Genomic DNA, 72089 nt, shown 5'->3' with positions numbered 1-72089 from the left:
ACCAAGGAAGGCATAAAACTTAATCACATCGTTTCAATCTCTATGACCTGAAGTAATAAATAATCGTTCAAAATGACTCCCAAATTCACCTCTGATTTGGCTCTCCTTTATCCAACCATCCTCTCAAGTCTTGAGTTTTACAACTACAACTATGTTTCTCTACCTTCAACATAAGGTTGTGATATGAAAGAATTTAGAATTTTTGTCACCATGCAGCAACCAGCTGATTCTTGATCTTTGTGCCAAAACTTCTCCTCCCTCTCCCAATCTTCTTTGACCTATATCACAATTGCATCTACTTGAGATAACGAGGACAAGCATCCTAAATTAGCTTGGGGTTTATCAATATTAGCCATTAGATAATAAATCTTTCGCCTATTGTTTTCAAACTTCTCTCTGCTCCATGACAGCAGCTCACCTCTGCAATACTATAGCTTCCACTATGCCAAAAAAGCTATCAGACGCAAGGACCAAAATTTCGAGTTTCGAGGAAATTTCGATGGTCCCGGAAACGGAAATTTCGACGGAAATATCGAGGATATATCGATTTTGGTAAATAATCAAGAAAAATGATGGAAATTTGAAGAAAAACATGGAAATTTTAAGTGAAACTTTAAGAAATGTTTATTCAACTATATTATCTACTCTATTTGAAAAGAATATATTGAACAAGCTTCATTTCATAGTGACTTGTAGTGATTAAGGGTTGAATTGGTATATATAGGATCACTGACAAACAACAATTATAGAATTTGACTTAATACAACCTATATATTTATTATTAATTATGAAAATAAATTATAAAAAGCAAATACTTAGTAACCTTGAGTAACTAATTTTTTATTCGAAAACAAAAAAATGTGAGTAACGAAGTAGAAATAGAAAGAGTGACATGAATATGTTGAAAATTTTTATATTTATAGAGTTAGAATTTCAAAAGGTAAGTTGAAAAATATTGGAGTGAAGTAAAGTGAATTTTGATAGTTGAATTAAAATTTTGCAACTCTTGGTATTGTGTTTTATAACAAAAAAAAAGAAGGATAATTCATCAATTTTATATGTCCAGAACATACTATATTAATACAAAGATGTTAAGATTAAGGACAAGAGCATCCTAGCAGAGTTGGTCTTGGTGCTGGGTTTGTTCCAAGAGGACAGAGGTACGAAACCATCATCCGCACAATTGTTGAGAATTTTTTGTTTGAGAGCAACTCATGAAAATTTCAAAATGGCGCGATATTTTCTATAATATCCAATATATCGAGATATTTCAAAATTTTCGGACGAAATAATCACGGTATGTGGAGAAAATATCGCAGGTTCAAAAAAACGATAATTTCGGCGAAATATCGCCGATTTTATCGAACTTTTAGTCCTTGATCAAACGACAGACCTCCTCTGTCGTCTGATTAAAAAAATTTCTATTGTCTAGTACGGTGCCGTCTCTTGGGGATATAAGATGACAGATTTCCTCTGTCGTCTGATTTTTCAGACGACAGAAGGTTTTCAAGTCGTCTGTTGTCTGATTAAACCAAGAACTTGTTTTTGATGTATTCAAACAACAATTATTTGTTGTTTGTAATGCCTTATAATAACAGTTTGTTGTTGTTTGTTTTGTATTCTAATAACAGTTATCTGTTGGTTAAATTGCCAACATAAGGCAGTTATTTGTTGTTGTACCGACTAACACAAAACATTTATTCGTTATTGTACATTCATTTAAGCAACAGTTATATATCGTTTGAACATATTCACAACTACAGATTTTTGGTTATATCTTTTGATAATATATTTCTAAGACTACAGTTTTGTGTTGTTGTTTTTGTTTTGAGTCAACAAAAGTTTATATATCTTTGTCTTTGTTTCATTTTAAGACTACAATTTTCTGTTGTTTGAGTGGGAAAATAACAATAGATTTTTCCTGAATTATGTTGTTCTTAAGTCTCTTCAACAACATATTTTGGCTTTGATATAATGGTTGCCTGGACACCAATTAGAATGTAATATGGAAACTACACTTGCAAATGCCATATTATTCAATCTGTCATTGGAGCCAACACTTATAATTATTCTATACATAAACTTAATGAGCATTGGTTCAATAAACCCATATAAGTTCACTTACAACATAAACCTAATATACAAGAAATAAATCAGTTGTTGCCTTAATTCTTCTTGCAGCCACCTCCTCCATACAAATCGGTGAAAACAGATCAGGAACTTATTACATAGTAGTGATCCTTGAATTGGTGCAAATTATATATTCACAATCACCGGATTTCTGCCAGATTAGAGCTTGCACAGATGAATTCAGCCTAGAAAACAATTGAAGAACCATCTAGTTGATTACGCAAGTACAGCAAGGCCAAGTATGTGGCTTATATATGATGCACAACTGTGATCCAAATAATCTAAACTTGAACTCTAGATATTGATCCATGAGTAGATTCTTCTATAAACCTCTAATTCTAATTTTCCTCCCTACTAAAGTTTAGTTACATAGTTGAATCATAATCAAACACAGCTGAAATAAGATAAAATCAAGCTATCCAATTATACAACAAAATCAATAATGAAACTAAAATTTTAAAGTCATTACTTGGATGTAGGGACAATAACAATAAATTAATTAGGACTAAATACTGTTTAGTCTTTGAGCTTTTGATCATAAAACACTTCAGTCCCTGACCTTCTAATTTCACACGTTTAGTCCTTGTACTTCAAAATTTCAGACCAATAGGTCCTTGCCATCTAAAAGTCGCGGCGAAATGTCTATTATGCCCTCAGTTCTTTTTTTTTTTTAATAAATTTATTCCTTTCTCTTTTTTAATTTATTCTTTTTTCTTTATTTTATTTGTTTTTTTTTTTTCAAACCGAAAGAAAGAAAGGAAAAAAAACAGAAAAAAAGAAAAAGAAAGAAAGAAAGGGAAAGAAAAAAATTCCTTTTCCAAAAAAAATAATAATAATTAATTAATTAAAAAAAAGAACTGAGGGCATAATAGACATTTCGCTGCGACTTTTAGACAACAAGGACTTATTGGTCTGAAATTTTGAAGTATAGGGACTAAACGTGTGAAATTAGAAGGTCAGAGACTGAAGTGTTTTATGGTCAAAAACTTAAGGACTTAACAGTATTTAGTCCAATTAATTACTAGATGTAATGGCCTTATTATAACTTCAAAATCAAGATTCGAGACCTGCTCAATCTCGACTCTCTCCAAGAGTCTCTCAAGCTGGTCTCTAATATCTCTAGCATGCTTGACCTGTAAATTTTTCAGATTACAAATTGTAAGAACACTATTGATCAAGAATCTATAAATGGCACTATTGTTTGAAGATCTAAAGGAAGGAATTGAAGTCTGGCAACCTCCCTCAAAGCATAAACATAATGACCCAGTCTTGCCAACTTATGTATCGATAGTATGGCCTCAAGTTATCTTAAAACAGTCTGTTGCTCTAAGACACTCTCCCTCTCTTGAGGACTGCATGGTACATTCAAATGACTTTCATAAGCTAAATTCAATACACACTAAGCAGTGAAAATCCATTGTGAAATAATCTGAAATAGGTAGTAAGAATCGAAAAATCATCCAAAAACTAAAATGCACATCCTGTGCAAAATAACATCAAGGCAAAAAGTAAATAAATAAGTAAACAAAAGATGGTAGTGTTAAGATACCTGACTTCAGATGAATATTTGTCTATCTCCACGATCTCATTTCTGGAATTAATTAATGAGACCAGTAGTTCGACTCTCCCCATCCGATCTACCACGTGACAAGGCACAAATTGCTTATGAGAGACACTTGTTAATGGTATCCAATGCCATTGAGAATGCCCCTATTCATTTTTGAATTTCTATGGATTGAATAAAAGAGAGGAGAACAAGATTAGTACATCTAGGAGAATAGTTATTAATGACAACAAGAAGATGAGAGGGAACAATACATGAAACATCAAAACAATAACAACAAAGTGTTAAGTATTAAAAATATTCAATATATTAAGCGTTCCACCGCAAATCTGATTAGGGATTTTTAGGTAATTATAAAGCTTCTAAGAAGTATTTTATACTTGACTGTAACCCTCCCTGAAAAAAATATAAATAAACCAATGGGGTCCAAAAGCTTGCTCAAACAAGAAGTCCAATTTGAAATCTGTTTAAACTCAATGGAGTCCAAAAGGTCCAAACATGACCATAACACAACACCAGTATTACTAGCACCTTTTTCCGATGGAAAAGGCACCAAAAGCTATACTTGAGTGGAAGAATATATTCCCTTTTCAGACCACTAAAAATCTAAGACTTTAATATAGCTTCTGTAAAATTTGAAAACATGGAGGTCAGGGAAAGAAGCATTACTTTTTCATACTACTCAGTTTCTTGACAATGGTGAGCAGCTTCAAGAAGAACTTATTGTCTTGCTTTTACATCAATCAAAAATCGTCTATGTTCACCTTCTTCGCCAGCACCTCTTGAATCAAGTAAAAGATATACCCCACCATCCCGCAACATTAGCTTTATAAGTAGTTGATCAGCTTCATCAAAAACATAAACATTCAAATGGCTTACACCTAGCTTTTTGTATGATGTAAGCTTATGCATTGTACCAGAATTTTCAAGCACAATATGTGCTTTTACTGGTGCCTAGTCATGAACAAATGTAGAACTTGGCATCATATTTGGAATAGCACACTCCATTTTTATTCCTGTGTACATCCCCATCCTCTGAAGCACCTCTAATATCTGCCGCATTACTTACCACCATTAAATTACTTTTGACTTTGTAAGGCATTCATTCAATGTCCGCAGTTTCTATTGAAATAAATAAGAACAAACATACCACCATCAAATGATATAGATTGCAAAAGATTAAACAAATTTCTCAATTCAGGTAATTAATCACACTATAATAACAATATCATTTCCAAAAACAGCTATTCTATGATATGCAGCACTATCCCCAGCTGCACATATTGAAGCCTACCAAAAAAAATCATCAAAAGAAAACCCAGAAGACACAAAAGTCAACCAATCCAATTCACCATGCATGACTAAAACAAAAAAGTACTATCCTTTATCAAATTAAATGGATGTAAACTTACAGAGACGGCAGAAGATTCATGGGTTTGAGACCAGGCCTTGCCTTCTTGATTTGCCCTTCACTTACTCTATTAAGTCTAGTCAATTCCAAAATGAGCATTTACTAAAATGAAGGCATCAGGAGAAAGGTTCTCTACAAACTAAAAGTATTAACATTTTAACAAGAAAAGGCTTCTGGACTAATATGAATGCTTCTTATTGTACATACTCAAGACAAGAATAAAATCATTTAGTGACATCCATATGAATTGGCCGATAAGTGTTTCATTTGATAAGTTTGTTTAGGTCATAGGAAATGAAAAGACACCAATGCAGCCATAAACACGACAATATGGAATCTCAATCTTATGGACAACTAGAAAGAGCAATCAAGTAGTCTTTAAAGAGAACACCTCAAAAAGATCTCCCCATTGGATGGATGTTATCCCTCTTCCTTGCATATTAGGTGAAAGCATTCCATAGGTTTTATCTACCTTCTAGGCAATTGGTCAACTCAATAGTCACATTAAGAGCTTTCATTAATTAAATTTTTCATTCTAATTTCCTAATCTACCCAATCCATGAGTCTCAATGACACCAGCACACTTACTATAAAATAAAACTAATGACAGTATGAACCTAATTCAAGAATTCATGCCTATATTACATCTGATGTCATTTGTATAAAATTAATATAGACGAGTTCCTTCAACCCCCTACCCGTAATGACCCATCTCCCTCTCACTCTCACTCATGGAATGCACATTGCACATATATGTTGCACATATACTTGCAGCATATATTTCAGATATGTCACAATGTTAAACAACTAACACATTAACAGGTGTTGGCATTCTGACAGATATAAAATTTAAAAAGCAAAAGAAATAAGTCAATAAACAGCAAGTTCTCCAAATTGAATGATAATAGCAAAGTGACTAGATCAGAAGCACGATTGAAAATATGACAGAATACCAATTCAGTTATTCGAAACAATAATACAAATGAAATCTCCCACATTGAAATTCCAAATGAGAAAACATAAACCTGTCAAAGATAATACTAGAATGCTAATTCCATTAGCAAATGATGCCTTTCTCCTTTTGAAGTAATATAGGATATAAAAATATATAAAGTACTACGTACTAACCTTCTCAGAAACCCGACTATTACTACTGTTCAACAATTTTGGTGTCATCCATGGAAGCTTTCCTCGCACATCACTAGATACCAATGTTTTAAAAGGCTGAGGCGTAGCCGAGGCGTTGCCGGGAGAGCCTCAGTAAGGTGTTCGCCTTGAGGTGTAAGGCGTAAGCCTTACGTATAAATGAGTTGTATAACTGTATTTATGCAATCATTAGTCTTATATATTGAACATGTATTGTAACCAAAAGTACATTATAAATTATCATCCATTCATAATAACCAAATACTAAAACCATATGTAATCTAGTTGATAACAATAGATACAGACAAAAGAAAATTGATCCAGCATGCTAAATATCATACTGTCAGATACCAAGAAACCAATTTAATCGCCTCCCAATTTCATAGTTAATTACTGGAAGTTAACAAAGCTCACAACATGACCTGCATTAGTGAACTTCTTTGCATTAATACAATTGTGTCTTTATCATATCTCTGCAAGACGATCTAGAAGAAGTAATGGTAATATGATTGCAGGTGATAAAATATCCAATAGACAAGCTAGATGGTAACTTGTAAATCCAATCAAAAATGTCAGTTTGTAAATCCCAAATTGCTACATAACGACATACACAGTCGTACCTCTAGTCCTCTACTCTATCAAACATGTCATCAGCAGTCAAAGGGTCACCACCATAGTACGCATCACGTGCCTGCCACGTGCACCAAAAACAACACCCGAAGATTGAATCATCTTGATCAAAAAAACAAAAATAAGATTGAATCTTCCATCACCGAATTTTTTTTTTTTAAGCAACAATTCACTATTAAGATGAAGAAAGACAAAATTTCCAAGCATTAAGTGATAATAATCCAGAAAGAACCTGCCTTTACATTTCAGGAATACAAATCAGAATCAAAAGATCCTTCTCGTCTCAAACTCCGGCCAGGTGACATAGAGCACCGCCTTGATCTTGTTGATTTCACACTTGGCCAACAGAGCAGCACCCAACCCATCCACCACACTCGCCGAAGTAGGGGCCGGCAGCGGGGTCTTCGCGACTGGTGGCAACTGGCAAGGTTGCTGCCGCTGGTGGAGATTCAAGCGGAAATGGAGCTCTGGTTCGGAGGGTTCTGGAACTTTCGGGGACGGTGGACCCAATCACATGGGGGGCGAAGGAGGCATCCGTGTCCGCCATGAAACTGAAGCGTGGAGGAGCTATTGGGATTGACGGGTTTGAGAGTTAAGGAGTCGGGGAGGAGGCTGGTTTGAGACTGATTTCTGGCTTTCTACTTGGCTCATCTCCCTAAATGAATGTTGTTTCTGACACCAAACGACGTCGTTTTGGTATTAAAAAAAAAAAAAAAAAATTCCCAGGCGCTCGCCCAGTACACCTTGAAACCCGTTTCCCACGCTTTTGCCGCCTTCAGCAGCGCCTCGAGCGCCTCTGCGCCTCAGCTACAAAATGAAGGCAATTTCTACCGCGCCTCACTCTTTTTAAGCCTTAAGGCGCGCCTGAGGCGCGCTTTTTAAAACATTGCCAGATACCGAAGTATTGTGTTTGATTCTTAATAATCCAAAATCTCCTACCCAAAGAGTGAATCAGGCGCGCTTTTTAAAACATTGCCAGATACCGAAGTATTGTGTTTGATTCTTAATAATCCAAAATCTCCTACCCAAAGAGTGAATAGCCAATTACCAGTATTAAAGAAAACCCTTGCAACAATATTACCAAATCAAATTGAAACTAGACAACTTTTTTTATTAGATTGAAACCAAATCAAACATGACGAGTTGTTTACAACTTCAAAATATATACATATATCCCGCAACCCCAAATCGAAGAAAGACCTAACAACTAGATCGAATTTACAATGAAAATTTTAGGAAACCCTAAATCAATTTCCAGAAAAGAAAAAAAAAACCGAAAACGGAAGATTGAACCCAATCTAAACCGTAAACTAAATGAAGCAAAATCAAAACCTAATCAAAGAAAGACCTAACAACTAAATCAAATTTACAATGAAAAACCCCAAATCAATTTCTGGAAAAACCCTAAAATGGAAGATTGAACCCAATCAAAACCCCTAAACTAAATGAAGCAAAATGCTTACCAATAACCCAATCAAAAATAGAACAGTCAAGCTTCCTCTAATCTCTTGAGTCACTGGTGGAGGACTCCATTAAGACGAACGTGAATGCAAACAGCATGGATGTCGGGGATGAAGGAGAGATGAGTTTTAGGTAAGGATTCTCAATATGAGAGATGGCTAAGTTTTGAGAGATGTCGATGACTGAGTTTTCCTCAAGACACACTATGATATTTGAGTTTTTGGTTGCTGAGAGAGTTTTCGACAGAGTTAATATATGTGGGAATGAAAACACGAAGGTGCCAAAAGAGACTTAAAATAAAAAAAGTCAAACTCACCTTATTCAGACAACAGAATTTCTTAGCTGTGTTGTCTGAGTATTACCCCATTGACTAGTCAGCTATAGGGTTTGGGCACTTAAGAGGGAAAAGACTTAAATTAGTTGGAGGGAAATCTAAAATTTTTGCTAGAGTTGAGTATAGAAAATTTCCATCTTTTCAGACAACATTTAAGTGTTGTCTGAATCTGACCATATTTTTAAAATGAAACAAGTATGGTTTCTCATTGTATTCAGACGACACATATAATTTATGTATTGTCTGAAAAACTCAGACGACAGAAAAGGACCATTCTGTCGTCTGAGCTCTGTTGTCTGATAACTTTTTTGGCATAGTGAATGCACATCGATTTTTAAACACCAAAATGTAATCTATTGTCAATGTACAAATCACTTACTATAAAGTAAACCGATTTACCATGAAATACAGAACATCAGTTTTAGAAAACTAAAGTGATTTATATGACAAAATAACACATCAGTTCATGTGAGAAAAAGCGATGTACATAAAATCAGTAAACATCGTTTTACATAAATAAGAACGATGTCCCATGTAAAAAAAACACATCATTCTTAATAAAGTAACCGATGTTGCCTAAAGACACATACATAGTTCTTAGGAAAATAAGGTGGCAAGATGCACGTAAAAATGGCCAAGAACAAACAATAGTTTTTGAACACTGATGTCTAGAAGAGTATCAGACATCATTTTTGAAATTGTAATCGATTTAAATGTTCACTTAGGTATTGTTCGACATATACTTTATTAAGCATAAAATGTGAAAATATGAAGAACTAAATATAGTTAACATACAAAATTATGATGATTATAACGATTATACATAGATTTGTGTTTTAGAAGCAATGTTGGTTGTTATCCGGGACATCGGTCTTTTGACCGATGTCTGATTTTCTCGATCTTTTGCATCACATACTAAGACATCGATTAGATTTTAATTTTACATCGGTTCTAGACTGATGTCTATTAACATAATTCTAGTATTGTCAGCATACAAAAAATGTCCAGTGAGACACATATAACCAATTGTTTGGTGAGATGCCCATAGATTTGAGGTTAAACTTATCCTACTAACACTTGTCAGCATTTGTTTCATTCTCATTTTCTCTCGAGAAAAAATCTTCATACAATCGTTCTTCATTGTCACATAAGAAATTTTCTCAAATGTTAGATTCAAACTTTTAAGCAGCATGTTAAATAAAGCGTGTTCATCATTGTCTTATAGGAACGATGCAAAAGTTATCAAGTAAAGGCTTGTTGACATCAACTGACTGGGTCTACCATAGATTTTACCTTGAAATATGAAGTGGCCCAACGAGGCCTACCTTAGAAGAAATTTCACCAAAAATTTGGTTGAACTTCCCCTAAAAGTGAACTACCCAAAAAATCAAACCTGTAAACAAAAGAACCACTTCTAATACTTCTCAATATTCCAAGTCATCCTTAACTCCTAGAGCCTATATGCTCCCCACAATTCATAGCCAACTCCATAATCAAATAAAATGTATATGTCATACTGAAATAAGGTATCTGTAGGTTAAATGGGTAACCTACAATAAAGATGAAGGTGGTGGACACTATGCGTCGACACTTACGCGTGTTTGACCTCAATTAATCTGCAGACTGGTCATGAGAAACCAAAAAACCCAGAGAAAAACATTTGAAAACCGTTGAGTGAATGGACAAAAAATAAATGATTTCATCGAAAATAAAATAAATGTAATGCTTTCCCATTTTTCTTTTATATAAAAAATCAAAGCATGCAGTACGAGTTCAAGAAAAACACTTTTAACTATTAACTGAAATGGGCATCTCAAACTACTATTTCAAATTTCATGAAAATAATCTTAATCACCCTATGTATTGAAATCTCATAATGTACTGTAAATCAACTCATTTAGAATGCTTTGAAATCTCAAAAATCTTAAATTATACTGATATCTCAAACTCCATTTCAAAATCATCTCTTAATAAAATAGGCGATGACTAAAAGGAACTGCCGACTAATCATCTTATGCTACCAAGAGGGTACTGCCTACTAGATGATGCATAGGAGGGTACTACTGATTGAAATATGAGGAGACGATGGCTAGAGGGTACTGCCGACTAACCATCTCATGTCATCTAGAGAGTATTGCCAACTAAATGACGCACGGAGGGTGTTGTTGACCGAAATACTATGAGGCGATAATTAGAGGGTACTGCCGACTAATATTGCCAATTATATGATGCATCGAATGGTACTGCCAATCGAAGTATATATTCTAGAGCGAATGTCGACCAAACTATTACCTAGGGTACTGCCAACCAGGTAATGCATGCATGCACTAATATCATCATCTTACATAATTTATCTCCTCCATTAGATTACTCTGAACTCATTAAGTCTCATAAGTTCCAACTCATCATCTTTTCGAAAGAAAATCTTAATAGATAGAAATTCAAATAACTCGATGAAACAATAAAGGGTTTTGGAAAGGAAAACAGTATCAACCTCACCAATTTCGTAAATCATCACAATATCACTGAAAATAAAGGTGTGTCAATAATCTTCCCAACATAGGTTAATTGAGTGAAAGTTCACAATGTGATGCCCTGGAAATTCGTATTTATTTTCCGAGGATTTTTCGGAATCTAATTAGGGTTATTGGACGGTTTCATGGCTCGTGGATGGAGCGGAAGTGTTTCGGACGAATGAGCACATCGATACGAGTTTGTGGACATGTGGAAAGCAGAAATCAGAGTTCGTATGTGAAAGTTATGAGCATTTGAAGTTTTGGGAAAGTTCTATAATAGGAGTTTCCATTTTCGGAAACTTACTATTTCCATTTTCACATTTATCATTTCCGGAAATCAGAAAACTCTCCGTTCTCTCTCCTCACCCGCGACTGACCGACCCGAACCCGGCGATCCGACCCGGCCTCAACTTGCAGCTCCGGCGACCTCTTCTAGCGAAACTTTCTAGATCGGCTCGTCTCCTTCGTGCGATCCTCTCTGTGGTGGCCTCTAGCGGCGATTCTCCTTTACGGCGGAGCTGCAAGACGGCAAAGTTTGAGGATTTCAGACCCGACCGAAAATCCTTTTTCCGGTGATGGCACGGCTTCAAGTTTCCTTCTTTGGGTTCGTGGAAGCTTTCTAGATCGATCTGTGGTGTTTGTTTGGATCGATTTACATGGAAATCAGTTCAACTCGGATTGAGTAAAAATTCAAAGCTTGTGAGATAGTTTTCGACCCTTCAAGCATGTTTTCTGACTTCAAGCTAGTTATGAAAATTCACAAGCATACTTAGATGAATAGCTTTGATGTTGGAAGTTTTGTGAAATATTGAGTTTTGGCGGGCGGCTTTCTGGCGGCGTTCCGACCATGTAAGAGACTGTTTCTGGAATTATAATTCTTCTACTCGTCGATACGAGCATTTTAATATATAATATGCAATTTTTGGAGTTCGTATGAAATTGTTATGATTTTTATGTTTTCATACCGGTCGATTTATTCAATCCATGAGGATCCGAGCGTTCGATTGACTTGTGGTTTGGACATATCGGTCGTAGAAACATTCTGGAGACATTGGGCGGTCTTAGATGTGGTTTCACCTCAATTGGCGTCACTTTGTGAATTTTGGTTCGATTTAGGGTTTCGAACGTTATTCCTTGTGTTTCATTCACTGAATCAAGGCTGTAATTTTCTTAGGTGCTTGATAGAGTACATTCTGTAAGTAGTCTAGTGGTGTGAAGACGCAGCGGGAATTTCGAGGTGAGAAATCTCACAAGGTTCATTAATGAACGGAATACTTTTATTTTTTAGAGTTATTTAGTAACTGCAAACTATAGTTGATATTAGTAGGCATTCTTGAGCAGATGACTACGTATATATATATTTAAGTGAAATATATATGTTTTGGTGAGTTTGTGGATTTATGAAAACAATATGCATGAAATGATGCTTTTTATTGTTTTGGGTTGTGGCCTTTGGAAAACAAATGATTGTGGAAATGTTGATTTTTATTTGTTTTGAAAAGCGTTGAGATTTGTGTATTTGTGGAACATTTTAGTTTGCGGTGGGTTATTTAAATATGGGTCTTATACCGGGAGTAATTTATAGGGGTCAATTACGGGGAATCTTTCATTTTAGATTTGTGTAACATTTTGGGTCCACTGCGACTCCTTTAAATGTTTTGGTATTTATACCGTGGATCCAAAGACTTACGAGTTGAGGATCGTGGATCACGAAATGTGATCATGGGTTGGAAAATCGGGAATTCACGCCTTTGGCCAGGTTAGTGAATACAATCAGTTAGAGCTCTAGTCTGTCCGCCGTGCTTTGTTTCTTGATTGTAACGTGATTTGTTTATTGATTTAAACGTGATTCGTGTGAGTTTATCTCGTGCTTTGTTTCTTGATTGAAACGTGATTTATTTATTGATTTAAATGTGATTTGTGTGAGTTGTTTCTTGATTTAAACTTGTGAGTTTATCTCGTGAGTCGTGTGGGTTTATCCCGTGATTTGTGTGAGTTGTTTCTTGATTGAAACATGTGAGTTTATCTTGTGAGTCGTGTGGGTTTATCCAGTGATTTGTGTGAGTTGTTTCTTGATTGAAAAGTGTGAGTTTATCTCGTGATTCGTGTGGGTTTATCCTGTGATTTGTGTGAGTTGTTTCTTGATTGAAACGTGTGAGTTTATTCTGTGTTTTGCATGAGTTATTTGAATTACTCATACGGGCTTGCAAAAGCTTATCGGGTTTGTTGTGTGGCAACCTGGTGCACCATTCAAACGGTGTAGGGGTTAATCCTGCAGGTTAGGGTAATCGGGGCTGAAAACTGAGGTAGCGAGCTAGCAGCTTTACGTTAGGAAGCAAATTTTGTGACTTTACCGTTATTAAGACTTCCGCTTGTTGTGAGTTTTGAGGAGCATTTACGTTTTATTTTGTTGCTAACAATTTAATTCATAAGCTTGTGTAATATATAACTCTGTGGAGCTAGTGTATATTAACCTTGTGGGTTCAGGGCATCAATATGTACTTGGTTTAAAGGGAAAAAGTTTCCAGGTATTTGTATTGATGACTGAACGATCACGCATGTATAATTATGGGATTATATATCGATTTTTATTTGTTTTAAAAATCAGGGGCGTGATACACAATCAACAATATTTTCTCATTGACATAACATGAAGAAATTTAGTAATTAAGATGGAAAATAAAGAAACATATCAAGCAGAACGAACTCTGTAAATGACATAATTTGAAATACAGACCATCTAATGAGCTACTCTAAACTTCGTCTAGCATTCAACACTGTTGTAGGGGTGAGTTCTCGTGTTACTCCAAATTTACCTATTTACTGGTCACTTCGACGGTAAGCGAAAACTAATTTTACTTTTATCTTCATCACAATGCTTTTAACTACTCCCAAAAGTTTATTTTTATTCCTTGTAAATTTTGAGGAAACTTCCTTTATAAAGGATTAGAGGGCGTTAAACCGAGTCTGTTGACTTACAGCACACCGAAAACGGAGTTCATATCCAAAAGTTATGGTCGAAAACGCGAATTTTCATTTCCCTAAAATCCTTGCCACTCGACCTGCGCAGCTGACCTGACAGTTCTTGGTATCCAACCGACCCAGGTCTCCTCACATGCACCATCCTGAGCACCTTTCCACGCCGGTGACGTTTTCGGCTTTACTTTCCCTCAATAGTTGACCATAATAGCAAAGAGAAGTGAGGAAGCCTTTGGTAGGCGCGCGCCACGACCTAGTTAGAGCTCTCTTCTCTGGCCACCTCAAGCAACGCCACCACCTAACATTTGAAGCTCTCCTTAACACAGTTGTAACCTACCAAGCCCATCCATCAATCAAACACTAGGAGGAAGAATCGAGGTTCTAAAGATTTCGAGAATCCGAAACTTTATGGGTAATTTCCGGCTTTTGCACTTGTTTTTGGACTTTGTCATTGTTAAAGGAATTGTTGGGCATGTTGTAAGGATTATTTTGGCATATGTATTACTACCCAATTTGGTGGTCGGAGTGGCGTGGGCCGCCGCTTCCGATCTTCTACCTTGGCCCGTTAACTAGGGCTCGATGATATGAAGATATTGTTGTATTTTGGTGAAAATTGGTGGATGTTGGGTATTGATCGGAGAATTCGGAAGTTTGGGTTCTAGGATGTCGATTATTGGAAGTCTGACAGTTAGATTTCTTTCCTTTATGTTCTAGATCGTTAGAATTGTGGAAACGATGATAGTGGTGAAGTTTGGGCTCGATAAAACTTCAAATTTGATTCTAGTCATGACTTGCATTTTTTATGAAAAGTGTCCCGAGGAGCATTCCAGAATAAATTATGATTTACAATTTATAATGGTTTTCGACAAATTGTTTTCCGAGGTGATTTCCGGAAACAAATTTTATATTTGTCTAATTTGAACTTTCCTAAAGATTTTTGAAAATGGAATTTTTTATGGAACTTGTAATTTTTTTATATCTCTCAAGTTTATTTCAACTATGATTCTCTTTATGAATTATTAAATCACATTGGTTGATTGTGAATATTGATTAAGACATCTTTCGGTGATTTTCCGAGTACGGTTGGGAATCGTACTCGTGCTCATCCTTCCTTCACAATTTTGGTTTCATGCGAGATTTTCGGGGAATGTTTATTACGGTTTTCAAATTATTTTCTTCACCATACTTAGGTTGTCATATTTTACTGCTAGCTAGCTCATTGCTCCTCCTCACAATACCTTGTCGGTTGCAGTCGAGTCTTTAGCCTAGGAGGCTCTATTTATTATATGGTGACCTCTCATTCCCCATGTTCTACCTTTCTACTACTGAACTAGCGGGGCTGGTCTTATTTTTATGAGATTTTCAGTTTCAAAGATAATTGTTTTGTAAACTGTTAACATGCATTAGTTTTTAAGAAAGATCTATATGGGAAGGTATTTAAAGCTTTTTTGAGTTTCAGTTGTGAATATTTATTTTTATTCACTTACGCTAATGTGTTTTTTGAATACTTTCTCCTGGGCCCTTCGATTTCAAATGCCCAGTTTGCAAACTAGATTAGTAGAGGTCGAGCGTACTTGGAGTCGAGGCATAGTCATCATCATAGCTTCCGCATACTAGCTCTGCTTTTATATTTTTTTGTACTTTACAAATTATTTTGCTCTGATAGCCAACCGATCTTGTCTAAATTTTGAATTTGAGATGATTCATATTTTTATTGTTTTATATCTGGATATGGAGTTGGTTGTGAACTGTGGGGAGCATGTAGGGCTCCAGGTGTTGAGGTTGGGATTGGGTATTACAAGTGTTGAAATTGTTTTTATAGGATTTGGGTAGTCCATTATTAAGATTGATTCTGCCGAATTTTGGGTAGAGCTTCTCTTAAGGTGAGCCCCGCATGGCTATTTCATATTTCAGGTGAAAATCTGGGGCATGTCCTATCATTTCGTCATTCATACCTATTAGGTCTCTACTCTAGCTAGGTTTGGAAACATTGTGAAATATATGCACCAGTGAGTAGTGAAAACCAATTTATAATAGGGGCTAAATACAGATTACTTCCCTGTAGTTTGGGTCCAAAATCAATTCAGTCCCTGAACTTCTAATTTCATCAAAAACACCCCTGCACTTTTAGTTTTGATATAATAGGTCCAATTTATTAGTTTTCCTACAATTGAGTTATTTAACTTGTTAACGTAGCTCATATATGGCCTATGTTTTATGATGTGATGTCTAGTGGTCTGCATAGTCAATTTAGGAGTGAGTCCTACTATTAAAAACAAATAGTTTTCCAACAAATAATCCAACTATAACTTGAACCCATAACAAAATATTAATGAATTAGACCTATTAGATCAAAATTGAAAAATGCAGGGGTGTTTTTGATGAAATTAGAAGTCCAGGGACTAAATTGATTTTGGACCTAAACCACAGGGTAGTAACCAATATTTAGCCCTTATAATAATAATCCTTTTCGACATTAACACTAGTGTACCAGGCCGTAGAAATCAAACCTGATTGCTAGTCGGATTCGCGTAGAGAGTGTCCTATACACATAAAACCAAGTTTTTCATTGCAATTAAAAGACATATGACCAATATAGTCAATCCTACAGAGGTTTAGGGAATTGAACCCAAAGAAGTCAGTAGCCACCATTTACGTACTCTCAAGCCATCACAACATTTTCCCTTCTTCTTTTTTTGGCATTGTTAGCTGCAAAAGATGCATTTATCATGCAATTTCATACTACTCATACATGCACAAATAAAAATTTAAAACCACTAACTGAGGTGAGTAATGCGTAAGAACCTACCCTTGGGAGGGGAACAACAGCTGGAAACGGCTGCTAATACCCCGTAGGTTGAGGAGCAAAATGAGGAATCCACCCAAGGAGAGTCCTGCATCTTATTCTCATGGATACACTGTAATACCCCGTACCCCAGAATCTTAATTTATTATTTAGTTACAGTTACTAAAGGACGTTTTTAGTTTACTAGTTATGTTTTACCATTAATGATCAAGGAGTTGACTTTTTCTTTGGTCCGTTAAGTTAAGAAATTTTCCTTGTGAATATCGTAGTACACGAAAAATCGAGTTCGTGGACACATAGTTTGTAGGGATGGCAATAATCCCCATCGGGTATTCGACCCTAACGGGGAGAAATTCAGAGGAAATCGGGTAACGGGGACGGGGATCCCCAGTATTCGAATTCTAAAATCGGGTATGGGGCGGGGATGGTATTTTGATCCCCAACCCCATACCCACCCAATAAGAATTATTTGAAATATATTTATTATATATTTTTAATCTTATTTATAAATAAATATTTATGTAAACTTCATCTTTTTGTCAATATTTAAATTCTGTCAATATATTTTTGATATTATTCACTTTACCTTGTGGGAGTGAATGAGCAAGTTGTTAGGTTACACTAAGCAGTTGCTTGTGGAATTTTTTTGTTGAATGCAAACTTTTATTGTTCTTTTTTAAGGAAGACTTGTATTTGTTTTTGTTTGATTGAAATAAATAATTTATTTTATTTTGATTTTTGATTTTAACTTCATACTTTACAATCCATAATTATTTGTATGAGTTTTTATATAATAAATTAGTAATATAGTTAACGGGGATTGGGGCCAGTACGGGGACCTAATCCCCAATGGGAATGGGAACGGGGAATCCCCAGTTTATTATTACGGGGATTGGGGCAGGTAAGGGGATGGGGGAATGAAGTCGGGTATGGGGATGGTAATTTAATCCCCTTACCCTACCCTCCCCATTGCCATTCCTAATAATTTGTTTAAATCAGAGTTATGTCGGGAAAGTTATGATAAAAAATAGAAGTTACTATTCCTAGTTGATATTTTAAAAAGGGGTTTCCATTTTGGGAAGAGAGAGAAAAGTCAAAAATGATCCAAAATTGGGAAAAGCCGATCCTTTATCCCTCTTCCTCCCTCCTTTCGCGCACAGTAACCGGAGAAGACAAATCCGGCAAATTCTTCGCCGTCGAGCCACCGTAGGTCATCCCACCGGTCAGAAAGCTTCCTCTCTTCCTCCTCTTTCATCTCAGGTAAGAATTTCGAGTTGGGTAGCTTTGCTTTGGGAGAATCGAAGAAGAATTCCTAGAAATGGGAAATCAGAGATTTGCTTCGATCTCCTATTTTCGGCCGGATTTCTTGGGGGTTTGGGTAGCTAGTGAGGTGCTGAACATGTTCCTAACCTTGTTGCTGCTCGATTTGATAGGTGGAGGAAGAATTGAAGGTGATTGTGACCGTGAACAGTAACCGTCGGGTTTCTTGACTTTGGGTTGAATTTCCGGCCATATTTGCTTGGATTTGACTGTTGTTGCAGGTACAACTATTGTTGGGCTTGTTGTGGAGATTGTGTTGGTGTAATTTTCTTGGCCGGTTATGGGTGTTGGAGTGGTGGCGTGTGAAGCCACGCACTGCCACTGGTGGTGGTGCGTGGAGGCTCTGTCAGCCCCTCAAAAATGCTTTATTTTTTTAGTTTTGAATCATACCTAGTGTTGGAAGTTCTTGATTATTGTTGTTTTCCTATGAATTCGATGTTGGATGTTGTTTTTAGAATGTTAAGATTATAATTTGGGGTTGAGAACTCGTTGTTATGATTTTTGTGATGAGTTGAAATTGTTGGGAGGTCAGGGAAGTGAAATGGGTTAAACAAAATTGAGAGAGAATTTGGAAATTTGGAAGGGAATTTATTTTATAATTTGCTGGTTTAATTATGGTTAAGGAATCGGAATTTAATTGGTTGAGTTGTCGAAAGAGTCCTTCTGAGGGTTAAAGATAAATCGAGGGCGTTGAAATCTTTAAGAATTCCGAATTCGAGATTTGTAAATCCTAAATTGAAGAGTCGGATTTTTAGAGGAATTGATGAATGACGAGTTATTAAATTTTTCAAGGGAATGAGTTTTTGATTCTTAATTATTCCCTTATTGCGGTTAATTATATCCTGCCAATTATTACAGGACGCACTGAGCCCTCGAGCGAGGAGGACACTGGCAAGCAACAGGATTAGCGGCGAGGCTCACCTGTGAGTGGACCTTTGTTTTATTTAAATGATTCATGCAGCATGGCATTAAATTTGTGACTTGGAAATATTGTTTGTTTAAATGTGATTTTTGTTGAAAGAAAAGAGTTTTAAAAAGAAATGAGTTGGCAAGGAGGCTATTATTGGCGCATGCGTATATTACCTAGTCAGCAGTCCCCTCTAGGTAATAGTCTGGTTGGCAGCCCCCTCCAGACTATATTTCGGTCGACAGTCCCCTCTGGTGCGTCATCTGGTCGGCAGTCCCCTCTAACTACCTGTGGTTAGTTGGTAGTCCCCTCTAATCACCGCCTCCTAAATTCCGGTTGGCAATCCCTTCCGATGTGTCATTTGGGCAGCAGTCCCCTCCAGATGACATGAGATGACTAGTCAGCAGCCCTCTCTAGTCATCGAACGTTTTTCATGAAAATGTTGTTTTCAAATGGAACGAGTTTGGAAATGTTTTATAAACCTCGCTGCATGCCGGATTTTAATAACGAGAAAATAACACTACTACAAAAATTCAATCAGACGACGCCTTTCACACGACGCATCATACTTTTCCGTCATCTAATTAATTTTTATTTTTTCAGACGTCGTTTTTACAAAATTCGTCATTTGATATGGACTTATGAATTAGTTCTGAAGGCATTTAAGGACAAAACTGTTGTGTGACGCTTAAAAAATTGAGCGGCAAGTTTCCCACCACGTAAGTGGTGCCAAACCCTATCTCAAACCCCAAATTCCCCTTCCCCCCCCCCCCCCCCCCCCAACATGTATTATTCATACGACTGAAAATAACAAAACTGTGGTCTGATCAATATGTTTGGCTGAAGGAGGGAGATTTCCCACCTCCATTTTTCTCTACCTCCCCAAAGAGGGAAATCAAATTGATAGGAGACAAATCTCAAATTTAAAATGGCTGCATTCAGACCACATTTCTATAAAATTCTGTTATGTGAGTCTTTGTCAAAATCGATATAGTCAAGCTTAAAGCCTTAATACTTAGGCAAAAGAATAACAAAAATACCCACAGCTCCTCAATCTCTCGACAACGCCTCTCTCCCCTACCTCTAGACCCCAAATCCATCATTTTGAAACCTTGGACCTCTCTCGTCTCTCTGACATCCAAACCAGTCTCCGCCTCATAGGATTGACGGTGAATTCATCCCATCACTCTCGCTTCAAACAGACCGGAGAGAGCCCTAGATTGGAATCCCTCTCTTCTCCAATTCTTCGTCCTCTTTCTCTATATATGAGCGGAAGAAGCCGAAGCTCGAGCTCCTTCGACCCTATGAACGGGTTAAGAAGATCGAGTTGGTGTCTAGCATAGATGATGAAGAACCCCATGGCAGCTGATTCTCTCCTGAAAGGTAAACGTCCCCAATTTAATCTCAATTGAAATTTCTAGGGTTTTAAGTTTGGGGATTTTGTTCAGTGGTTGTCTTATTCGCTCTAATTACTAACATAAATTTTCAAAAATTGTTGGAATTGTTAGGCCAAATGAATTTGGGAAACCGCTAATTTAACCCTTTTGTTTTCGTTATTTGATTGTGGCAGTCCGTCACTCTTCACACAAATCTTGGCGATGTCATGTGCGAGGTCTTCTACGATGAGGTCCCTAAAACCGCCAAGGTCAGTCTTCTCAACTCCGTTTAGTTGTTCAGCTAATAACAGTTCACAGTGATATGTTCTGGCTTTGATTATTATTAGGGAGAGCATCTGAAATTTAAATTGCAGCTGAAATTGATTACCAAAAATTTTTGGAAACCCTACTGAAATAGGACATCAATTTGGTTGTGAAGCTGAAGCATCATAGTGGCATTTCTGGTAATAAAGACACCCACTTATTAACTAACTAGTTGTGTTACTAGTGAATATTACCATATCGTCAAGTTGTTTGATTCGTTTTGAGTGCTTGCCCAGTTGTTATTCCTTGTTTAACTTCATGTTGCTGTAATTATTGGTATAGAACAAAAACAAGAGGTGGTTGAATTTCTGAGCAGTTGAGCTATTGAGGTGAGAGAGTTTGATGAGTGATGAATTGGGTTACTTAATGAAATAATAGTTTCTGCTACTACTGCTGCTTTGTGTGGCCTAAGAGAAAGAGGACCTTCTGTTCTCTTGGGCCAGTTCTCTTTGGTATGCTTTTACATTTCTCTACTCATTAAGATAAAAAGATAAAATCTTTGATGTTTTTTGGTTTTAGTTTTGATACAAGCTTTTATGCTTTCTAGGTTGTTTTGTAGTTTTCAGTTTGTCATGCAAATTTTCTTAGTATATTTCCTTGTGTTGCATACTATGCAGAGTAGAAAAAAAAAACACTAAACTAAAGACTAGAGGTCTAGTGATTGGGATGTGCAACGATTTTGTTTCTTTTATGCCACTGTACTAGATACTTGTGTGGATTACATTGAAATATGTTTTCTGAAATAAATTAATTCCATAATGTTCTGATTTGTTCCATGTGGAGAAAGGTGAGGTGGGTTTTGAACAATAGAGCAATGATCATAATCAGAGTAATCAGAGAGATGTTCATATATCAATGTTGCAGAGGCTTAATCCTACAAACCCTTTGAGAATTGCTATCAATGCTAAGACCATAAGCGCTGCTCCTCCTCCTCCTTATCGGTTCCAACCGGCCCAAAATGTCAGAGTTGGTACTACTTCACCTTCATCTCTATCTGATTTCTCTCAGTCTCACACAACTCCTCCTCAGCATTCTCAGCCTCGCTCTAATCCAACCCCTCAAGTAAGTTTTCCTCAATATTAAACATTTTAATTCATGCTATGATACAAGTCAATTTGGGGCTCTCTTGCTAGTAACATGTTTGTTAATTTGTAAGTGATGAGTTTGAGTTTGAGTTTGAGTTTGATGTTTTATGGGTTTTCGCTTTCTCTGAATTTGTTTACCAGGAAGCGATTACAACACTAAACTCAAGAGCCTACACCAACAAGATATCTTTGTTCCTTTTCATTGTGCACATGGTGGCTGCTATTGGGCTAGTTGGTTTTCTAATACTTAGCCAAAGTAATGAGGAATGTAGCTAATATAACTGTGAGTAGGGTGATTCTCTATATTATCTCAGAGGAATGCAGTCCAATACTCAGTTTTGTCTCCAGAGAGCCTGGAGTATAAGTCTTGGAAGTGCTTGGTTTGGATCTCTATTTGTGCTAGTAATTGAAGCACTGAGAATTGTTGCTCGGGCTTTAAATCTACTTGCGGGCAAGGATGAGTTTATGTTTTCTTGTGCGCATTGCTTTCTCAATGTCATACAGAGCATCTTTCGATATGGCGACGGCTGGGCCTTTGTTCAGGTACCTTAATTTACTTAAGTCATTAGCAATTTCTTCTTGAATCAATTCTATCCAATATTTGCATATAATGCGCAAAACAATAAAATAGTATAACATTCGTCCATAGCTTCTTTCCCCGTCAGAGGGCTTTATTATGCATTGCAAAACAATAGTTTAGTCAGCTGCTCAATATGTTAATAGCACAAGTTGTTTTATTTTGTTTGAAAGTCATATATATAATAATATCGATAACGAATTATGCTGATAGCTGATTGACTTGATACACATTTACGCAAGCGTACGTATCATTGTCAAGATAGGGAAGTATTATGCCTAAAGTTATCGTACCACGGGGATTAGTGGCTAACCCACAATCCTTGGGTAATCGGAAATAAAGACACTTAGCAAATAATGAAAAAGAAAAAGAAAATAAATAAAAATGCTACTCTAAGGCACCAAGCCTTAGCAATGCTCAGCTTTGGTTTGCACCGAAGCCTAATCAAAGCTATAAGCCTAGATATGACTATTTACAATGAAGTAGAAAGTGTCACCGAAAATGTAATTTGCATTTCTAATAACTAAAGTGCAAGAATTTAAATGAAAACTCAAATAACAACTAAATTAAATAAAGTAATGCAAAGTAAGAAATGTATATAAATTGGGGATTGGTACGTAGGGATGAATCCTAACCCTAATTCAGTGCTCTAGATGCTAATTTGATTTACGTGCAATTTATTAAAGATGGTAGAAGCCGTACCCAAGGCTTTTCAAGGCTCAAGGGCCGAAATTCCCTTTCATGGTATTCTTACTCCGGTTCAAGGACCGTAGGAACTTACTTGACATAAATTAGAGTCGGTTCAAGGGTCATTAATTCACATCAAGAGGCCTAGAGTTCAAGGAATTAGGCAACCAAGCTCACCATAATTGCGATCAAGCTAATCATGTAGTGAACCATGCTTGTACTTCCCATGAATATTAAATCGGGGTTCTAGCTCTAAAATCTAAGGATGTCATCCCCTAAATTTTAATCTAGACTTATTAAAACACATACCCAAGCAAAAGCATGCATTCTAATCAATTATCACAAAACAGAAGCATCCAATAATTAACAAATTCCATATATAAATTAAATTAAGCATTCATTATATCAAATTTGGGCTAGGGCACACAACCCTAACCCCCAACAACAAAACTACTCACTACCCATCACCAAACTAACATCAAAATACATAATTTAAAGAGGAACAAAGTGAAGAGAAGTAGGAGTAACAAGAACAAGCCACAAATTGCTATAAAGCAATTATGACTAGTCTTGATTTATGGCTCCCCACTTTTACCCAAATTTGATAGTGATGAAGTTTTTGATTCCTGGGCTTTCCCTTTGAATCTTGTGAAATTGATGAGAAGATGAAATTTTAGTGAGGTGGATCTTGGTGAGGTAGATCTTGGTGAGGAGAAGGAATTTTGGTGAGGTAGATCTTTGTGAGGAGAAGAAAAGATGAGAAGGAGGAATTTTGGTGAAGTAGATCTTGGTGAGGAGGTATGAATTTTGGTGAGAAGAATGAATTTGGTGAGGTGGTGTGGATCTTGGTAGGGAGAAAAAAAATGGAGAAGGAAGGGAAAGAGAGCAGCCCACCAAGATCCTCTGTTTTGGTGGTCGGCTCTGTTGGTGTCTCTCCGCTCGAGATATGAATGGTCGTGGGCTATATATATATATCAAGAGGGGGGAGAGAATTATCATCTCAATCTGGATGGTTGTGCGTGAAGGAAGAAAGATAAGGTGATGGTGAGGTGTCACCATCAGATTGGTTTAAGTGAAAAAATGAAGAAGAGTGATGGCTGATGATTGAAAGCACGTGCAGATCCTCCATAATTAAACCAAAGTTTAATTGCCTCCTCTTTCTATATCTTTTATTTATCTTTTTTTTTCCCTTCATAATCTTCTTCCCATCAAGATACAATTGCGCACGCTTGTGGTGACCCGAGAGAGGGGTCCCACAGCGCCGCGACCCCGAGCCAATGAGAAACTGACATGTCACGAATGACATCCCGATAACTCATCAACCCGAAATCGCAAGGCCTTTTGGGTCCAAACTGTTGGTTTACAAAACACTTCATGGACAAGTCGTTCTAGCAACCAAGCAACACAGTTTCAAAAGCGGAATTTGAAATGGGCTAAGAGTTTTGGGCTTGCAATTCGGAGCCCAATACTCTTAGCCCATTTCAAATTCCGCTTTTGAAAATGTGTTGCTTGGTTGCTAGAACGACTTGTCCATGAAGTGTTTTGTAAACCAACAGTTTGGACCCAAAAGGCCTTGCGATTTCGGGTTGATGAGTTATCGGAATGTCATTCGTGACATGTTGGTTTCTCATTGGCTCGGGGTCGCGGCGCTGTGGGACCCCTCTCTCGGGTCACCACAACGCTATTTTTCTGTGATCGGGTTCCGCATTCTCGTTGACATTGACCATGGTTGATTAATGTTGACTTTTTCATCTTTTATGTCGGAAAACCCATTTTGCTCCAATTTCGTATGAACACTTCTGAAGTCTGCAACTCTGCTTATTTCCTACACAATAAATAAAAATTAAATTAATTACATTATTATTGGCTTAAGGATTAGCCTATTTCTAGTGTTTTAGATACAATTACATGCATATAAATACGTGTAATCACTGATATTGTCCTCTACTAATATGTGTCAATGAGATTATCTGTAAGTGGGTAGTTGCCAAAAGATCCTACCTGCTATGAAATAGTTAAACTTTCTGAATGATTAAATGAATCAAATTAGATGAAAGTTCTCTATCTGAAGTATACACATCATTGCAGACGGCTTTTCTAACAAAGGTATATATATTGGGCCTTCCTCCCCACCAGAATGGGTTTTGTTGATTAGGATGCCTATATGTTTCTCTATCTTGAATGTATCTTCATGTTTGTGTGTCAATGCATGGTTCATGTATGCAGCTGTCAGATCAAATATGCTTCCTTCCCATTTTCTTCGTAGCACTTATCATTAAGTTGAGCGATGACATTGAATTTGTCTGTAGGGTCCTAAATTTTTTTTTTCAAGTGTTAGTGCCAGCCATAATTTATGTTCATTGTATGATTATTGTTGTTTTGTTCATTTGATTGCAAATATATGTTCCAACAAATCCTTCTGGTGCTGAAACACTATCACCAGGAACTGTTGTTCCACAAACTAATCTGTATATACACAGATTATGGGGTAAACCTAGTGAGGTATGATATTTGATATTGATAGTGAAAGTAGCAGCTTTCTTTATATTTCAAAAAGTATTGTCAGAAATATTAGAATAAATTAGGTTTCACTAGTTTTAACTTTTAAACTTTCGAAGTGGATGGGGATCATTGGAAGGAAATATTAGTTTGAAAATATGGTTGTAGGTGATGGTGGTAATTTTAGCCAAATGGTGTGTCTATGCACATATATTGCATGTGTGACCTACTGACAATGACGGAATAACAATTACTCTAGCTTTTGAGGCTTTTAGTTATTGTCCATGCTCCTTTATTATTTAGGTATGTGAAATGTCTTACTATGATACTTTTGAATCTGCAGGATCTAAAAACTAGCCAAAGTACTTGGTAACATTTACCGTCGGTATTAATCAGAAGAAAAATATTGATGCAGCAGTTAAAATTACCAATTAACAAAAACACCAGAGAAACAGAACAGTGAACAGAGAGTTTGCTGATGGAGCAGGACAAGATCTTCTTTTAGAGAGATTGCAATCCATGAACCAGCAAGATGCTTAAGGAAACAAGCTACTTAAAGATGTTGGGTTATGAACTTGGATGTATATTGCTAGGAGAGTACTATTAGATGTATTCCTTTTGTGGATAAAAGATTACCTTTGCACAATCTATTTTGGTGCATGATTCACACGCAATTTACGTGTGTTTCTAACCCTAATTACCTTGAAATTAGCGAATACTCAAGCATTATTTCGTAGTATTACTTTGTTTTCTTCGTTTGTAGGAAATTATGGTCAAGAGACGAAAAAGATGAAAGAAGTAGTGAATTCGAGCAAAAAGTCAATTCCGACTAAAGGACAAAAAGTCAACTGGTTGATCATCGGGTCAACTAAGTCAACTTGGCCCAATAGCAAGAAGTCTGAGGCCTAAGACCAAAGAAGCACACAAGTGAAGACCCAAGCCCATTTGTATTACATCTTTGTATTCAAATTTCAAATTCAAAATTGATGTAATGACAATAATAATTAGTGGACCATACACATCACACATGTGGATGAAGATATTTATTTTTATTCGCACTAGACACACACTCACTTACACTTTTACCCTTCGATTTTCTTTTTATTTTCCAAAATATTTTCTAATCTTCTAATTCTCTACATTTTTATTAGGTTGTTTTAGTCTTTTAGTTTTACCCATTTTCTACTTGTTTTTGAGCCATTTGGATCTAGGGTACAAGTCCAATCTTGACCCTAGAACCCAATGGGGTATTTAAACACCTTTGCACACACATTGCACAAGCTTAAGACCCATTTTTCTACACCCTAGGCCTTTTGGTCGAATTTGGGACTTCTCTCCCTTCTCACCTCTTCTTCTCTTCTTCATCCCCCATTCTTCATATGTAAGCTAGCACAAGGAGGAGGCACACACATTTCCGGTATATAGGCCACCATCTCTACACCATGGCTTCATAAGGGTAGCAAGAGAAGCCATGAAGTTATGGCAATAGCTAGTGACAAGCTTTGCCTTAAATTTCATGGATTTCTCCTCTCTTTCCCTCTTCTTTCTCTCTCTTATTTCTTCCTTATGGTGTTGTTTGATGTGTATTGATATATACTTCTGTGTGACCTCTCATGGTTTTAGGGTTTTGAAACCCAAGTTTAGTTTTGTATGGTTTTGTTGAAGAATTAATAAAATTGATATTTATTCATATGATTTGTGTACTCTTGCTTTAATTTCTTCACTTTAGATGTATGGTTTAGGTTTTCCCCTCCTTAATCTATGTTTAGTGTGTTGGAATTGGAATATTAAATTGGGGAATTTATATTTCAATTTAGATTATAGAATGAGTATGATGGAATTGCCCATTGCATATCTCTATTTCCATTTGGATTTCTTAGATTGTGGTTTTCCAATCACCCAATTTTGAGTATTATTACCCTTGATTGTCGGAATAGTATTCGGAATTGTTGGGTAGGGTAATTGTTTTCACAAGTACTCTTTTCGACCTTATTATTTGTGGTGATGGTTGCTAGAGTGTGTTACAATCAATTGTCGAAACATAAAACATTTAGTTTTGAGCACTTATGTCTCTAACAAGGCATAAGGTCTGAGACTAGTATAGGGTAGCCAATAACTAAGTATTCTTTCTGCTTCTTGTTTTTGCTTAGGGTTTGACTACTATTTTATGACAATCAATTTAGCTTTCTTTTCGACCTCTTAATGCTAAATGGAAATCCGACAAAACATTTGAAGTATCATTTGAATTAATCATCATCATTCCATATGATTTTAGATTTGTGTGGAGAACCTTGAATTCCATGGTGACCCTTGATGCGATGCATCCCCATCCTTCTATCTATCTTATTTTTATGTCGTAGTTAGTTAGTTTATTTATCATTTATGAAAATCCAAAAAAACATTGTGACTTTCCCACTACAATTCATTTGTAAATCCATGTGAGTGTGACCATTACAAGCACTTTTGTTTGTTTCACGGCCCTATCTAGGTCTTGCTTGGTGCAAGGCCGTCTATGTGACTTTGTGTGATGCAAAGTCATGCTTAAATGAGGTTTGGTACCTTGTTTAGCATTTACTTTATTTTATTTGTTTGTACAAGTGATTTTCGGTGACCTAGAACCATAGGATTCTTAGCTAGCTCGTAATCCCTGAGGTACGATAAACCGGGACGTAAATCCTTCCCATCTTTGATGACCGTGTTGATTGTTACGCGATAGGCGAATGAAAAAACGCTCAAATCAGTGCAGGATGTGGATTATAACAATTTCTTCTATGTATTGATCAGCTACTGTTAATTTGGTCATTTTTTATTTCAGTTCTAGAATATATAATGCATTGAATCATTCTATTAGGACAACAATAACCCCAAAAAAAAACTGTCGTATGAACAAAATATTTACAACATCACAAAATAAAAACTATTGTCTGAATTCAAAATAGATGACAGATGCTTTGTAAAGAGTGTTGTGTGAATACAACTCACACAATAGTTATAAAATAAAGCGACCTCTGAATCGCAATGACACAACAGTTACTAAAGTCACCCGTCGTCTGAAGAATAGTCACACAACAGCTAATGTTGTTGACAGGCTGCCAGCATGCTGTCGAGCCCTTCACACGACGGTTCCCTACAATCGACCTTCATCAGACGGTGCCTCGATATATAACGGTTTGCCTCCATATCAGACAACGGTTTTTAGCCGTCGTCTAATTCAATTTTTGTAGTAGTGTAAGAAAGCATTCAATTAGTTGTTTTTGGAAGTTACTTTATTTTTGTCCACACACTCTTAATAATTTTTAAATGTTTTCCCCTTGGCCCTTCGGTTTCAAATGCCTAGATTTCAGATTTGCCGAGGTCGCGTCCAGGAACTCGAAGCATAGGATTCAGCGCTTCCGTTTTGATTGTAGGTTATTACTTAACCTACCTTGTATGATATCGGTTTAATTACGTAGTACTGCTCTGATAACCATTTTAATTTGGAGAATGTTAATGCTTAAGAATTTGATTGCCGTGTTGGAGTTAAGATGGAATCGTACTTTCGGAAGCTAGTGTACTGGTGAGTATGAAATACCCTCATTTACAACTATTTGAACAAAAATTTACAAGTATTTGAACCAAAATTACAACATTGAGAACAAAAGTTATCATATTCATTTATACTATTTACATATAGTTAAACAAAAATTACAACATTGACAATGAATTTGTTCAAAAGCTTGTAAAAATGTCGTAAGAGGTGTAATTACCATTATTAGAACTAAGATTACAACATTGACAACAAATTTGTTTAAAAACTTGTAAAATGTCGTAAGAGGTGTAATTACCATTATTAGAACTAAGATTTCACAAAGTATGACTCAAATTACAACTTTGACAACAAAATTTGTTCTCACTTTTGTAAATGTGAGTATGAGATACCCACCACTACACTAGCTAGAATTTCCCGTAATATATATGCTTGGAATGTAAATCTTGGAATGTAGCTTTGGTTGTGAGTTTAGTTATGTGCTTGTCCAGGTTTTGTAAATTTTGGGTAGTCCATTTTAGGGGAGGTTCTGCCGATTTTTTGGTAGGATTTCATCTAAGGCGGGCCCCACATGCTCGTAACTGGGTTTCGGGCTGAAACTCGGGTCGGGTTCTGTCATACACCCCTAAAATAAAGAATTAACCAAACTTGCCCAATGTAGGGGCAATCAAGAAAGCTGCATAAGTAAATATATAACTGACAGAAAAGTGGGCTAATCCAACTAATCTCGCTTGTACAATAGAAAGAGCGACCGGTTTATCTCTCCATCGAATCAAATTAGCTAAAGTTCTGCGTTCTTGAGCCTAGGCTAAAGTTTCAATCAATTCTTGCCAATACCCCCTACCTGAATATTTGGTGTTTTGACTCTATTAGCTAATTCAGACCAACACCAAGATAACTTGCTTTTCGAATAAGGTCGTGTTCCAAGTAACTGGAGTTCCTAAGTTTGATTATGCTCAAATGTTACTAAATAATCTCGAGCAACAATTATATTTGCTTTTACAAATCCATTTGGTTAACTACTCCAAAATAAATTTCCCATTTTTTAGTGACACAACTCCATTGTGTTACTCTGCTCTCCCCCCGAGTTTCTCAAATTTGTAGATAAATTGATAATCTTTAATTTTATGTCAGAAGAGAAAAAGTAACTGAAAGTAAAGGACAGGTTGGATCGATTTAGAATGATAGTCTTCTCTTACATGCCTCAAAGGGTAGTGAGCACACAGGATTAGAATATTTTGAATAATCCATTTCAGCGACGAGCTCTTGAATCAAGTTTTTGTAGATAAGGTCCTGTAAAGCCAAGCCTATTCTTCCCAATTCTCTTTTCTCACCCCAGGCAATGTCTCTACATACTTGATCCACAGTACTCTCTTCGACAATAGCATGGTAGTCAGGACGGGTCTTGTTCTCATCAAATGCGGCTACTGACGATTCTGTAGTGAACTTGTTATTTATACTTGGAGGATTACTCAAGTAGTAGTCTTCTTCTCCAGCTATCTTCCTTTGTTGTGCTCGCCCTAGGCATAGTAGATAATTTAGCGCGAAATTAACAATAGTATTAATCGATTATCATTTAAATATATTTATTGAACATGAAAAATAGTAAGGCATGCAAAGTAATAATGAATGAACTAGTGGGTGCTGGAGCTATGATTAAGTTTTCGCTTCCATTGACTATGTCGGACCAAATTCATGTGGACTCATCAACACATATAACCAGATCAGTTGTTCACTTGTTCTTCGTCATCATCATGCCGGCCATATATCTATATATTTATGATAAGTGTCCCTACAAACGTAAATTGCACTTTGGGTCCGATATGCTATTAAGCTTTACAAGCATGCAGCTTTAAGCAAATGTGCGCAGGCCCTGCAATTCTGCAAAAGCTAGCCAGAGTGTTTTTGCCCACCCATATCGATAAAGCCATAAAAATAAATTTTTAGGTTCTGTTTCACTGTTTGGATCTCTTGCTAATGCTGCGTCCTACCGTCTCCGTTTGCTTTGAGGACCATTTATCAGTCTTTATTGGCCAAGAAAAAACCAAAAAAAAAAGGTCTTTGATTGCATCAATTAAGTAACATTTTAGCAATTGGACCACAATACTCCATACTAATAATCATCAAGGTTTCGTAGGCCTTAATTATCTCTTGCTTCTTATAATTACAATTTTTTGATCCAATTATCGTTAATATTTCTGATAACCATGGAAAATATAGGAAAAAGGAAAGTTGTACGTAATTAAGAAGATGCATGGGAATTATTAAGGGCATGTAAGTACGTACCGTAATTAATATTGAACGATATTTGTTTCTTGGAGTAGTGGTGGTGGGGGTTGCTGAAGGGAGAACGAGTACTGGACTCGTCGTCAAGCACAGAAACACAACTCGGCTGCAGCTCACTACTACTCTTCTTCAAAATAGCACCATCACTAGACCTCTTCTTAATTCCCTTATTAATAACAACAACAGTATTGTCAATCGCCTCCATTGATTTTTTCGGTGGCGCACCAACAGCTTCTATCATCTGCTTGAGCGCCTTCAAATCTCGGTCGCATTTTTCCAATGCTCCCAGCAGCTGTTGCCTCTTCTGGCCAGTTATCCTCGAGTAGTAGTACTGATCTTGAACTTGTATTGATGGAGCCTCTTCCTCTTCCAACCCCATAAGCCGCGCTATTACCAGTGATGGTGCTGATCGCCGCCGAATATCTGCTGGAAGTGTCGGGCTTCTTGGCACAATATTACATGAGACTGCCTGGAGATAACTAATATGCGAGGATGGTGACTTGTCTCCAATTTTGTTTAATTCTGTTAGTTGGGCCACTATTCTGTTAGTGGAAGCAGCTTGGATTGTTGTTGATGACGATCCGGGAGAAGAGGAACCATTACCAACCCGCCCATTATTCTTCTCTTGATTTTGCGTTTTCCCTGATGAACATCCTTATAAGCCATTAATATGAATACATATATAAACTTATATAGACGGACAATTAGAATTTAGAAAAAAAAAGATAGCTAGATATACACGATCGATCAATTAATATTTTAAAAAAAAATTATATAGATCGATATATTGCTCTAGATAGCTAGCTGGAAAACTAATTAACAGTAATTAACGGATCGAGTTAGATAAGTACCAAATGTGAGGAATTTGCATTTGCGGAAATTAGTACGGTGGTATTTGGAGAGAAAGCAAATAATGCCGGACATGCAGCCCATGGTCTTTGCATTCGGATCTCCATGGTGAGCAGAGGCAGATGCTGCTGGGTCTAACCGCATATCACTACTGCAGCTGTCCTGTCGTCTCATCGATCTCTATCTCCAAAACAATTCGTTTTGTGGTCTTAATTAGAAAGGATATGGGTATGGAGAGAGACAGCGGGAGAGAGAGAGAGAGGCGAGCCATATACAACGGTAATATACTGAGGAATGATGAGTTTTTTTCCTTCCCTCAATCCTCAGGGTAGACTCAGATAATAATAATAATAATAATAAAATAAATAAAATAAAAATGGAAGACTAAAACACATGACCAAAAAAGAAAATTTCAAAAGGATCTCCACCACCTAGACCACTACTCATTAAAGACTAAGCAAATCGAGAATGGGAATCTTTGACTTCCTTTACGAAAATTATTTTTTTACAAAGAATTTTTATTTTTTTATTTTGAAAGAAAGGGTCAGTGCAGCGGCCCTCACGCTTTGTCCATTAATGAAACCATAGAATGTGTGTGTGTGTGTGGGGGGGGGGGGGAGATATAGTGCCTTAACCCCAAATTACAATAAGTCTCAAGAGAATCGCCCGAGGAAAAAAATATTGTTTAAGGACATTTAGTTTATTGTCTGGCCCAAACTCTAGTGATTTGTCCAAGTCATAATAGGGTTAGTCTTATAGATATCTTCGGAGATATTCTAATCATTGTATGATTCAGTTTCCTTGTAAGACTTGACCCCAGGAGTCCACAATCAGTGGCAGAATCCCAAGAGCCGACCGAAAATGTATCAAATTGGCCCCTAGAAGCATAAATAAATCCTCCACTGATTCGTCGCCTTCCAGACCTCCTCTTGCCACCAGACTTCGTCAGCAGCAGCGTCTCAACCTGAGGATTTCCCTAGCGTCTCGACCTGGGGATATAGTGCCTTAACCCCAAATTATAATAAGTCTCAAGAGAACCGCCCGAGGAAAAAAAAATTGTTTAAGGACATTTAGTTTATTGTCTGGGCCAAACTCTAGTGACTTGTCTAAGTTGTAATAGAGTTAGTCTTATAGATATCTTCAGAGATATTCTAATCATTGTATGTGGTGGGAGGGGGAGGGGGATATAGTGCCTTTACCACAAATTACAATAAGTCTCAAGAGAACCACCCGAGAAAAAAAATATTGTTTAAGGACAATTAGTTTATTGTCTGGCCCAAACTCTAGTGACTTGTCCAAGTTGTAATAGGGTTAGTCTTACAGATATCTTCGGAGATGTTCTAATCATTGTATGATTCAGTTTTCTTGTAAGACTTATATAACGTCCCGTATCTTAATTTATCCGTTTACTAATCATTTGGACGGTAAACGACAATTACTTTCACTTTTTACTTTGTTTCGATACTTTTAGTGGCCCTAAAAGTTGACTTTTTGTTTGGGTCAAAATTTGAGAAAATGTTCTTCATGAAAGTTGTAGAGGACGTTAAACCGAGCGCGTGGATATGTGGTACGTAAAAATCGGAATTCGTATGCGAAAGTTATAAGCGAAATACTAAAGTTACTGTTCATGTGGTAAGTTTCTATAAATAGCCGAGTTATTGTGGTAAGTTGCCATTTTTGGAAACTTACCCAGCTTTTCTCTCTCCTCTCCCCCGACCATTTCTCCTCTTCGGCCCGATTTCTTCTCCCTCCGATTTCTTCCTCCTCAGGCCACCCCATAATGGAATCCGGGCATCGGCAAGCTCGCCTCTTCATCCTTGTCACGCCTGTGGTGGTGTTTTGCGGAGGCTCGACCGGTGGAGCTCGGATTTGAGCAGTGAACTTCACTGTAGCAGTTTGGGAGTTTTGTCGATTTCCGGCGATTCCGACCGTCTCCGGCCACCAAATTGGCGCCGAAGGTTCGGTTTTTGCCAATGATCATTTCCCCTAAGGTCTTTCATTTCAATTTGTAGTGTGGAGGTCGAATCGACGATTTCAAATTCTAGGGTTCTTGGGTTTTTCTGGTAAAATTTCACCAGCCAAATTGGAGCCCTTCAAGGTAAAATTGGAACTTGTTGTAGTTGTGAAAAATGTTGGGTCTGTTGAATAGGTGGTGCTGCCAAAATTTGGTGGCCATCGGAGGTGGTGACCGCCGGCGCGTGGGGCCCACGCGCTGCCACTGTTGGTAGCGCGTGGAGGTGTGTAGGGCAGTGTTTTAATTTCAATTTTTAGCCCAATAAATTGTATAAATGTTGTAGTGCTTGTATGTGAAGTTTGGTGAATTTTGGAGGAGTATGGAATTGTTTGTGAATTTTCGAAGTTCGGAGTTGTGTGATTTGAATTGTGGGAAATCCGGCCATTGGAATTCCCCTTGTTTTCGTTGTGGAATATGTAAATCGAGGAATTGGTGTTATGGGTGTGATGTGGGTTGAATCCGAAAAGAATTGGAGAGATGATTTATGAGGATTCGATTTTGAGAATCGTATTTAATTAGAATAGTTATTCACGGATTATATTTATGTACAGGATGTCGTACCGAGCTATTGCTCGACGAAGGAACTCGTACGCGTGATCGTCGGAATAGTACTGTGAGTGGACTTTTGTTTTTAAATAATGATGCATGCGCTTACTTTTCTTGAATTAATGTTTTATTTAATTATCATATTACTTTTCGAGCATATGAATTGATTTCGGAATTTGATTTCGGTTTATCTCGTGCTTTTGCTTTCAATAATGATTTTCATAGATTAATTATGATTTATCTCGGTATGACTTTCGGAATTGGTTTTGGAATATATGATTATTATTTGGAAATATGATTTACGTGATTTTTCGACGAATTATTTTACCGAGATGATTTTCGGATTACATATTATATTTAGTAGTCAATTTTGAGATATTCTGGAATATTATAGGAAATGAGATTTTTTTCCGAAGGAATTTGTGCTCGTACTAATTTCCGGGTTTGGTTCTGAATTTGAGAGTATTTGGCGTGCGGGGTCACGTCACTTGAATATACTTATTGTTTTCTCGTGAGATATTGGGGAAGCTTTATGATTGACTGGTTTTCGATTGTTTTTCCTCACCATACTCGGGTCATTTGATTAGGTCTCCTCCTCACTTACTTTGTGTTTGTGAGTGGCAGTTGAGGTAGCTTATTCTCCTCCTCACGTGAGTGGCTGTCGAGGTTATTAGTTCTCCTCCTCACACAATCTATGTGTGAGTGGCAGTCGAGGGTAGGTAGAGCCTAAGGGGCTTCTTTACCCGTATGGTGACATCCCTTCCCCATATCCTTTTATTTGTTACTTGACTAGCGGGGCTAGTCCGATTCTTTTAGCCAGCGGGGACTGGTATGTTTTCACGAGACTCCGAGTTTTAAAGACATGCGTTTTATAAACGTTGCATGCATCGAAGTTTTACGAATTTAAATTCGTGGGAAAGTAATACAACCTCTTTTCTTTTAAATTATTTATTTAGTCGTTTATTTTTGTCCACTCACTCTAACGTGTTTTTCAATTATTTTTCCCTGGGCCCTTTGGTTTCAAATGCCCAGTTTGCAGGCGAAATTAGTTGAGATCGGGCGTACATTGGAGTTGAGGCATAGCCAACAACATTGCTTCCGCGTACTCATTCTATTTCTGTTTTCGTTGTTACCTAGTGGGTTAGTATTGCTCTGATAATCTGTGGGATCAATATTGTATTGGGGTTGAGACCATTATATGTGAAATTGGAGTTGTGATTTGGGGAGCAGGTAGCTCCAGGAGAATAAGGATGGATGATTTAGAAGTGTAAATGTTTTCCTACAAGTTTTGGGTAGCTTGCTTTTAGGGGAAGTTCCGCCAAATTTTTAGTAGAATTTCTTCTAAGGTGGGCCCCGCAGGGCCACTTCGGATTTCGAGGTGAAATCTGGGGCGGGTCCTGTCAACTTATATTCTCTATATAAAGAGGCCCTTATTATCAATGAAAACACAACTCAATTCTCTCATAATTTCTGATTTGCTAGAACATGGTATCAGCACGAAGCCCTAACCCTAAAACAAAAGGCCAAAACCTAAATCCGAAAACAAAACCTTGAAACCCTTTCTTCCTTTGTTGTACAGCTTGAATAACTTGACCCTAGGAGTCCAGAATCGGCCGCGGAATCCCAAGAACCGACCGAAAATGTACCGAACTGGTCCTTGGAACCATAAATAAATCCTCCACTGATTCACCTCCTTCCAAACCTCCTCTTGCCACCAAACTTATTCAGCAGCAGCATCTCGACCTGAGGATTTCAGAACCATTCGGAAAAGCACCGAACCAGCTGCCAAAGCCACTGAACCATCTCTATTACCCTCGCCAGCGTACCCATGTGCTTGACTCTGCGCGCGACCCTGCGTCCCTCGGTTAGCCTCGCTAGCGCACAGACACCTCGCCTGCTACCCCCCCCCCCTGGCGCACACCCTCTCCTGTAGACCCCTCAGTTAGCCTCACCAGCGTACAAACACCTCTCCTGCAGACCCCTCGTCGGCCCCTCCTTGACCCTTCTGATAGCCTCGCCAGCGACAGCCCCTGCTCACGCAAGCACGCACACACTTACCCATCAGCTCCCATGCAACCTCGCTAGCCCCTTGTCTACTGCTCACTTCTGACCACCAGCAACTTCTTCCAGCGACCTCCGGCGACTTTTTCCAGCTAATTTTCAAGCGACTTCAAAAAGAGGCATTTTTTATTAAACGTTCCCGCTTTCCGTACTTTTAATTTCTTTTCTTTTTCTCAGGGACTTGCAACCTCCCTTCTTCTAACCTCCACTTCTTCTTTTGTGGGGAGACCTAAGCCAAACTGTGGGGGTTCGTGCTATCTCCAAGCTTGGAGCTTGTTGAGATCTCCAAACTTAGAGTTTGTAGAGAATTTATGATCGACCACTTACATCATTGTTTCAATCTAATCCAATACCTTTTGAAACTAAATTTCTTGAGAGTCATTATGCTCAGAAATTCCTAATTTCTTGGGAGTGACTACGCTCAGAAATTTCTTTTGTTTTTGTGGTAGCCTTTTTGCTCCGAAACTAACATTTTCTTGTTCCTTTTCAGGATGAGTAACCTGAACAAACTAGACTTTGCTCCATTGGGAACAACTGGCTTTAGATATCACAAATAGGTTCGTGATGTTCGCCACCATCTCAAGGCCTAAGGAATTCTAGATATGATTCTTGAGCCTAGCCCAGACGTGCTAACTCTTGAGCAAGCTCTAGCTTTGGAAGCAAATGGAGCAGCTTTGGAGGCAAATAAGGTGAAAGTCATCATCCTAATGACTCGTCATATGGATGATCCACTCCAGTACGAGTATCTGAATGAAGAAGACCCCAGAAGGCTCTGGGCCTCACTCGAAGAACGCTTTGGCAACTCTCTGCTTCCTGACCTAGATGTGAGATGGCATAATCTCCGCTTCTGTGATTTCAAGTCATTTTTTTACTACAAATCGGAAGCACTTCACATTAAATCCTTAATGGAATTCTGTAGAAAAGAAATCACAGATACGATGTTGATTGAGAGGACTCTCTCTACCTTCCCTGTCTCTGCCTTGATGGTTGCTAAAAGCTATCGAATCGATGTTACTGCAGGATGGATCACAAGGTTTCATGAGCTCATTGGAGCCATAAATGTCTTTGAAAAGCCTGACAATCCCTCATCACTGATGCATATTTTTCACTGTCTCTTTTCTATTCACTTTTTTTTCTTGTTTTCTTGAGCTCCACATGCAAGTCTTTTGTCATTGGGGTAGGACATCTAGTTGACAGTGAGGTTTCTACCTTCCCAGTTTGAGCTGCAACGCCAAGCTCTAATAAAGGGGCCTCCACCTCCTCCTGCATTTTCTAAGAGGATTCCCGATTTCAGGCAATACCTTTGGTCTAAACTATCGGAACAGTAGTTTAGGCAATACCTTTCCTCATGAGCTTTCGGCCCACCTTGTGAAGAACTATAACTCGAGACCCGTGGGAACAGAGTCTATTCAGGAGTCCAATTATAGTTGCGCCCCTAAGAGAGGGCACCAAGAGTGAAACCTTAAATCTAGGGAAAATTCTGGATGTTTTGGTCCATATTCTCTCTCTAATGAGGAAGGTAACCGCCATAATAGGCGGATACCGAACCGAAAGAGGTCAAGGTGGAAAAAGATAGGGAGGCAATGCCTCTGGCCATGTTGGTGGCGCCACCAACACTAAGAGCCATCCTAATGACACTTTCAAAACACCTCAATCATGGGAGTTTGAGCACAGAGATGTATATTCTCGATGTGGAGCATCCGGTTATGGGGCACACATTTGTAGAGCTCATGAGAGTATTGCCGCCTCCTACAAAGCATATTGTGAAGCAAGAGATGCTCACTATATGGAACAAGAAGATCAAAAAGGTGATCTGGAGTTATGTGTTGAAGACTTCAAATCTGGCTGGGATCAATAGATTGCTGAATTTGTTTAAGTCTTTATTTTTGCAAGAGATGTAATATGGAAATTGCCATATATTTTGTACTAAACGCCATTGGTTTAGTTTCTCTTCAACTAGGTGCATCCAAAATGAGTATAATGTCTAAGAAGGTTTTGAGATAACTGGTACTTAAGCGAGCTTTGCTCCACCGACATCTCTCTACTCACCTGGTCATATTAATTTTGGAGTTACCTAAAGAAGTTAAATGACTACCTTTGTTTTGCATTAGCTAATTTCGGATTAGATTTTCTTTTGGTCAAAGAAACAATGATGTATACTGTTGGCTTATAAATAAAATTTCGAGTCCCTTTCACTATGACTCCATTTCAATTCTGAGCTTTTAAGGAATGAATCCTAGAGAACTTCAATGTCTTGCGGATAGTGCGACTATGCACACTATTCACCTCTATAGGCAATCATTCTTAAAGATGTTACCTACACATTCCTCCGTGACTACAATGGCTGGGCCATTATGTTTAGTTCAAGGACATGGAATAACCCAAATTCCTCTTATCAAATAGCACCTTGATTACTGTCACAGAAACGCTCTATGCACCTAGAGCAAATTGAACCCTATTGAGCTATTCAAGCCAACGGATTCCATGTGGAAACGCATATAGAGAATGGAAAAGAGTTCCTTTGCAATATCTCTAATGATTGCGAATAAAGATGCATCTTAAAGAAACTTATATGTCTCTCTAGTGGACTCTATGTCACCACTATTCTAGCTATTAAATCCAATAAAGTCATGAGAGAAGATCACGACAGGATAGCTTATCCTAGTCATGATATGATGATCCATCTACTAAAGACTTCATAGTAACATCCATTCTTTCGAGCGAAATGAAGCAAGAATCAAAGGTTAATTCCAGGACTAAGCGTGACCGCTGCAACTGCCTCTAGCGCTCCTCCTTCCACCACCGGCAGGACTAGTAACATCCTTATCCATGATGCCATGGATGGCGTCCATCATGGTGATGACGCCATTGGTGATGTTGTAGCCACCAACTTTGCTTCCAATAGAGTTTAGACGCTTAGACCCAACCAAAATCCTCATTGGTTGCTTCTAAGGCCCCTCGCTATTTCTAGAAAGCATGTTCCTTATAGAAATTAGGACTGAGACGGTCCTATGCAAAGGATACAAAAATACTCATTCTATTCTTACATAGAATCCGAGGGGATTCTGTGGATCGATTCAACCAACTTGCGGACATTTAAATATTTCATGATGTTGGTTGACGCGCAAACACACTGGTCACTTATTGTGCCATTATCCACTTCTAATGCTGCTTATACTACACTCATAGCATAGATCATATGGCGATGGGTTCACTCCCTAGATGTGATGCCACGGAAATTTGTAATTATTTTCCGAGGACTTTCCGGAATTAATTTTATAACTATTGGACGGTTTCGTGGCTCGTGGATGGAGCAGAAGTGTTTCGGGCGAATAATTAATTGAAGAATATGGTTTTAGGGGGTTGCCAAAGGTTGACTTTTTATTCGTATGGATTCTCCAAAAACTTCCTTCACGAAAGTTGTAGAGCGCGTCGATACGAGTTCGTGGACATGTGGAACGCGAGAATCGGAATTCGTATGAGGAAGTTATGGCCATTGGAAGGAATTTCCATTTTGGTATAAATAGAAGTTTCCCAAGTTGGAAACTTACTATTTTCATTATTTCCGTTTCCGGAAATCCCTTCTCTCTCTCTTCTCTCTCGTTCGCACCTTCAGATTCGAAATTATCCGACTGACCCGACCCGGACCTGGTCGATCCGACCCGACTTTTCCGGCGGACTGCGGCGGTCTCCGGCGACGAAACCTTCCAGATAGCATCGTCTCCTCCGTCTGGTCGTCCCTCTGGTGTCCTCTAGCGCCGATTCTCCTCCACAGCGGCGCTACAAGGCGGTGCAGGTTGGTGTTTTCGGACCCGATCGGAAAACACAACTTCGACGTCGGCAAGGCTTTGAGTTTCCTTAGTTGAGTTCAGAACAAGCTCGTCGATCGATCCTTGGTGGTTGTTTGGATCGATTCACGTGAAACTTCGATCAACTCGGGTTGGATTACTGTTCACGGCTTGTGAGATAGTTTTCGATCCCTTAGGCTTGTTTTCTGACTTCGATCCAGTTATGAAAGTTCACAAGCATGCTTAGATGAAGCTTTTTGATGTTGGGAGTTTTGTGAAATAATGTGTTTTTGGCCGGCGGCGGTGCACCACCGTCTGTGGTGGCGTTCCGGCGGTGTTCCGGCCACTTAAGGAACTGTTTCTGTTATTATATATGTTCTACTCGTTGATACGAGCGTTTCGATATATAATATGCAAGTTTTGGAGTTCGTTTGGAATTGTTATGATTTTTGCAGTTTCATACCGACCAATTTATGCTATCCGTGAGGATTTGAGCGTCCGATCGACTTGTGGTTTGGTCACATCGATCGTGGACGTATTCTAGAGACTTTGGGAGGTCTCGGATGTGGTTTCGCCTCGATTGGCGCCACTTTGGGGATTTTAGTTCAAAACAGGGGTTTCGGACTTAAATCGTTTGTGAATTATTACTAAGTGGAAATCGATTGTGATTAGGTACTTGACGAAGTATTTGGACGAGTTGTTGGTGATAGTTTTGGTTCGGTTCTGTATTGAAGACGCAGTAGGAGTTCGAGGTGAGTAATCTCACGAAGTTCATTCACGAACGGGTTGACCCTATTGCTTTGAGAGTTATTTAGTTAACTGCAAACTATAGTTGGTATTAGTGGCATTCCTGAGTGAATGACCACGTATATATATATTTACGTGGAATATGTATATTCTTGTGGGTTGATGAGTGAGTTGAGGCAATAGGTATTGATGGGTTTCATTCTATTGTTTTGGGGCTTGACTTTTGGGGAAACATTTTGTGGGAATTGGGAATTTCTATTGTTTTGAAAAGCGTCAAGATTTGGTGTGAGTTGCTTTGTTGGGATTTGAATGTTTTGATCTAACGACCGGGGGTCGGAAGATCTGAGAGTCACAGGTTGTGATCTCTCCTTTTGGTTGATTTAATGTTTTGATCTGATGACCGGGGAGGTCTGATGATTGGAGGTCACGGGGTGACATCTCCTTTTGTGTGAGTTGAGTAACTTTTGGGTCCTGAGTGACCATTTTGAAAGGTTTTGATCTGACGACCTGGGAGGTCTGAGGATTTGGGGTTGCTGGGAGTAACCTCAGGCATATAAATCGGGACTTCACGCCTTTGGCCGGGTTTGTGGATACGATCAGTTAGAGCTCTAGTCTGTTGCCATAGTACATCATGGGGGGTAGCGGGGAGCTATCTGATGCTCATGAGTACGTGTTTTTAAAAGGGAGTTTCAGGGATTCTTTCTTTTAAATGTCCTGGGAGGACTTGTTTATCATATTTAATTGTCAGAGTTTCAATTAGTATGATTTTGTCACGGGGTGACTTGTGTTGATTTGAGAATGTGTTTTTAAAAGGGAGTTTCAGGGATTCTTTCTTTTAAATGTCCTAGGAGGACTTGTTTATCATATTTAATTGTCAGAGTTTCAATTAGTATGATTTTGTCACGGGGTGACTTGTGTTGATTTGAGAATGTGTTTTTAAAAGGGAGTTTCGGGGATTCTTTCTTTTAAATGTCCTGGGAGGACTTGTTTATCATATTTAATTGTCAGAGTTTCAATTAGTATGATTTTGTCACGGGGTGACTTGTGTTGATTTGAGAATGTGTTTTAAAAGGGAGTCTCGGGGATTCTTTCTTTTAAATGTCCTGGGAGGATTTGTTTATCATATTTAATTGTCAGAGTTTCAATTTATATGATTTGGTCACGGTGTGGCCTTTATTGTTTCTTTTGGGAAAAGAATGTGCTGTTTTGGGAAAACAGGGTGTGTGTGTGTGTCCCTTTTTACGAGTTGATGGGTTCCTCGTTGGGTGAGTTGTGTATGTGTGGTTTTGAGTTACTCATACGGGCTTGCAAAAGCTTACCGGGTTTGTTGTGTGGCAACCCGGTGCACCATTCCAACGGTGTAGGGGTTAATCCTGCAGGTTAGGATAATCGAGGTTGAGGCAGCGAGCTTGCAGCTTTGAGGTAGGAAGCCACCTTTGTGACTTTACTTTTGATAAGGACTTCCGTTGTATAGTTACTCTGAGCAGCCTTTACGTTTTATTTTGTTGTTGACAATTTAATTCGTAAGCTTGTGTAATATATAACTCTTTGGATGCGAGTGTATATTAACTTTGAGGGTTCAGGGCATCAATATGTGTGCAAGTTAAGGGGAAAAAGATTTCAGGTATTTGTATTGATGACTAGACGTTCACGCATATATAATTATGGGGTTATATATATCGATTTTCATGTGTGTAAAATCAGGGGCGTGACAGTAGATCATCTCATTCAGTCAATTGGACTTAACAATGCTAGAGACTTTACATCGAAGACTTTCAATGATTACTGCATATAACTGGGACTGATGTTGGACATCATATTCCCATGTACACACCCAAATGGTCTTGCGGAAACGACTATGATGGTAGCCCAGAAATTGGTAATGCGCACCAATCTCCCTATATCCGCTTGGTGTGATGCAATATGGCATGCAACTATGCTAATTCATCTATGACTCAATGCTACTCAATCTATCTCTGCCTTACAGCTAGTATTGGGTACCAGTATCTCATACTTACACATATTTAAGTGTGTCATTTACGTGCCTATTGCGTCGCCACAGCACACTAAGATGGGTCCTCACAGACCAATGGGCAAATACGTTGGATATGAGACTCCAACAATCGTCTGTCATTTAATACCTTTGCTAGGCGATCTCTTTACCGCTAGCTTTACGGATTGTCACTTTGATAAGATAGTATTCCCGTCGTTAGGGGGAGATAAGAACACGGATGTTCAGCAGGAATGACAGGAATTGTCATGGTCTGTCCCCACTATGTCTCGTCTCAATCCCCACTAAAGTGACAAGATCACACATATCTACCGCAAACATGCCTGCAAGGATGGACGTCCCTATGAGAGGATGTAAACACCACCCTACATGGAGGTAGGCATGGAACCAACACCATAGAGAGTGGCACTCTGGCATCACAGGCCATGGCCTTAGCTAGGATGCGTGGGAGGCCCGTGGGTTTGAAGGATACTTTAATATAACTCAAAATCCATCTCATGAGAATGTTCTAGATTATGGTTATCGTTGGGGGAAGCCTCAATGTCAGAACCTACTCTTACAGAATATAGAGCTCTCTGAACGTTACACAAGTGTACATGAGATGTGGGATAAAAACTCCAACATGATTGATGATGTATTTGCGCATTTCATTGCGCATGAGTTTGTTAAGTCCAATGATATCGAACCACCCTCGGTTGATGAATGAATGTCAATGTAGAGAAAGTTGGCCTAAATGGAAAGATACGATCTAGGTTAAGTTAGATTCTCTAACGAAGAGAAAGGTTTTTTGAGCCAGTGATGCTGACACCTCCTAACATAAAATATGTTGTCTAATAGGTATTCGTTAGAAAGCGTGATGAGAAAAAGAGATGAAAATCTCGTCTTCTGGTGCAAGGCTTCTTGATCGGAGTAATATTTTCTATGTTTTTAACGTCATTTTCCCTACATTTTACTTAGTTATTCTCTTAACAATATCATTTTTAACTTTGTTGTATTTAGGTAGAAACGAGCTCCAAACGCAGGAAATGAGCTAAGAAGAGCTAGAAATGATAGAAATGAAGGCAATGAGAAAATGAAGCGCATAAATGGGAAAGAATTGGAGAAATGAAGCTTTCCTAATCCTACTAGGAAAAGGAATCCCAGTTGAAGTAGGAATCCTAATGCAACTAGAAGTGAGCTCGGAAAAATGTGCGTGGAAATGAAGAAATGACAGAGTCCTAGTTGGACTAGGAAACCTGATGACACTAGGAGTCATGGTGGTGTTAGGAGATACTGTGGCTTCAAGATGACTCAAGATGGTTCAAGAATGTTCTAGAATGCACAAGGAATTTCGGCAACTAAGGATTGGGCTTTGAAATTGTCCAATTGAGAAGTCTGGCCCAAAGATTGAAGCATGTGACTTGCACATGAGTTTCTAGATCCTTCTTGATGTCTTGGAAGAACCTTGAATCGATTCTTATTAATATTTGCCGAAAATAAATAGAAGATTCAAGAAGATTTTGGCAATTACATTAAGAGATTATTTTCGGATTTCTTTGGTATTTTTGGAGAGAAAATAAAGGAAGAAGTATTGAATTATGACTCCACATTCAAGGAAGCCGAAAATATGGTCTAGATACATGGAGAATTGGGCCAAGACTAAGGTGACTTGTTCTCTATTTCTAAATGGAATTTTCTTATTGGTTGAATGAGGTCACAAGAGAGAATTCCTAGGAAACCCTAACCCTAGGCCGTGCACTATATAAAGGGGAAGCTATTGCCGTGAAACTCATCTCTCAACCCTGAATTAAAATCGCAATCTCTCCCCTTTACTCTCTCAAAGTTTCGGCCTCTCTAAGTGTTCAAGGTTTTGAAGCCGTGAAGCAAGTTCTTCCTCCATCCTCCATTCTCCATCCTTGCCGTCCACCACCTTTGAAGACCTTCTTGCGTTCTTGAAGCATCTTTAAAATTGTAACCATGAACCCTAGAACTTTGTTTTCAGTTTTGTTATCTTGTAACTTTAAAATAAAATTCTTTAGCATTCTTTGTTTTTGGTTTTCTTGGATATTGCGATTTCATGTTAGATTAAAGTATATGTTATGATGTTTAGTTTCCAAAAACCTTGAAGCATGAATTCGTTTTAGGATTTTCAGATTTGTAATTTGTGATTTCTTTATATGTTCTTGAATGTTTGTTGGTTTTGTACCTCAATCCCACCTTTCATGTTTCGATTTCTTTGATGACCAACTTAGGTTTTGAGTTGCATGATTGAATCCATAATAAGATGCTAGCGTCCTAGGTCTTGTTAATTAAAGTGGAAAACCTATAATTCCTTAGGTAAATCAACACTGAGAATTGCATGCTCGATTAGCGTTCTAACTTGTGTGTTTTTCTTAAATCAATCAAACTTTCTAAGTGCTTATTGCGTTGGATATGTGTGATATTGGACTAGTCACTCATTAGCATGCATGTTTAATAGGGTTAACTATGGTGCGTTCACCTAGTTAATTTAACTAAGGAAAGTAATAAGAACTTATGCATGCGTTCATGGTTTGTTCTTGATTGATTTCGTGCAAGTATGTATTTTGGTTCGTAAATTATGATTTGTGTCCTTGAATTCGTGTTAAAGGCTGTTAACTTCATCAATGCATCTCATCCGTCCATCTCATCTTAATTCTTGGTTGATTGGTCATTGTAATTAGTTAGTTAGATAATTAGTTTAGTAAATAAAACAATTTTTGAAACCCCCCTTTAATTCTTTGTAATTTTAGTAAATATTGTACACTTGTGATTAATATTCTTTTCTTTGACGTTTAAATGATAGGAGCACCCTCAATCCCCGGATAGAACGATCCCTACTTGCTATTTACTAACAATTGTCAACAGGGTTAATTTTAAGAACTCATTTCGAGCTCATCACTTCTCACAAACGCCCTGAAATGGACTACGAGGAGACATATTTCCTTGTAATGGATGTAATTTCACTCCACTACCTTGTCAGTTTGGTAGTTTCCGAATAACTGAACATGCTGATTACAAATGTGGTCACTACATATCTTTATGGGGATCTAAATACAGAATATACATGAAGATTCCTAGTGGACTTTATTCACCCAAGTCAAATGGCTCTAGACCATGGAGCGTGTTTGCAAAGAGATTGAAACGCTCACTAAAGTGACTACTTGATTGGGAAGGGATATGCCCGCGCATTTTCACGACAAGTTCCAGATTCTATCGCAGTTGATGTTGGTGACATAATCTTCTTTGGAAACCCTTAAAAAGTTAAGGGAAACCGCTGAACACTTGAAATCCGAGTTTGAGATGAAGGAACTTGGGAGTACATGATTTTGCCTCGGTTTGGAACTTGAGCACTGTGTTAATAGATGCTTAGACATCTTGACAAGGTCAAGCCTTCAAGCACGCCCATAATCGTCTGTAGTCCCTGAAGGATGATGATGAAGATGTGCGAGAGGCAAAGGTGCCCTACTTGAGTACAATAGGCACATTATTGTATTTAGCTCAATGCATAAGACTAGACATCTCATTTGCAATGAACTTAATTGTTAGCTAGCTATAGCTCTGTGCCAACGCGATGCCATTGGACTGATGTAAAAGATATCTTTCAATACTTGAAATGTACAATTGATATGGGCTTGTTCTATCCCTACAGAGGGATGATGTATTCAGACCCATTACACATCAGGAATGCCGCCAACACTGGCATGCATCCTCTATCCCCATCCCAAAACGATATTAGTGTTTTGGAAGGTTTTGCTGATTTTGGGTACCTCTCTGACCCACATAAAGATCATTCCCAAATTGGTCATATGTTCACCATGGATAAGACCAAGATATCTTTGAGGTCTACAGAACAGACCCTAGTCGCTATATCTTCAAACCATGCAAAGATTATTGCTCTTCACGTAGTTCGTGAAGGTATATGGATTAGATCCATAATTACGCATGTTCGAAGAAATTGTTGTTTGAAGTCTACCACAAGATGAGCTTACAAGCATTTATGAGGATAATGCTGCTTGTATTGAACGAATAAACGAATAAAGCAAGGCTACATCAAAGGCGACAACACCAAGCATAACCAGCAACAACAGACTCTCCTCAAGATCAAAGTGAACTAGGTTTGATCTAAGGACAATGTGGTAGACTTGTTCACTAAGTCATTGCCCAATTCTACTTTTCAGAAAAATATTGGTAGCATCGTTTACAGAAAGTTATCCGAACTCCCATGACCATAGTCATCAGGGGGAGATGTCTACATGTATGGTCTCCAAATGTGAAGGGTGTGTTGTACTCTTTTTCTCCTTCAACCAAGGTTATTTTTGTCCCACTGGGTTTTTGTTACTTGGCAAGGTTCTTGACGGGGCAATGAGAGGACCGCACAAGGGGGAATGTTTAAGGACATCTAATTTATGTGTCTGGCCCAAACTCTAGTGACTTGTCCAGGTTATAATAGGGTTAGTCTTATAGATATCTTCAGAGATATTCTAATCATTGTATGATTCAGTTTTCTTGTAAGATATATATTCTCTGTTTGTAATCCTCTATATAAAGAGACCTCTATTATCAATGAAGAGGCCTCTATTACAATTTCTGATTTCTTAGAAAAAATATGACAATTATTTAAAAAATTTCAGAATTAAGTACATAACGGCCGTTTAGCAATAGAATTTGACTTCCTGTTGCTCACTAATGTTTTAACAATATTTGGCTTTGCTTTGTTACAAAAGACTTTTAAAGTAAAAACCTACACATAGGTTTTCGAGCAGAGTGCTGGGCAGCTGTTGTTTGTTCTAGCATCGGCGAGTTCCTAGTCGTAGGTCATGAGCAACAGGTTTCAGCATTGATTAGTGGTGGCTTTTCTTATAGAGACGGCTTTGGTTATTATCGATTTCTAGTTGACGTAGAGAGGCGCTCGAGTTTGAATCCGGGTTGGAAGATTGGAGGCCAGCGTAGCAGCAAAGTGAGTTGTGCTAATCAACATCGTGCAGATCGATGTCGGGTCAAGAAGATTGAAGTTGAGTGGTGATCTAATTGCTGGTGGCTACGGAGTCAAGATCAGATTGACCAGTCCAATCTTTTGGGCCGTTAGGTCTGGGCTTAATTCGGGTCCGCAGATTTCAAAAGCAAGAAGACCAACCTGTTACCGAGGTTGTTAACTGCTGTATTCTAGTTCCTTTATTATAAGACATTTGGATGCAAGTCTTTTTTAGGTAGGGGTAATCTCTATGAGCTCTCCTAAGTTTGGCTAGGGCAAATCCAACTACTCACAACACATGCTATTACAAATACAAGCCATGAAAATCAAATTAAAGAGAGAAGGAGAGAAAATGAGAAGAACTACCCAACCTTCCACCTAGCTCTCAAAGATGTCAAATGATGAGAGAATTACTTCATGGTATGGGATTTTCGGTTTTTACAACCTAAAACATCATACACATCCACAAACCTCAAGAACAAAGAAGAACAAGGGCTTGGATATGTGAAAGCAAGCATTGTGATTGATTTAGAGTGTGTAGTAACTTCGGTTTTGGTGAAACCCAAGTGCCTACACACTTATTTCTCACACAAACTCAAAGAACTATGTACAAGGTATGAAAAACTAACCTAAAACTAGAGAAAAGAGAGATTTTGATGCTCCAAAATGAGGAAGCCAAGGGGATGCACGGTTTTGGGAAAGAGGAAGGGCTATTTAAAGGCCAAGGCAATCCAAATCAAGGGTGGAGATCAAAAGGAATGAAGGGCTAGATGTGATTGTCAAATGTGTAAGCACAAAATGTGGATCTAGTTTTTAACTCCACATAGAAATGACCTAGAAAGCCCATATATATTTTGGTGGAGGAGAAAAAGTAAGAGTAGAAGGGTCATTGTGTAGGGAAACAAGGTAATAAATGGGAGACAAAGGTGTAAGGTGTAAGAATGAGATCACTTGTCCTCTTTCAAATTTTGAATTTCAAAATAACCTAGATCTAAAGTCTTCCCACCTAAAGTCTCTAATCCTAGTCAGCTCTTCCTTGTCCTCCACACATGTTCTTGGCTGGCCAACTAGGCCGGAAATGTTCGTAATCCGAAGTTGACCACCGTTGACCCATTTTTTGTCCATTTGCGCACTTTCTTCTCCTTTCTTCCTTCAATTGAATCTCCACCTAGAATTTTGAATTGGCTTTTCACTTCTTCATACCAAATGTTCCACCATGAGTCTAGATCATCCTGGTAAAATTTCTGAACTTAGTTCACCGTTTTTTGCAGAAAATGCTGCAGGAATCTGTACAGGTCCAGTTTTACAGTTTTCATCTTTTAATCAGAAAATTGGACCTATCTTTTGAAGGCCTTCCGCTCCGAACTAGCTCTTATACTATTCATAACAAATGATCCTTAGGATGTCTAGAATGGATCTGAAAAGTTTCAACTCATTTGGAGTTCATTTGGTTAGTCTACCGCTCCTCCTTCCTTTCCTAACTTGGTTTCTCCTAGCCGGAGTAGGAAAATGTCCTAAGATTAACTTTTTAGTTCATTTCCAAGCTTCTCCATCATTTCCTAGCATGATAAGGAAAACTTTATATATATATATATATATATATAGAGAAAAATGCACCATCAGTGCCTCAACTCTTGTGCACCGGCCAATTTGATACCTGGACTCTCAGTGCTACCAATGTGATACCTGATCTATGATTTTTCTATCGTTGACATACTTCTGTTAAATTTCTCAGACGGGGACGTTAAAAAAGTCATGTGCCAAGGACGTGGGCCCAAAAAAAAAGGCAAACATGTCTTTTTGCCCAAAATGCAGCCCAAATTTTTTTTTTTTACAATTTTCTCTCTCCTCTTCTTCTTCTTCTTCATTTGTTCAGTTGTTCAGTCCAATGAAGAAGGTAAAGACCAATTCTTTACTAGACTTTATGTAGTGAACTGTGTGCTTTATAATTCAATGCGATTTGAATATCTGTTTTCTCTGTGGTGACCAAGTCTTGCTTAATTTCTGAAAGGAGTCCTTTTTTTTTTGTTTCAAAGTTCAAACCCATTCAATTAAGTAAATTCCAAAGGAAGCAAGCATATTCATTCCATTAGTACAAATCGAAGCACAGACGACATCTTCTGATTAAGATAATCCACATCGAATGGATATGGATCGTCGATGGTGCCTTCAAGTCCTGACCCGCCGCATCTCCGCCCTACTTGAAGTCAATCCTCCATTCCACACCCTCTTTACCCCACCTCCCATCTCTACGCATCAACCCAGCAAATCCCTCTTCTTCAAATGGGGCCTCGTTGTTCCAGCCCCAATTGGTCCGGCCGGATCCGTCATTTCTAGATGGCTTTTCCCACTCCTCCGCCTCATCGGAGACTCCTCCCTATCCGCTCAATGAAACCTTGTACAAATCTGGGTTTTGCAGGTTCTTCCTTTCATGGCTACGGCTCCGTACACATTTGCTTCTCCCTTGATGAATTAAACCCAGATGTAAATTCATTTGGGTTATAGCTGTGAAGAAGATGATAGATGATAATGTGGACTGTGAAGAGAGAAAGGCAGAGCCAAAATCTCCAAACACCTAGCAAGATACAAACTTTGACATCAATATTCACCAACAAATACAATTCAAATCGAACAAAATCAACAGCAGAGACAAAAATCTCAAAATCAGCATCGATGTTTTGTTAGTTCTAAAGACAAAGAAAGCCTCTTGGTTTTGAAGCTGTGGAGTAGTTGAGTGATAGGAGCTGTGCAGGTCAGGGAACATGGGGATTGGGGAGATAGTCAATTCATATGCAAAGTGGACCATCGATGCTTGGCCCGCGGTAGTGCGTTGTCGTTTCGGAGGATTCACTGGTGTTGGTTCCGTAGAGAGAGAGAGAGCCATGACAACTCAGCCGGTGATGCCATTGATGGTTCTTCCGCGCTACGGTGTCGTTTCGGAGTTTCGGAAGACAAAGAAAGCCATGACGATAGAGTTGGCTCTTCAATCTCAAATACCAACTCTGTAAGAGATAGGAGGATCTTTCTGGAGGTCCTTGAGCTCTTTCAAGATCCGCTTGGACACCATCACCTTCACAAAATAGAAACACAGACGATAAACCCAGGAACAAAGGAAGAAGAAGAGGAGAGAGAAAATTATTTAAAAAATCATTTAATTAAATAATTAAATTATTGAAATTGAGGGTTATTTTAGTCATTTGCCATCTCTGTTTTCTCTACGTGCTTGCCACTTCAGCTCTTTAACGGAACCGTTACGGAAATTTAACGGAAGTATGTCGTTGATAGCAAATTTTGAGTCCAGGTATCACATTGATACCATTGTAAGTCCGGGTATCAACTTGGCCGGTGCACCAGAGTTTAGGCCTTGATGGTGCATTTTTCTCATATATATATATATATATATATAATTAATTAAACACAAAGGTTAAGCGAAAGTCTAAGATTAGGGGAATGATTACTAGGTAATTATGGACCTAACATATATATATATATATATATATATATAAAGGCCTACTCACCTAAGGGACAGTTTTTAAGGGACCGTAAGGGACAAGTGAATCTGACGGCTGAAAATAAATGCACAATTTTAAGTTGTTATAATTTCTACTTTTATATTTAATACATGTGGTTGAAATGCATTTGTCCCTCACAGTCCCTTAAAACTGTCCCTTGGGTGAGCAAATCTGTATATATATATATATATATATATATATTTTTAGTAATAAAATAATTCAAATGTTGAAGGAAACCCGAATTATGTGTGCTCGGCCCAAACACGATTACTTGTTTAAGTTGTAATAAGATTGAATCTTCTAGATCTCCTAATCAATTTTTGATTAGGTTTCCTTGAACTCAAAAATATTGTACATGTAATCCTCTATATAAAGAGAGTCAAATTACTAATGAAAGTGTGTGTCCACTAAGGGATCATTTTTTGTGCTCACTTCTTAGAACTTCAAGAATAGATCATTTTTGCAAACTTTCAGCTAAATTGATGATTGTTAAGGAATCGAACTAAAGTAAATCAATGGACGAACCAAATTTGTCAAAGCTGAGCCATTCATGTTTATAATTGTAAATTACAGTTTTAAATCCTTTCACGATTATCAATTTGGCTGAAAATTTGCAGAATTGATCTACTCATATAGAGCTAACAACTAAATTGTGTAGATGTTGGTCAAATAAACAATTCCTTAAAATCAAGAGCCCTGTATATATATATATATATATATATATATATATATATTAGTAATAAAATAATTCAAATGTTGAATGAAACCTGAATTATGTGTGTCCGGCCCAAACACAATTACTTGTTTTAATAATAATAATAATAAGGTACTCAAAAATATTGTAATGTAATCTTCTATATAAAGAGACCCATATTATAAATGAAAGTATCCAAGTATTCTCCCAAATCACTTTTCTCTTAAACATGGTATCAGCACGAATCCCTAACCCTGAATCAAAATGCCAAAACCGAAGAAACTAAAAGATCCCAAACTCGGCCAGACGCTACTTTGTACTAGCCGAGCCTTGGCCAACAGCTAGCCTTGCTAACCAATGTGCCCCTCCCCCACTGCACACTAGCATGCTAGAGCCTTTGTTAGCCTCGCAACAACCGGAATCGTAAAGCCAACAGTGATCCTGCACATTTGCAAACCTACAACACAAATAGTATTGAAAGTCAAGACGGAAAAGCATCTGCATTCCTACAACAGGGATCTAGAAGCGTCTGCAATCATACAACGATGATTGAAAAGCATATGCAATTCTAGAAGGTAAACATTTCTAAAAGTTCCTGCTTTAATTATATGCCTACTTTCTTGCACTCAGCGATTCTAATATCCATTCTTCTACCTCCCACTGAACGTGGGATTTGAGCCGAACTGTGGAGGTTCCTGCTATCTCCAAACGTTGGTTTGTTGAGACTTTGTGAAAATGATCGACCATTGTACATCATTGTTTCAATCTAATTTAATATCTATTGAAATCGAATTTCTTAGGAGCGAGCACGCTTAGAAATTCATATTGTTTTCGTGGTTAGCCTTTAAGCTATGAAATTAACCATTTTTCTTGTTCTATTTTAAGATGTCGTATTCAAACAACTTGAACAAATTGGATTTTGCTATTACATTCCGTACCTCAATTTACCCATTTACTAGTCATTCATATGGTAAACAACAATTACTTTCACTTTTTACTTCGTTTTGGTACTTTTTGTTAGCCAAAAGTTGATGTTAAATCGAGTTCATGGACACATGACATGCAAGAACCGAAGTTTCTATGAATAAGTTACGGTCTATGAAAGTTTATATTTTTTTAATCAGAGATTTTCGGAGGTTTTGAAAAGGGTTAAATGGATATTTAACATCGACAAGTATTTAATGGGGCTAACCCCAGCAGCCCTTATTTTCTCTTCCCCTCTCTCAGCCACAAGACCACCTTCTCTCTCTCCTGCACCTTCCTCTGCTACCATCAGCAGCACTTCCAACTGCCATTTCATGACACCGCCACCACCAATCACACCTGGATCAAAATCTGCTCAAAACCCAAACTCAATGTTGCCAAACACCGCTTTCAGCCTCCGCACGCGACCTCCAAAGTCACGACTCCACTGCTCCCTAGCTTTCATCTATTTCGGTCGTTCCTTCACCACACCACCATCACCGCTGCACTCAACAAACAACAGCGAACTGAGAAGTGCAATATTTACTATGTTTTTAATGTTATTCTCTCTTCATTTTTCTTAGTTATTCTCTTAACATTATCATTTATAACTTAGTTTTTGGTTTTAGGTACTTTTGAGTCTAAAAAGGAAGGAAACGAAGAAATGGCGTAGAAATGAGAAAGAAATGGAGAAATGAAGTTTTTCAAATCCTACTAGGAGAAGGAATCCTAGTTGAAGTAGGAATCCTGAGTCAACTAAGAGTCAAGCTCGTGGAAATGACAGAAATAACAAATGACAGAATCCCAGTTGAACAAGGAAACCTAACATGACTAGGAATCCCTGTGACCCAAGGAGAGCTTTGGAAATTTCCAGAACATCTCGAAAATGAAGAGTCCAAATTAGACTAGGAAACCCATTGGCACTAGGAGTCCTGATGATACTAGGATACCTGGGAAGGTTAGGAGATGTTGTGGCTTCAAGATGACTCAAGAATGTACAAGAATGTTCTAGAATATCAAAGTTGGCGTCATACATGAAGAATGGGCTTTGAAACATCCACGTTAAGAAGTCTGGCCCAAAGATTGAAGCATGTGACTTCCATTTGAGTTTCTAGAAAGGTCTTGATGTCTTGGAGAAATCCTAATCTCATAATTATTTGGTTTTGCTGTGAAATAAACAAGGAAATAAAGAAGATTTTGGCAAAGTTTTATTTGGGAGAGTTTGGAGGAATATCTACTTGGTGTGAATTATTTAAAGAGGAATTCTAACAACCTTCCCCTCCAACCTTTCCCTTTCTACCTTTCCCATTCATTGCATGTCACATATATTCCACTATCTAAAAAATTCAAATAATTAATACAATTAAAAGACAAGTTTTCACTTCCTTTCTTTACCCTTATTTAATTTCACATGCATTTAATTAAGTAATTCATTTTAGTTTCTCAACATTTTTTCTTTTTTCTTTTTGTGAATCCTTTTTATTTGCAATTATATTACTTTTGTGGGCTTACGTATGTATTTACATAAGAAATACGTACATATATATTTAAGAACATACATACTTCAAATTTTTCCTAAAAAAAAAAAAAAAAGAAGTGAAACCAAAAAAATTGCCAAACGTTTGCTTTACTTATATGCATATATCAAAGAGAATGTTAAAAAAAAAAAATTATATAATCATCTATTCTAACATGTGTTCTAACGAGAAGGAAAAAAAAGAAAAAAGGTTTGCAGCTGCCATGTCAGTGAGTTTTACCATTTTCTTTTTGTTTCTTTTTGTTTTTTGTGGGTTTTATATAAAAAAAAATATGTCAAAAAAAGACTCAGTATTATGGAACATGACCAAATAAATGAAAGAAAAATTTTCATTGAAAAACTTAGGTAATATAAGAAATGAAAAAAAGTTAGAAAAACAAAAGAGTCAAGAGTTTTTTTTTTTCATATTAATAGAAAACATTTAATAAGCAAACATAAATAAGGGCAAAATATGGAATGGAATTAGTTATTTTTTCAAGGTAGTAAATACATAGATTGTAATCATGAATGAATCCACATGGCACAAGATAAGTGGGGAAGGTTGGAGGGGAATGTTGCTAGCATTCCTCTTATTTAAAAGAGAATATTTGTCAATTCAGGTTTTCTGATTGCATACAAGTTGAATGAAGACCGAATTGAGGGAAGGTGCATTATAGGATATCGACAAAAATAATACAAGAAGATTCGAGATTGTTCTCTACTTATTAGGGAATATTTTGATTGGTTAGATGTTGCAGAAGAAATAGAAAGTAATCAAGACAAACTAGCATGCCGTGCACTATATATAGAGGCATTGTGAGACATCTACACACCACCACAGAATTCAGAATCAAAATCGAATACCTCTCACCTTCTTTCTTTCAAGTTTTCGGTTTTCATCCATTCTTCCAAGTTCAAGAAGTCGTGAAGCATTCCATCCTCCATTCACCATCCTTGCCGTGAGCCACCTTGAAGATCTTCCACCACCTTTGAAGCTTCTTGAGTCCTTAAAGTTGCAAAAGTGTAACCATGACCACCTCTATTTTTTTTTCGGTTTCTAGACTTTGTAAAACCATTTTGGTTTTTGTTTTAATTCAATGGATGCTGCAATTTCATGTTAGATTGAAGTGTTGAATTTAGATGTTTAATTTTTCAATACTATGAAGCATGTTTTAGGTTTTAGGTTTTTCAAAATATAGATTGTGATTTCATGATGTCTTAGCATGTTTGTTGATTTTGTGCGAATAACCAATCGTTTATGTGTTAATTGATCTTTGGATGCATATTTTGATTGATGAGTGATACGCTAAAAGCAAGCGGCGATTTAACCCTGAACAATGTCATCGTTAGTATATGGTAAATAGAGATCATTCAAACCAGAAATTGAGGGTAGACTTGTCATTGTAAAACAAATAAAGAATTATTATAAGTATAGAGTATAATTTACAAAAATAAAAAAAAGAATATATACAAGAAAATACAACAAAGGGGGTTTTAGGATTAGGAATTCGAAAATTGAAAAGAAATAAAACAAAAATATATATACAAAATTATGGACTTAATTCACTTAATTTTGGAGGCTTCTGATTGGTTGAGTGACATATCAGAGCTGACGTGGTATTAATTCATTGGATGGATGTCACGCCTCTGATTTTTAACACAATAAAAATCGATATACAATCCCATAACTATACATGCGTGATCGTTCAGTCATCAATACAAAATACTTGGAAACATCAATCATTTACACCAAGTACATATTGATGCCCTGAACCCACAATTTCAAATATTGACCCGCTCCACAGAGTCACATATTACATAACTTACAAATTAAATTGTCATCACAAAAAAAAACGTAAATGCTCCTTAGTGCTTACTACATAGCGGAAGTCATAACAATGGCAAAGCCAACAAAATTTGCTTCCTACCCATTCAGCTGCCAACAAGCTATCTCAACTCAGCCACGATTATCCTGACCTGCAGGATTAACCCCTACACCATATAATAGTGCACCGAGTTTCCACACAACAAATTCGGTAAGCTTATGAAAGCTCATATGAGTAACTCATGAACATCAATCAACAACTCACACAAATCAGCTTAAGGAAACCATGCAACCATGATTCCTTCTAACACTCCACAACATTTCCATCGAAAGGACAACATAAATCACCGCTGTGACAATGTTCTATTTGCTAACTTAACCATCAAGAAGCAATTCAAGTCTCATCTAAACAATAAAAGAAGAATACTCTCGGAACTCTCCTTTAAACTACATAATTATGAGTCTCCAGCAACCTCGACCGTTACCCCCATAAGCTATAATGGCAGACAGACTATAGCTCTACTGAAATCGTAACCACTTGTCCGGCCATGAACGTGATTACTTATTTCCTGCCTTGGTCACCATCTGCGACCTGTCACCATCTGTGACATGTGATTTTCAGACCCCGTCTAGTCTTAGAATCAACATTAAGGTCACCATCTGCGACCTGTCACCATCTGTGACATATGATCTTTAGACCCTGTCTGGTCTTAAAGTCAAACATTAAGTAGGTCACACCCGACCTAGAAACGTTACAAACATCTAGTTTCAGCTTTCCCAATCCCTGCTCACCATCTGTGACCCTTGGTCCAAAGACCAATACTTCTAAAATGAGTCACGCTTGACTCAAAAATGTAACATCAAGCTCAATACTTTTCAAACAATAGAAAACATCTTTTTCCACAATATTGTTTCCTGAAAAATCACAATCAACAATAATATGAACACCATCATGCATATTATTTATCACACATCATCCACCAGAATATATATATATATATATATTTCACGTAAATATATATATACGTAGGCATTCACTCAGGAATGCCTACTAATACCAACTATAGTTTGCAGTTAAATAAATAACGCCAAAACAATAATGGTAACTCCGTTCGTAAATGAACCTTGTGAGATTACTCACCTCGAAACTCCCGCTGTGTCTTCAATATAGAACAAAGCAGCTAATCCACAAAATAACCGTCCAAGATACTTCGTCAGGTACCTAATCACATATGGTTCCAACTTAGTAACGATTCACATTTGATTTAAGTTCGAAACCCCTGTTTTGAACTAAAATCCCCAAAGTGGCGCCAATCGAGGCAAAACCACATCCAAGACCTCCCAAAGTCTCTGGAATACTTCCACGATCGATATGTCCAAACCACAAGTTGATCGGAAGCTCGAATCCTCACGAATCGAATAAATTGACCGATATGAAACCGTAAAAATCATAACAAATCCATACGAACTGTAAAATTTGCATATTATATATCAAAACGCTCGTATCAATGAGTAGAACATATATAATACCAAAAACAGTTCCTTACATGGCTGAAAAACCACCATAACGCCACCACAGGCAGTGGTGCACCGCCGCCGACCAAAACTCAATATTTCACAAAACTCCCAACATCAAAGCTGTTCATCTAAGTATGCTTGTGAATTTTCATAACTAGCTCGAAGTCAGAAAACAAGCATAAAGGGTCAAAAACTACCTCACAAGCTTTGAATTTTTGCTTAATCCGAGTTGAACCGATTTCCACGTAAATCGATCCAAACAAACACTATAGATCGATCCAGAAGGCTCCCATGAAGCCAAAGAAGGAAACTTGAAGTCGTGTCATCGCCGGAGCTATGTTTTCCGGTCGGGTCAGAAAACACCAACTACGCCGCCTTGCTGCGTCGTACACGGTGGATATCGCCGCTAGAGGATGCCACAGAGACGACCAGATGGAGGAGATGAATCAGCTGCGCAAGTTTCACAGCTAGAGATCGCCGGAAACAGCCGAAAAAGTCAGATCGGGTCGGGTCAGACGGAAAGTTTCGTTTATGAAGGAATTGACTGAGAGAGAAAATGGCTTTCCGGAAATGGAAAGTGGAATTATGAATTCATTTTCTGATTTTCTCTATTTATACTAAAACGGAAACTACTTCCGATAGCCATAACTTTCTCATACAAACTCCGATTGACGCGAACCACATGTCCACAAACTCGTATCGACACATTCTACAATTTTCGTGAAGGAAGTTTTTTGAGAATCCCAACGTATAATAAGTTAAACTTCACACGACCCCCTAAACTGTGAAATTCGAATAATTACACGTACGAAAACCATTACACTTCACATACAACCTACGAATAAAGCACAATAACAATTATTCGTACAACTAGTCCATTATTAATTACCAAAATTAAATAACAGAAATCTAGGTCATCACAATGGAGCTGTGTGGCATGAGCAGATAATTCCTAGAAGATTCATGAAGCCTTTGCCATTCCCTATATATAGCATCCCAGCCAGGAAATTCTGTTCAAAATAGGAAACTTTGTCAAAGCAAGACTCCTGAGTCAACTAGGAAGAATGGGTGGAAAAATGAAGAAAAATGGCAAACTATGAGGAGTCCTGAAGGCAATAGGAGACCACATGGCTTGAAAAAGACTCAAGAGAGCTCGAGATTCTTCTAGAATAATTATGATTTTTGGCAAAAAGGAAGAGACCTGATTAATTTAGGGCTCTTGGGACGTGCAAAGAGATATTTTTGGGAAGATAAATATATTTTGCCGTGAAAAATAAGAGGAAGCTTCAAGAATAACGTTGGGATTTATCCATGGAGAGTTTTAAGGGGAGTACAAAGTGTGTGCAACAAAAAAAGTCCAAAACAAGTCCAGATTCACTTAATTTTGGAGGCTTCTGATTGGTTGAGTGACATAGCAGAGCTGACATGGCATTAATTTATTGGATAGAGTTGTGTGGCATGAGCAGATAATTCATAGGAAATTCATAGAAGATTCATGAAGCCTTTGCCGTTCCCTATATATAGCATCACCCCTTGGACGTTTTACACATCTCTTCCCCCCTCAGAAAAATTCCAACGAAAAGTTCTTTCCACTCTCTAGTTTCAAGTCTCTGCATTTTCAAGCAAAGAGAAGAAGAGAAGAAGCCGTGAAACCTCATAGTCACCATTATCCACCTTGTGCCGTGAAGTTTTGGAGCCTTGCTTTCAAGATTCAAGACCAGCATCTCAAGCCTTCCACCATTCATTCCATTCATGGCGTAATTCCATCTTATTCCTTGTAACATTTTTGGTTTTCTTTGTTTGATTTATTTGGTTTTGTAAACCTAAAACATAAGTAGTAAAGGCTTTGGATCGCTAAAGGCTTATGATTTAGATTTACAAAACTATTAGGTGAATCATTAACCTAAATCTAGCACCAAATATATGCAAATCCTAAATGTTTCGAACCAAATAAGATTAACACATAAAAGATATCAATCAAGCAAAATCAATTGAACAAAACTCACACAAGTAACTTAGAATCACAACTATAAAAATCAAAACTTTATTTACACATAAAGATGGACTTAAACTTTGCCCTTAACGTATATGTTAACTAGAATTCAAGTTCATATGAAATCAAACAAAGAAAACTAAAAAGGTTACAAGGAATAAGATGGAATTACACCGTGCATGGAATGAATGGTGGAAGGCTTGAGACGTTGGTCTTGAATCTTGAAAGCAAGGCTCCAAAACTTCACGGCACAAGGTGGATGATGGCGGCAAGGAGGCTTCACAGCTTCTTCTTCTCTTCTTCTCTTTGCTTGAAAATGCAGAGACTTGAAACTAGAGAGTGGAGAGAACTTTTCGTTGGAATTTTTCTAAGGGGGGAAGAGATGTGTAAAACGTCCAAGGGGTGATGCTATATATTGGGAATAGCAAATTCTTCATGAATCTTTTATGAATTACCTATGAATTATCTGCTCATGCCACACAGTTCCGTCCAATGAATTAATGCCACGTCAGCTCTACTATGTCACTCAACCAATCAGAAGCCTCCAAAATTAAGTGAATTAAGTATATAATTCTTTAAAAATATATTCTTGCAGAGTTTATAAGGATTTATTCTGATTTTTCTCTCCAATTTTCGGCCAAGAAATCTTGAGTGAAAGTAGGAATGAATCCGGACTTGTTTTGGACCTTTTCTTGTCGCACACTTTGGACTCCCCTTAAAATTCTCCATGGATAAATCCCAATGTTATTCTTGAAGCTTCCTCTTATTTTTCACGGCAAAATATATTTATCTTCCAAAAAATATCTCTTTTCACGTCCCTAGAGCCCTAAATTAATCAAGTCTCTTCCTTTTTGCTGAAAATAATAATTATTCTAGAAGAATCTCGAGTTCTCTTGAGTCTTTTTCAAGCCATGTGGTCTCCTACTGCCTTCAGGACTACTCATATTTCACCATTTTTCTTCATTTTCCCACCCATTCTTCCTAGTTGACTCAAGAGTCTTGCTTTGACAAAGTTTCCTATTTTGAACAGGATCTCCTGGTTGGATCAGTATTTCCTGGTTGAACCAGGAAACCTTCATTTCTTCATTTCAACTCATTTTTGCAGCCCTTGTGCCTTACCTTAGCCATTTCCAACGTTTTCTTGCTTCTCATTTGCTTTTAAGCTCATTTCTGCTCCTCTTGCTCCATGGTATCTAAAAATAGAAACTTTTATTACAATTTCTATTTAATTAAGGAAATAATTAAGTAAATATAAGGAAATAACATTCAAAACGTCACATTAAAATGCTCCAATCAATGAGCATGTAATTGAATCCATATTAAGATTTGCTAGCGTTCTAGGTCTTAATAATTCAAGTGGAAAACCTATAGTTCCTTAGATAAATCAACAATGAGCTATGCATGATAAATTAGCTTTCTAACTTGTTATCTTTGCTTGAATTGATCAAACTTCCATATATGTTTAATTCGTTAAAAGTGTTTTTGTTAGTGATTAACTACCACTAGTAATTGCACGTTTAATAGGATTAACTATGCTGCGTTCATCTAGTTAATTTAATTAAGGGAAGTACAAAGGACTTTGTATGCATTCATCTTTGTTCTTAATTTATTCCTTTCTATGACATGTTTTGATTCATGACTAATGTTTTGAAACCTTGCCAACGTGTTAGTAGTAGTTAATTACATCTATATTTCATTCCATTCATATTTATCTACTTGATTCTGTGTTTTGATGTGTCACTTGTATATTATTTAGTTTTTAGCTTAAATACAAAACCTAATCCCCTTTTCTTTGTAATTCGTAAATATTAGAGTATGTATTTAATTTTTTTTGTCTTCAAATGTTTTATTTTGTATGAATAAATTCTCCTAGTCCCCAGTTGAGAACGATACTCTACTTACTCTTACTACATTGCACTACTACAAAAAGTTAACCAGACAACGGTGGATTTATGTTGTCTGATAACCAAGTCCACCGTGGTCTAAGTGAGTGTTGTGTGATTGAAAAATCACACAACGGTGATTCCACTGTTGTCTGACAATAATTGGCTTAACAAAATAGTTGTTTCTGTTGTGTGAATTCTGTGCAGGCATGTGTCTGGCATGGCGCGTAAAGATGCCTCGACCATTCAGACAACAGAAGATAATTTCTGCGGTTGTCTGAGATTCATAACACACAACAGCCATAACTCTTTCTTTGTTGTCTGAGATTCATAACACACAACAGTCAAAATGCATTCTTTGTTGTTTGATATCAATAACACACAACATGTATAATTCTCTCTTTGTTGTCTCAGACACATAACACACAACAGCTGTAACTCATTAATTGTTGTCTGAGATTCATAACACACAACTGCTATAACTCATTGTTTGTTGTTTGAGATTCACAACACACAATAGATATAACTCATTCTTTGTTGTCTAAGATAAGTAACAGACAACCAAAGTGAAATTATCTCCCTTGTCTGTTATTGCATTCAGACAACAAAGACAATTTTATTTTTGTTGTCTGTTATCAATCTCACACAACATAATTTTATTTCTTTTGTTGTTGGTTGTTAGTTCACACAACGACTACATTTGGTTAGCTGTGGTGTGAATATTGTAATCAAATTGGCTAACAGCCAATGACTGTTATAGGAGAAGCCTTAATTTTGAACTCTTCTGCAGTCATACAACACATTGTTTTTTATTATGTTGTATGACTAAATATTGGACAATAATTACCACACACACAGTACTCTAATCCATATCATTCAATTACCATTTTTCAAACATCCATACATTCAAGTAACTACATAATGGACCAAACAAGAAAGCATTCCTAGCTAGCTATACATGAATCAAGAGCTGATACACTACTAGAATAAAGTTCATAGACATCAGTTCACAACTGATGTTAAAAAAAAAAAAATCCGATGTCTTAGTGGGTGATGTTAAAGATCACCAAAACTAAGACATCGGTTCACAACTGATGTCTAGTTTGCCACAACACATCGGTTTAAGGTTCAGAACCGATGTAAAAACGTTTATGTGATCACCATTTTGGTGTATTTATCTATTGTCGAACCTTCATATTTTGGCATTAGATGCTTAATGAAATATAAGTCTAACAACACAATTATCCATTTTAACATCGTTTCTGATTTAGAAACGATGTCTAATAATATTTTACACATCGGTTCTAATAAATTTTTACATCTGGTTCATAAGCTAGACATCGGTTTTCTACTTAGATCGATGTCCATAGTTACTCTAGACATCGGTTTTTGTTTATATCTCGATGTCCATATTAAATTATAGACATCGGTTTTGTATTTATATCGATGTCTATAGTTACTCTAGACATCGGTTTTTGTTTATACATCGATGTCCATATTAATTCTAGACATCGGTTTTATGTTTGTATCGATGTCCATAGTTACTCTAGACATCGGTTTTTGTTTATATATCGATGTCCATATTAATTGTAGACATCGGTTTTGTGTTTTTATCGATGTCCATAATTGTTTTAGACATCAGTTTTCGTTTATATCTTGATGTCCATATTTATACCCTTTCGTGCTGTATTTGGTACTAGAAAGTTGATCCACAAATAACATGAAATTCAAATATTGGGGAATTGCATTAATTTCTATACAAAATTAGAGCTTGAGGTAGCTTCAAAAATTAAACCCTAACCTACTTTAAGGCTAGTCTAGAAGATACCGCTACTGCAATAACTACATGCCGTATAATTTGTTCACAATTCATCCTGATATCACTACATCTACTACAAAATAGTCAGCAAAATCTAGCCTTACTCAAAATCATATTGCCCTGCAGCATTGACATGACTGTGAACTAAAGAAACAAGTTCATGAAGAGCATGGACGGCAACCAGCTCCAGTTCATGCAAAGTAGTTTCTTGCTTTAGCTCTTTTCCTTCAAGATCCTGCCTCTCACTTGCCCGATCCAAATCCTTGTCGTTCTTATCTGGCTAACATATAAAATCATGGCTGTCAGCAAAAAGAGAAATGCCGCTTGCATAAACATGCACTTCATCTTATATGTTATCACATTCCAAAGGATAGTTTAGACCTGATCATTGTCAAGAATTAGCCTGAACAGAACATTTGGATTTCCATCTTATATTATCAAATTCAGCTGCATAGTTTACTTCATTTGGAATAGAACAGAACAACCAACTTTCTTTACCTTGAAAGTTGAAACATGGAAATAATCATTTTAAGCACAAAAATTATCCTAGTTTACTTGAGTTGATTATCACGGTACCAGAAACTAACAAGGTCTTGCAATCATTCGTGAATCAAAGCCACATGTACCAGTTATTCCCTCATGACAATTTACATTCATCTTATTGCATGAGCATCAACTAGAAAGTTTGAAATTCCACTGACTCAACCTTGACATTAGTCATCATTTAACTAAGCTATGAGGACTAAAGCTGCATTGAGGAAATTAACTACCAGAAATGCATTGTCTAAGCTCATATTACCCATAGAGTACTTTAATGGTCACTCAAAAAAATCAGAATTTTGACAGAGAGTAGACTCGGTACAAGTAACATTTGGTGAACTCAACTCTATGTTATCAATACCAAGGCACTGTCAAAGAGGCCAATTTCAAATTTCAAAACCAAAACCAAGTGGACATGCAATAACTTGGTGCAAAACTTCAAACATATAAGAAAGAGGCCAGTTTTATAGTCCCCTAAGTTCTATATCCAGGATAGAGCACTGGAAACTCCAATCTCACAACAAGAGCAAACATAATTCCTAGAAATGATTATATGCTAAGATCTAGCAGTACCATTGGACAATCAACAAATTATCCCCAGCATGAAAAGGACCATAAAGAGAGGCATCAAAGAAACCCATACCTGCGCACCTTTTACTTGCATCTGCTGAATAAGCTCGGTAAAGACCCCTAAAACGCAGAGCACAACCATATCATAAGAATTAGTGGTAAAATTCAAACAGAAGAACTAATTAGTTAAGATGATATTCAAAGAACATGCCCCATGGTGCAAGCACACACAATCAGACCCCCATATATAGTTTGCAACAAAACCACATCTCTCGTACAAAAAATACATAATAAATAATGAAAGATCCCTACAATCAGCAACTTGAAGAACTACCTGCTTACGACTTCTCTTCCCTTTGCCTAAAGCGTTTAATTCTTCAACTTTATGCACTTCATATCTGTCCTTTAACAAATCTTCCCAGAAATTTGATTTATCATTGTCAGTAGGACTACTGTCAACTGCAGCCTTTTTTGGTTCCTCCTCTTCTACGCCCTCTGCTTCGTCAATGTATTCAAAATTTGCAACCTATAGCACATTATGGAACATGACTGTCAATGAGTCAAGTATGTTTTTATTGCCTTTATAAAACCAAGGAACTATCAAATGTTACAACCCTTGATGACTAAACAAGACTGACAGAGAATTCCAGACCAAGTTTGCAATTTCTACAGACAGAAATTTTAGACTCCAACAATACACAGATGAATATCTCTTTCCTCTACATAAAGGTAAGCTATTTCATCAGAAATCATTTCAGAAAAATGATATCTCTGGGACGAACCAACAAGGAACGAGTGTGCCACCGTCCCTTTATTATATTTTTGTAGGTAGCTTTGTTATATTGACCTTCATATTTATACTCAATTACTCATAAAAAACCACTTGAGGCATAAATTCTTAAAATGATAGATTTGAATTTAATTTCAAAATTTTCTATATCTTCAAATTTTGGTAATTGTTTGACTAAAAGGATTTATTAGGATACAGCACATCTATGTGTACAAGGAAATAAACTCATGATAAAATGGACAAAGATGGTAAAGAATCAAGAGTATTACAACCACCCCCTGCCCCAAAAGAGGAAAGGAGGCAAGAGCAAAATTAGCAACTATTAAAACTACGCCATATTTACTATTAACCAATTGATTCTAATAACTTGAAACCTCCTGTGGAGAGGCAGTTATTGCAGAGAATGAGGATAAGGCAGAGCAATAAATGGAGATAGAACTTTTTATTTATATATTATTTTGTTAACTACTATAATGCCTGCAATTTTTTCCCAAAGTAAGAAAAAGGTGTTATGGAAAGTTTTGGCCAAAAATAGGGAAACACAGTTCTGTGAAAAATAGTATAGATACGATCAATTTCCAGAGACTCAAAATTAGAACCACTTCAAGATTGCACATAGCATTTCTTTCTTGTGAAGAACTAAATATCAATCTAAATGCTACAACCTTAAATTTAACCATATAGTACCACAGAGAAGCAGATTGCGTACAAATTTGTAAATCCCTATACGTGACTCTGCTAGTATGCAATAGTTCAAGCTCATCTAGAACACTAGTTAAAAAGTAAAAGAAATGGCCTGACAAACTACCATACTAAATTTATTAAACTGATGCTTATGAGTTACCACAACATCCACTACTTTCTTTAAGTGCTAAGCATTATGTTATTATCACTATCAAACAGTTTATGCAAGAGAAAACAACTAAACACAAAAAGTGTCCTGTTAGGGAATTAAGCTTCATGCACAGCACCACTGCGTCTTATGCATATAAACTATAACCTTAGTGACCTTAAAAATCATAAAATATATACCTTAAAGGCCTTTAAAAATCCATCTTCATCTCCTTCCTCCAACGGAGTGTCATCATCCCCAGCTTGTTCACGATCAAGTAATCTATCAACAAAGAAACAAGAAGCATAAATAAATTAGTTGGGCACATACATCTAAATGCTGTCAAGGGTACCAAAGCTTGCTACAAAATTTACCTCTCTATCGCAGCATCATCATAATGAATTTGACGGGATTTTCCCGCTTCATCATTTTCATCAGCAAATAACTCCTTTGATCCGTATCGAATGATATCATCTAGCTCTTCCTAAAGTGAAGTTAGAACCATTTAAAACTTTGATTAAATTTCAGTGGAACATAATGTTTTTGCTCCAATTATTAATTAAGAAATTTGCAAACCTGGTTGATGTTTCGAGCCTTTAACCTTCCAACAACTAAATGTTCCAATACCATTTTCTTCTTAGTCAGTTGCATCATTCTTTCTTCAATTGTTCCTCGTGTTATTAGCCTATAAATCATCACTTGCAACCCCAAAATCCCTTTTATAAGACTGAAACCAAAACAAAAACAAAAAGAATATTGATACCATTGAAGTAATAAATTCAACCTTGTTAGTTTGCCCAAGTCGATGAGCTCTTGCCATAGCTTGTAGATCTGCATGAGGATTCCAATCACTGCAGACCAAAACTATTCCTTAAGCTTGTCTCTTTCTCTCCAAGAGCTAATGACTGGAAAACAACATTGCGTCAGTAATCACTACATAGTACATATTCAAAAGAATCAACATCTGTAGCAAGAACAAGTACCTTCATGAATATATCAAGATCACCATCGGGTTTTATCCCCGCAATCTTTTCTCTTCTTGCTAGTTCTACTAGCATATCTGTCACCAAACATTCATGTCAACACTTCATCAAACACAAACCATGCACAAATAAGTACACATTTCCCAAACCTTACCATATTTGAATCCAACACATTGACACCGTCCTGCAAAGTCAAGAGTCTCCCTTACAGTCATCTCCACCGCAAACCAGTCCTGTTTACTGACATAAGCCGACGTCCTCTACGGCACAAACTCGTTTAAGCCGTGGCCATTGTATGTTGTGCTACCTGACATCTTCAAAGTGATCAAACATAAACAAATGAGTACTAATTGAAGCTGAAGTCTCAAAATCAGCAACTATCATAAACTTCATGAGTATGCAAGATAAACCACTACCTGAAGACCAGTTCCAAGGTGTCCGGCGAGAGCCAATAGTAGCGTCGTCTTGCCGGAGCTCGGTGGCCGTCAATGAGAGCGATGGCCGTCGCCGCCTCGACGGTCGAAGAGAGGGGTTGAGAAGGGGAGGCCCGTGGAAAGAGAAAGGACAGACGGCCACTGCAGCTCCGGCTTCGGCTTCTCGATCTCAGCAATTGGGAGATTCGCTGGATTTCAGAAGAGAGATGAGAGAGAAGGAGGCGGACAAGGAGGAGGAAATCAAGCCATCGGAGCCAGAGAAGGCGAAAGAGGTCGTCGGTTACTGGACGGGGGCGACAGATGACTTCGGTTACGGTGTCTCTGTATCGCGGTGTGGGGAAAGAGGACGATCGGTCGCGGTGTGGGTGAAAGAGGAAGTCAGTCTCGGTGTTTCTGTATCGCGGCTGGTGTGGGGAAAAGTAGAGGAAAACCTAGTCAATCAGTCGTGGAAATCTGACTAAGTGTTGGGAGGGAGTGAAAATTTTGCTCCCGCTTCCTTAATTTTAAACTTAGTACATTTCCGCGTTTTTTTAAAATTTTGTTTGAAAAGTATAGACATCAGTTCAGCATAAGAACCGATGTTAATTATTTTATAGAAATCAGATTTTTAAGAACCGATGTTATAAACACAATTTACATCAGTTGAAATCTTAACTGATTTTAAAGACATGATGTCTATTAGCATTATTCTAGTAGTGATATAATATATTTTCGCTTCAACAAAACCTTCATGTGCCATTTTATCAAGCATCTTGTGCACTATATTCTTATTTACATCACCTCCAAGCTTGTTATGAAGCTTCACAAGTTAGCACATACTACAACAAAAGAGCATGATACAATACCTACATGGCTTAACTCTGCTTCATGCTTGCTGCTGTGATTTCCACCTGACAAGTAAAAATATGTACACAATATGAGCATGATAAAAGTATGTTAATCAGTTCTCCTAGTTTAGCTATCATTAGCCAACCTACAAAATGTCTATGGTCAATAAAGTTACCACACTTGTTTGCAGGCCTAAGGTAACTCATTACACCATCCAAGAATGTAACCATTAGAAATCAAAATAACGATCAGTTACTGAAACCGTATATTAAGATCCAAGTGCTAGCTACTGAATATCATTCAACCAAGCTGAACTCATCCGTAAGAGAACTCACGTCTATAACTTAATTGCAACCAAACCAGTAAATGAAGCAACAATCATTTTAAATCTATAAAATGTGATACAACATCCAAATCGCTGGAACGTAAATGTCATTTAAGTCAGATGATAAACTTAAGCAACATAGCATGAAACAGGGATATTGCACATACTTGCTGTTTCTGAACAGATCCAAAATGTATTTTCTTGCCTTCAGGTTTTGACACAATGATTTGCTTTCAATGCTTTCCAAAACAACATATCCCTAGGCTCACAAAATCCACCAACTTATCAAAAAGCATTAAAAGAGGGCCAAATTACTTATTACCTCTTTCAACAAAACATACATCTGTTATGCATTTATTTCCCAAGAACGAGGAGACCATTAAGGATAATGAAATATATGTTATAAAAGCCTTTTACTTTAAAAGTTTATCGATATCCCATAAGGCTGGAATCTAACCTTCGTCAGGAGTGTGGACAAAAGAGTAAAAATAAGGTATGCTCCGCATGATTCACATGAAACTTTTTTCAACATTCACCCAACCTCTCCTAGCACAAGCTAATGAACCGATGACCTGGAAGACATTGTCAAAGAAACAATTAGATGCTTTAAAACTATCTTAGTTACTTACTGGAGGGAAATAGACATTGCTATAGCGAAAGGATATGGGTTGGAAGTTTACAAATTGGTTTCAAAATGTCATGATATAGCTTTATATATTAAACATTGATATGACAATACTATTGCAAAAAAGAGTGAGTCATTTTTGTAACATACATAATGAAAGTCAAAATAACAAACATTTCATCAAGCAAGCTTAATGACCAAAATATACATATGATGTCGAGCCTAATTTGAACCCTCAGCAGGCTTTCCAGAAATTATTCTATTCAGATCTATTTCTTCTGTTTCTTAAATATTAGTGATTACGCATAAATACTAGCTACAACAAGGTCAAGAATCATCAGCAAATAATAGATCTATTTCACTTGATAAACTACAAAAACTTGATTATAGTAGCACCTAAAATCATGTCATACTTTAATAATTACACTACGTTTTGAATAATTGGATAATATATGAGTAAAGTGGATAGGTTGGAGAGACATATTGCCATTAGACTAAAATCATGTCATTAAAGAAAAATATGTACATAGATGTAGTTAGTGTGATATGGACAGATGTAGAGCATAATTCTAGCCAATTCAACGGTCTTGAAAGCATGGACTTGTCAAATAGACCAAAAAAAGAAAAGACAATGAAGCATAAGAAACTCACCATGGCAGCCAAGCCTTTGCTTATGGAAATACTAAACATGAATAAGACGATAAAGCATCTTTGCAGCTGATTCAATTTATTCAGTTTGTTCTTCATAAACATAACGTCAGCACATGGATCAACAGATCCAAAATATCCATCAGAATAAGCAAACCAAATGGCGAGATTCAAACACATATGGTCACATAATAACATTAGGTTGTCAATTAGACTAAAAACTTTGCAAGCAAACAGAAGGGGGGAAAATGAAAATAATTATTAAAGAAATACAGCTTAATCACATACTGGCATGAATGCTTTCAATAATACAACTTCATGATTACTATAGCTATAAATCATAATACTTAGTAAAGTGAGCATAAGCTTACCATGAGAAGATCCAACATCCAAGACTAAATCAACTGCATAAAGATAATACAGCAGTTGGCTGAATAGTCCACAAGAGGTTTTTAAATCATCTTGCATCTAATCACCATCAACTCGAACGAAAGCATTTCCTCTGAAATTGCAACCACGATATCCTAAATTCCTAATATGTGCCACTCCCATCTGAACCATGAACAAATGACACTTTACTGTTTGTTTGGTTTATCTACAACCAATATTAATATATTGCCATTAGTATATACATTACAGTGAACATAGATTAACCTCGAGTTGTTTACTATAAGTAGGTAGATAAAACAGTTTACAAAGAACCAATTGAAAGAGAATAAGTTAAACAAGCAAGTTACTCTCATTTTTTGAGAAATGGTTTATCTCACACTGCTCTTAATACAAAAGAGACACATTCAGATTTCAAGAACAAAGCGTTCTCCATCTCAAGCAGGAACTAAACTCCATTGCAAAAGACATAGCAGTTTACCTTCATAAAACATGTTACATAAAACCAAGCTTTATAGTATTAATCTCTATATAAGCCATATCATTCAAGATTCTAAGTAATTTTTCACACCTTAACTAGAAGTCACCAAGTATAACCTTAATCTGGATTGAAGGGTAAGAATTATTTAATGAAAATTGAACTAACAATTTGAATTCAACAGCATAATCATATACACCCCAAAGATGTTATGGAACAATATAGGCCTCATCAAAAATCTCGCGGATCAAGTGAGCCAATGGAGGCCCGCTAGCCCTAAGGGCTTAAAGCCCGGCCCGACCTGTTAAAAAGACTGCCTCGGTGGGTAGTGGGCTGGCCCGCCAAAAGGCCTCAAAAACCCAGCCCGGCCCGTA

General features: G+C 37.4%; 2 protein-coding genes across 2 annotated transcripts; both read right to left on the bottom strand.

Annotated features, from left to right (window-relative positions):
• Window positions 1–30449: 30449 nt before the first annotated feature.
• On the bottom strand, window positions 30450–32715 carry LOC112193735. The gene is made up of 3 exons (XM_024333967.2): window positions 32416–32715; window positions 31565–32206; window positions 30450–30798 (listed from the first exon to the last, which is right to left on the bottom strand). The coding sequence occupies exons 1-3, from the start codon at window positions 32585–32587 to the stop codon at window positions 30455–30457; spliced, it is 1158 nt and encodes a 385-aa protein (XP_024189735.1). The 5' UTR covers window positions 32588–32715; the 3' UTR covers window positions 30450–30454.
• Window positions 32716–64160: 31445 nt separating this feature from the next.
• LOC112193600 (CHD3-type chromatin-remodeling factor PICKLE) lies at window positions 64161–67854 on the bottom strand. Its single transcript, XM_040516900.1, has 5 exons — window positions 67791–67854; window positions 67584–67705; window positions 67382–67491; window positions 67208–67289; window positions 64161–64555 (listed from the first exon to the last, which is right to left on the bottom strand). The coding sequence occupies exons 1-5, from the start codon at window positions 67825–67827 to the stop codon at window positions 64376–64378; spliced, it is 531 nt and encodes a 176-aa protein (XP_040372834.1). The 5' UTR covers window positions 67828–67854; the 3' UTR covers window positions 64161–64375.
• Between the last annotated feature and the right edge of the window lie 4235 nt (window positions 67855–72089).

The sequence above is a fragment of the Rosa chinensis genome, chromosome 3 (assembly GCF_002994745.2).
Source record: "Rosa chinensis cultivar Old Blush chromosome 3, RchiOBHm-V2, whole genome shotgun sequence".
Taxonomy (NCBI): domain Eukaryota; kingdom Viridiplantae; phylum Streptophyta; class Magnoliopsida; order Rosales; family Rosaceae; genus Rosa; species Rosa chinensis.
The sequence above is the reverse complement of the archived record's forward strand: the minus strand, read 5'-3'. Positions and strand labels throughout refer to the sequence as shown.

Bases quoted from the DNA above. Each gene is read 5' to 3' on its own strand.
- LOC112193600 (XM_040516900.1), bottom strand. From the start codon at position 67,827: ATGGCAAGAGCTCATCGACTTGGGCAAACTAACAAGG. The intron at 67,706-67,790 runs TTGAATTTATTA...TGGGGTTGCAAG, and splicing joins ACTTGGGCAAACTAACAAGG to TGATGATTTATAGGCTAATA. The intron at 67,290-67,381 runs GTAAATTTTGTA...CTTTGTTGATAG, and splicing joins GATGATGCTGCGATAGAGAG to ATTACTTGATCGTGAACAAG.
- LOC112193735 (XM_024333967.2), bottom strand. From the start codon at position 32,587: ATGAGACGACAGGACAGCTGCAGTAGTGATATGCGGTTAGACCCAGCA. The intron at 32,207-32,415 runs GTACTTATCTAA...GATGTTCATCAG, and splicing joins ATGCAAATTCCTCACATTTG to GGAAAACGCAAAATCAAGAG. The intron at 30,799-31,564 runs GTACGTACTTAC...TACTATGCCTAG, and splicing joins ATCGTTCAATATTAATTACG to GGCGAGCACAACAAAGGAAG.